Here is a 72,089-nt window from a genome sequence, read left to right on the forward strand (position 1 = left end):
TGTCGCGCATATTCATGATACGTGACACAGCCTACCCGGAAGTAGCTGCTGCGGGGGTCAGCACCAGCCGGATGCTGCGTCGCGGGAGCGATCAGCACCATGGACAGCGGGAGCGGGCACAGGTGAGATGATTACTGAGTGCAATCACGGGCCACGGAGAACGGAGCCCGGATTGCACTTAGACAACCCACGTGTGCCGTGATTCACGGCACACGGAGGGACATGTGCGTGTTTTACACGCCAGTGAAAAACGTCAGTGTTTTTCACTGACGTGTGAAACGGGCCTAAAAGTGAGAATATTGTTGCTACAGCAACATTTTGGGGGAAGTAGCTGTGGATTCAAAATGCTTAATATACTCCTGAATAAAATCCTTGAGGGGTGCAGATTCCAAAATGGGGTCACTTGTGGGGGTTTTCTGACGTATAGGTACCCAAGGGGCCCTGCTAATGTGACATGGTGCGCGAAGTTTATTTCAACTTTTCCAAAATTCAAATGGTGCTCCTTCCATTCCAAGCCCTCCCATCTAGGCTGTGTGCACACGTTGCGTTTTTTACCGCGGAAACGCTGCGTTTTGAACCGCAGCGTTTCAGTGGCAAATTGCATGCGTTCAGCTTTCCTAGCAAAGTGTATGGGAAAGCTGAAAAATCAGTGCACACGCTGCGTTTCTTTCCGCAGCGTTTTGGATGCCAAAAATCGGTGCGGAAAGAAAAGCAGCATGTCACTTCTTTTGTGCGTTGTGGCTGCGTTCTCTCCCCCATTGAAATCAATGATGTGGGGTCAGAACGCAGCTACACCGCATGGACCTGCTTTTTTGTTGCGGTCCGCGGGCTTTGTCGGCACGCCAGAACGCAGGCATTTACCTGGAAGTGAGGTCAAGAGGTTTCCTGTTGACCTCACTTCCTGGCAAAGCCCCCGGTGTCGCCAAAGTGCCCGCCCCGACCCCCGACCCCCCTCCCGAAAATCCAACATGGCCGCGCGCACAGTAGCGCACCGGCCGCCCTGCTCCTATGTTATCTGTCGCATGTGCCTTGAGACATGCGACAGAAAAATGCACCCAGGCCCTGCCCGTTCACCCCAATTCCCCCCGGTGTCATACATACCTGTCCGGTCGCAGCGCTGATCCCCCGCGGCTCCCTCCTCCTTCACAGTGCACGCTGGCCGGTCACATGTGCAGAGCAGCTGACAGCCAGCACTGTGTTCAGTGTGAGCTGTGCTGGCTGCTCGGCACTCTGCAGCTGTGACCCGGGGAGAGTGGGTGCAGATTTTTGGCACCCACTCTCCTCAAATGGAGGGTCTGTCCTCCTAGAAAATGGGGGATACGTTCCCTGAACGTGCCCCCATATTCTAGAAGGTCCAGAGCCGACGTGGGACATCCAAATGGATTTCTGCGGACCCATTTTTTTTATTAAATTGGAGAACAAGGGAATGATTTGGGGAGTGTTTTTTCTAATAAAAAAAATTTTGTTGTCTTTTTTTGCTTTTGTTTACTGTCAATTAGTTATGTCGGGTGTCTGATAGACGCCGTGACATCACTAATTGCTGGGCTTGATGCCAGGTGACATTACACATCTGGTATCAACCCCATTTATTAACCCGTTAGCCAACGCACCAGGGCGCGGGATGAGTTGGGGCGAAGCGCCAGGATTGGCGCATCTAATGGATGCGCCACTTCTGGGGCGGCTGTGGCCTGCTATTTTTAGGCTGGGAAGAGTCCAATAACCATGGCTCTTCCCACCCTGAGAATACCAGACCTCAGCTGTCAGCTTCACCTTGGCTGGTGATCTAATTTGGGGGGACCCCATGTTATTTTTTTTTTATTATTTTTATTTATAAATAAAAAAAAAAACCTGGGGAGCCCTCCAAATTGATCACCAGACAAGATGAAGCTGCCAGCTGTGGTTTGCAGGCTACAGCTGTCTGCTTTACCCTGACTGGCTATCAAAAATAGGGGGGACCCCACGCCATTTTTTTTTTTTGTTTTTGTGATAAAAACTAAGCTAGGCACCCTTTAGTGCCACATGAAAGGTACTAAAGGTGCCAGCTTAGAATATGCAGGGGGGGGTGGGACGTTGTATATATATTTGACCTCCATTGACGCTTTTTAGGCTGGATGCCCACAATCGAGGTTTGCAGCGTTTTGGGCGCAGATTGTTTTCCCTGCGTCCATGACGCTGCGTTGTGCAGTAGAAGCACAGTGGAAGGATTTTTGGAGATCCCGTGCCCACTGTGCTTCTTTTCTCCGCAGCATAAACCGACCGGTGGCGTGGCTTCCCGAGCCTCAGCATGTCAATTTATGCTGCGGAGACGAGAGTGTTCTCTGCAGGTAGCATAGAGCTAAAGTCCACAGCAGCCTGAACCCAAATCGTGGGCATGGCCAGCTGCGTTCTCCCGTGGACAACACTCACATCTCTGTAGGAAGGCTGACACTGTGTACTGGACGCCGTGTCGCTGGATCATGGCCACATAGCCTTAGGCCTCTTTCACACGTCAGTGATTCTGGTACGTTTGTGCTTTTTTTTAAACGTACCAGAATCACTGACATACGCAGACCCATTATAATGAATGGGTCTGCTCACACGTCAGTGATTTTTCACTGCACGTGTCTCCGTGTGGCGTACCCGCGTGTGCGTGATTGCCGCACGGAGACATGTCCATTTTTTTCTGGCATCACTGATGTTCCACGGACCACGCAGTGGTGTGGTCCGTGAAACACGTGCCAGAAAAAAAGTGCTTTTAAAATAAAAATCATTTTTACTCACCCGGCGTCCAGCGATGTCCTCTGCAGCCCATTCTGCCGGCTGCTTCTGAGCCGGCTCATTATTGTCGCGCATATTCATGATGTGCGACACAGCCGACCCGGAAGCAGCTGCTGCGGGGGTCAGCGCCAGCCGGATGCTGCACCGCGGGAGCGATCAGCACCATGGAGAGCGGGAGCGCGCACAGGTGAGTTAATCTCTAAGTGCAATCACGGGCCACGGAGAACGGAGCCCGGATTGCACTTAGACAACCCATGTGTGCCGTGATTCACGGCACACGGAGGGACATGTGCATGTTTTACACGCCAGTGAAAAACGTCACTGTTTTTCACTGACGTGTGAAACGGGCCTAAAAGTGAGAATATTGTTGCTACAGCAACATTTTGGATGAAGTAGCTGTGGATTCAAAATGCTTAATATACTGCTGAATAAAATCCTTGAGGGGTGCAGATTCCAAAATGGGGTCACTTGTGTGGGTTTTCTGACGTATAGGTACCCAAGGGGCTCTGCTAATGTGACATGGTGCGCTAAGTTTATTTCAACTTTTCCAAAATTCAAATGGTGCTCCTTCCATTCCAAGCCCTCCCATTTATCCAAACAGAATGTGGAGAAGGAAATGACATCACAGGTTTTTTTTTCCAAAGGTCTGTGTTCAACCAACTTTATTAACACTGACAAGTCTAAAAAAACGCACCTAAAAAAACGCATGAAAAACGCAGTAAAAAAGCATGAAAAACGCATGAAAAACGCATGAAAAACGCATGCGTTTTCGATGCCTTTTTCTCAAAAAAGCATTGTTTACAATTCTCCCCTCTGCCAGATGGTGCGTTTTTTTCCGCGCTGAAAAAAAAGCAACGTGTGCACATACCCTTATCCAAACAGAATGTGGAGAAGGAAATGACATCACAGGTTTTTTTTTCCAAAGGTCTGTGTTCAACCAACTTTATTAACACTGACAAGTCTTAAAAAACGCACCTAAAAAAACGCATGAAAAACGCATGAAAAAAGCATGAAAAAAGCATGAAAAACGCATGCGTTTTCGATGCGTTGTTTCTCAAAAAGCATTGTTTCCAATTCTCCCCTCTGCCAGAGGGTGCGTTTTTTTCCGCGCTGAAAAAAACGCAACGTGTGCACATAGCCTTAAGGTTACTTGAGTTCCCAGTCACCAGGACTCGCAGCAGTTGTCAACTCGATAACTTTAAGGGAGTCTTTAAGGGAGCTTTTAAAGTTCCTGTAGTTTTCAGCTGCTGGCGCCTCATAACTGTAGTAAAAGTTCACAACCTCCAGATGTCCCAACTGTTGGGAACTCCAGAAACCTTAAAAGCTCCTTAAAGTTACCGGGTTGACGGCTGCAGCGAGACTGAGTGGCTGAGAATTCGAGTAACATTAAAGTCTAGCTTAAAAGCTCTTTTAAGGTCTCAGTTCCCCACAGCTACTGGACTGTTGGACTGCCCTCTGCTATGTCACACAGTCCAACAGTCTGGCATTGAGATCATCTGAGATCACACTGGCCAGCTCACATACAGGGTACCATGAGAACCGCCAGAAGTGACTTCTGGTGATCTTGTGACGCCCTTGCAAAATGAGGTAGTCACAGAGGTTGTACAAATCTCTGAGGTACAAAACTCCACCCTCCTTGGCAGTCCAACATAAAACCTACACCCAGGTGCACAACACCAGCCAGTAAAGCCTAGTCACCCCCCATGACAATAGGGACACACCAGTGGGCGGGACCAGGCGGATGGGAGCACCCACCTAGGGGTCCTGAGGTGTCAGGGGAGGGAATGTGGCGCCCCTGAGGCTTCCGTTGCCACAGGTCATTGCACCCCATCAGCGGTGTGATGCCCCATTCTGAGAGAGGAAGAGAGTGAACTCCGGTCCCCTGGTAAAGCCACACTACACCCATTGTTAGGTACATACTAGGACCAGGGAAAGTGGCAGGCAACCCTCCCATGCTGCATGCTGGGAGGGGCCGTAAGACCCATCCCTGCTCCTATAGGTTACAGCTTAGAAACTGGGGAGGTGGGAGGAGCCATCTGAGAGCAGAGACAGAGAGGAAGGTCTAGTGAAGTCAGTCTACCTCAGGGATAGAGAGAGTGAGCATGTAGTTGGAGGAGAAGAACGAGAGAAAGGAGGGAGGAGGAGGCCTGCTGGAGGCAGGCAAGGAGGAGAAAAAGAAAGAAAGAGAGAAAGAAGGAAAAGAGCTCCAAGTCAGACAGGAGCAGAGAACCAGAAGGAGACGCTTCCTGGTGAAGACCCTGGGACCCAGAGGTCCAGGTGACACCACGTAGAAGACAGAAGGAGTCACAGGGCCACGGGTAGTCCTAGAGGTACCACGAGCAGGCCTAGAGGTACCAAGGAGAGGGCCCTAGAAGTGCCACGGGTAGTTGTAGGCTGCGGTGGCCTGTTCCACAGTAACATCGGTGGAGGGATTAAGCTGCGACAGGGGACGGTCCCTAGAGACTGGAGGAGTGCAAAATCATCTCCAAACAGTAAAAACCGAGGCCCAGGGACGTTGTAAGCTCCCAGGGCCAGAACCCATAGCAGACTTCCAGAAAAGGGGTAATCAGCCGACAGGTGACCCCCCCAGCCTGGAGGCTGTAGTGGAGGCCAAGCCAGGTCCATCCTAACAAAGGCAAGGCTAAGGAAGACAGCAGAAGAAAGAGACGCTAAGAGAAGGGCACCGGCTTTGACTCTCAGAATCACCCCGAAACGGTGGAGGTCCCTGACAGTGGTCCCAGCAGTCCAAGGGTCCCTACAGCTGTGACACGAACTGTGAGTAAAGAACTTGAACTGCACCCTTGAAGTGGTCTCTGTTATTTCAGCTGCATAGACACCCACAAGCACCAACTGTGCCCCGGGCATTGCTCCACCTGTGGGGAGCAGTACCACCATTGCTGCCATCACATCATCCCGGTGACCTCACACAGCAGCGGCGGCTTAATAGCCGCATACCACAGGTGGCGTCACGAACACAACCATTAACAAGCAAGCCACATATTCAACTGACACCCACCAGGGCCACGGAGCCGGGCCCAGCCACCACTGACTACCACCGGACTAGTCCGGCCCGGCACCGGGTGTCCCATAGCCCTGGGGTGGGCGAGTCAACTTTGGCGTCACGAACAGGATTTCGTGCCCGGTCATCCCGGGTACTGTGCGCCTGAAGAATCGTGAAATAGCCTGCGTTTACTGTGAGAAACTGCCGCCATTGAAGACACTGAGCGCGGGAAGAAGGGGGGCGTGCAAGAAGAAAGGGCGCGAAGAGAAGCCCCGCCCCCTTGTCCAAGAAAAGAGCGCGAAGCAGTGCCCGCCAGAGAAGGCGGAAGAAGAAGCAATGGCGACTAGACAAGCTGGCCGACTGGCAGAGAGAGTCTAAATGCCAGACCAGCAGATAAAGAAAATGTACCTGATAGTAAGCGGAGCGGTGCCGGCCGTGATGGGCTGGGTGCCAGTCTGGCGCCAGTTGCTAGTGCAGCCTCCTGTCCCACCTCCGAGAAGGGAAAGGGAGAAGACGAGTGGCGTGGTCGAGCACCCGAGCAGTGATCCAGCAAGCGTTCCCCAGGTCGGCAGCATGGCAGAGAGGCTGCAGGAGTGTACCCCAGGTACCGGGCAGATGGATCCCGAGCTGGACCTGCTCCGGGAGGAAATGCGAATCCTGGCTCGGAGACTGCGTAACCTGCAAGCAGAGGTGGACCGGCGGAGTGAAACATCGATGGTGCCGGAGAGTGTGGGCCACAGGATGGAGGCCGCGGAGCAGCGACCGGGTGAGCAATATGAAGCCCCGACCCGTCCGGACCCACTGACCCACCAAGCGCCACCGCCCTGTCCCTCCACTGTCCCGCAGGCCTTCCCCGCCAGCCCCGCTGATGCCCGGTGGGGCACCGGAGGCCTGTCCGAAACCCCCGCAGACGGAGCCTGGGGAGGGGTGGACCCCGACCAGCTAGTGGGCCCCCTACCGAGTCCCCCTGTGAGTCTCCTGGGAACGACATCTCCGGGAGTGCACTGGGTCGCAGCGCCCATAGAGAGTGGGGGACTGCAAAAGCCCCTGCGCCCCAAGGAAACCGCACTGGCAAACGAGCTGACCTGCCGGAGATTGGTGCAGGAGTACCAGCAGGAGGGGGAGACAGCCTCAGAAGAACCGGAGTGGCGCCGCACTATGCCACCGTGTAGCGTCTCCCCTGTCAGCAGCAACGCCGTGCAACACCTGCAAGCAGTCCCACTCCAATCCAGGCTGCAGAACAGCGCAGAAGGTCAGGGACCAGCGCCCAGGGGACCCAGACGATGATATCGTCGGCGTACCTGCTGCCAGGAGCAATGCCGGAGTGGGACCCCAGCATCTACCCTCGTGAGTGAAGATGAAGAGATGCTGAACTGTACATAGCCCCTGTCTGCCCCACATTCTTTTTGAAGATGTCCCTTGTGTTCTGCCCCTCATTCTTTTCGAAGATGACACCCTTTCCTGATGTACTGCCCCTCATGCTTTTTGAAGACGTCACCCCCCATGTTTATGTGTTACCGGGCCACTGAACTGGAATGTGGGCCCCGGTGGAAGTGTATGTGTCATGTCATACCAGGCCACTGGACTTAGTGGCTGGTATGTTGTTTATGTGTCTTATGTAACCAGGCCATTGGACTTAATGGCTGGTTGATTTTGTCCCATTGTTGATTGAAAAAGAAACGAACTGCCGGGCTACTGGACTTGTTGTAGCCGAAAATGTATATAGCTGCACCCGTTGTGCCCCCTACCAGAATTATGGGGGAAGTGCCCAAACTGTGCAATGAACTGAAAGTGCACACATAGTTTCGTTATAAGAAGTTTGCAACGTTTAAGTATCTATGCCTCCCATAAAGGGAAGAGATGTTTATTGTTTTATGTTATGCATACCAAAAATGTTTTGCAGTTCTTCCACATGTTTTTGTTGTTTTTTCAGCCCGAGGACGTGCTGGGATTTGCTGTGGGGGAGTGTGGCGCCCCTGAGGCTTCCGTCGCCACAGGTCATTGCACCCCATCAGCGGTGTGATGCCCCATTCTGAGAGAGGAAGAGAGTGAACTCCGGTCCCCTGGTAAATCCACACTACACCCATTGTTAGGTACATACTAGGACCAGGGAAAGTGGCAGGCAACCCTCCCATGCTGCATGCTGGGAGGGGCCGTAAGACCCATCCCTGCTCCTATAGGTTACAGCTTAGCAACTGGGGAGGTGGGAGGAGCCATCTGAGAGCAGAGACAGAGAGGAAGGTCTAGTGAAGTCAGTCTACCTCAGGGAGAGAGAGAGTGAGCATGTAGTTGGAGGAGAAGAACGAGAGAAAGGAGGGAGGAGGAGGCCTGCTGGAGGCAGGCAAGGAGGAGAAAAGAAAGAAAGAGAGAAAGAAGGAAAAGAGCTCCAAGTCAGACAGGAGCAGAGAACCAGAAGGAGACGCTTCCTGGTGAAGACCCTGGGACCCAGAGGTCCAGGTGACACCACGTAGAAGACAGAAGGAGTCACAGGGCCACGGGTAGTCCTAGAGGTACCACGAGCAGGCCTAGAGGTACCAAGGAGAGGGCCCTAGAAGTGCCACGGGTAGTTGTAGGCTGCGGTGGCCTGTTCCACAGTAACATCGGTGGAGGGATTAAGCTGCGACAGGGGACGGTCCCTAGAGACTGGAGGAGTGCAAAATCATCTCCAAACAGTAAAAACCGAGGCCCAGGGACGTTGTAAGCTCCCAGGGCCAGAACCCATAGCAGACTTCCAGAAAAGGGGTAATCAGCCGACAGGTGACCCCCCCAGCCTGGAGGCTGTAGTGGAGGCCAAGCCAGGTCCATCCTAACAAAGGCAAGGCTAAGGAAGACAGCAGAAGAAAGAGACACTAAGAGAAGGGCACCGGCTTTGACTCTCAGAATCACCCCGAAACGGCGGAGGTCCCTGACAGTGGTCCCAGCAGTCCAAGGGTCCATAAAGCTGTGACACGAACTGTGAGTAAAGAACTTGAACTGCACCCTTGAAGTGGTCTCTGTTATTTCAGCTGCATAGACACCCACAAGCACCAACTGTGCCCCGGGCATTGCTCCACCTGTGGGGAGCAGTACCACCATTGCTGCCATCACATCATCCCGGTGGCCTCACACAGCAGCGGCGGCTTAATAGCCGCATACCACAGGTGGCGTCACGAACACAACCATTAACAAGCAAGCCACATATTCAACTGACACCCACCAGGGCCACGGAGCCGGGCCCAGCCACCACTGACTACCACCGGACTAGTCCGGCCCGGCACCAGGTGTCCCATAGCCCTGGTGTGGGCGAGTCAGGAACACAAGAGAACAGAGCAGACAAGCTCAGACAGTAGGACAGTACTGACTGCTGAGGAGGGAGGAGTGTGTAGTGACAGCGGAGTCAGGGTTAGGGGCCCCTGGACTACCGGACTAGGTGGCAGACGGCAAGCAGGACCACAGGCAACAGAGATCCGGTCGCGGGAGACCTTATGTGGACCGGGGCAGGGTTGTAGCCCGCCGGACCCGACAGCGGGAATCCGGTCCAGAGGCCGTGCACAGTTGGGGTGCCTGGACCCTAGGACGAGGAAGGTTGCAAGCCCCTTGTTAATTAACCAGCCGGGGACAAGGTTTCAGGCCTTGTTCCACAGTAAGCCCAGAGAGCGAAATGGAAGCCCAATGCGGGGGATAGGGTGTCCTCCAGAACCCACAGAGATCCCAAGGGTCAGATTTCGCGGGCCACAGCTCCCAAAATACAAAGTAGTGGAGTGGACTTCCTCGTTCCAAGCAGAGTTGTTCCATTGAAGACACTAACACTGAGTGCAGGAGGAAGAGGAGGAAGGGACCCCTGTTTGCTACACCCGGGTGTGGGACCCGAATACACCCGCCGGAGGCAACTGGTCACTGGCAATTTGGTTTACCATTGGACTTTGTGTGCAATTCTTTGGAACTGTGAGTACACCATTCATCCCTAGTCCAACCCTGCATGTCAGTCTCCGCAGCCATCACTCCCGTGCACCTGGGCCCCGGGACTAAACATCCCCTACCCGTGGAGGGAGTTCCATCCTGCTGCCCTGTTCCATCAGCCCCGGGCGTCCCATCACCAGGCAGCGGCGGTGCTACCAACTCTCACCGCAAGCCACGGGTGGCGTCACTGACAAACCAAATCCCCTGTAAATACCCCCTTTCCTACGGTTGTGAGGACAGATGGCTGTACGAGCCCGCGTCCGGCTACCACTCGAACCGCAGTAACGAACCCGGATCGAGCAGCCCCTGCAGCGGCCCGGCCCCCGTCAGCAACAATCTGACTGTCATATTGCTAAGCAGCTGTGTCCTGCAATCCAGCATCTGGAAGTGGGTTCACCAGTGGTCACACTTAGTACTGTGGGAACTCAGCTGTGAACTCCAGTGATCTGACGGATGTCACCGCTTCTCACAGCTGGGTCCCCTGCTGCCCTCAGTGTGTCCCAGAAGCTGCAGTAATTGGTTGCATTTTCCATCATTGCAGCTTTTAGATACAGTATAAAATAGCTGGGATTATTGTCGCATGTTGTGTGGATTACGTCGGACCGGCGAGGGTGTTTTGGGGGTTAATAAATTGGTGAAAGAGGGTGTGTTTTTTATTATTTAAAATAAAGGATTTTTTGTGTTTGTGGGTTTTTTTCTTTTTATTTACAGAGTTGGTAATGGGGATCTCATGGACACCTCTCCATTACCAACCCAGAGCTTGATGGCAGTGGGGATTTTTAACAAACTACAGCTGACATCAACCTCATATATCACCCCGATTGCCATCACACCAGGGCAAAATGGATGAGCTGGGTAAAGCACGACAATTAATCTAATGGCTGTGCAATTTGTGGGGCAGTTGTGGGCTGCTATTTTTAGGCAGAGGTGGGCGTAATATCCATGGACCTTCCCAGCCTGAGAATACCAGTCCCCAGCTGTATGCTTAATCTGCACTGGTTATTAAAAATGGGCAGGAGCCCACATCTTTTTTTATTTTGTATTTAAATATTAAAGAAAGGGGTGGGAGAGCCTCTATTTTTGAAAGTCAATCAGGATAAAGCTCACAGCTGGGGCTGCAGCTTGCAGCTGTCTGATGTATCTGAACTTATTTTCACAAATAGGTCGGGGATGGCTATGGCATTACTGAGATTGGCAGGCAATACCCACATGATTAATGGCTGAAAATCAGGCGCCAAACATGCAGGGAGGGGACTTGAAACTCATGATGCGAATGCCAAAATACTCGACAAGTAACGAATATCCCAAACACCTTAATATTCGTGCAGCTAACAAACATTGTCAAATATATTTGCTCATCACTAATTAGCTGCATTCACTGTAAAATAGTGAAAATTACATTCAAAATAATCTGTATGTTTCTACAGCTTAAAAAAATTATAGACACCTTTAATTATTTGGGGGATAGGAAAAGGAATTCCTTATTTTTACAGACTGTCCTTGAATTTCTGGATGTTTGGCAACTCACCCAGTAATATTTGCCGGATGTGATTGTAGGGGGTGGCCAGACCCCTTACATAAGGGAGCATAGTTAACCCGGAAATGTTATTAATAAAAATGTTTTACTATATTATATTGTATGTATAGTGAGTTAGGGTACCCCCTAGTGGCCGGGTGGGACGGCTGTCACCACAGTGGAAAGGAGGAGCCGGCAGGAACAAGGGGAGGGAAACAGTGGTTGTTAAGGAAAGTGAGAGAGGAGTTGGCAGTTGTCTCGGGGACGGGAGTGGAGCAGCAGAGCCGGGGCAGAGTGTGGGAGCTGAAGAACAGGGAAGCCGGAGAGAACAGGAGCGGGCGGATCCTCATAAGGTGAAGCAGTCCGGTGTGGGTCCGGGCTGTGGGTAGCCAGAAGTGGGAGCCGGGCGAAGAAGAGTAACCAGGCACATCCCCACTGGAGGGGACGCAAGGACAGGTTTTCCCCAGCTAAAGGAAGCGCAACATCATCTTTTACTGCCTCGTGTGGAGATTTGTGAAAAATAAAGAATGTTTGTTATTGGCATTGAACCCCGCCTGGAAAGTGTTTGTGCGCCGGACAACATCTGCACCACTACACTCTGCCCCACCATGACATCTCCTGTCCCCAAAGTGACGGCGGGACCAGGGGTAAGCCTGACTACCAGGGCCACGACTACAGGACCCGAGGCACCCCTGGCACCCCGTTACATGATTACGATATGTTCAGAATGCTAATACTTTCACTAGCTCTCATGAATCAGAAAATCTTCATTCCTGTACTGCTTCTTCTTTGTACCATGCTGACTAGTGTTCTGCTTTCACTTCACACTCACATACAGCACCACACTGCTGCAATATTCCTTGTGTCTGCTTTCTCCTACCCACTGACTGTGTGATGTAACCTCCCTAAAAACTTGAATGTCATCTAAGCTCTCCACACTTGGATTTGTTGTCTACCTGCTCCTCCTGCTGCTATGTATAACTCTGAGAAACAGTAGAAAGAGAGAACAGAGAGCTGAGACAGCCAGGAGTTCCTAATCTATATCATGAGCAACAGGAAAGCCGGCTATGTGAAGCAAGTGCACAGACTCTGCAGAAGCAAAATAGTCATTGTTTTTATTTAATAATTTATTTTTTGATAATTTCTTAAATTTGTCTAATGTAAGAAGAAATGTCTGCAGTTGGATAGTGACAGTGTGATGCACACAGTGATTGAACATTGCCTGTATTATCTATCTGAGCAGTCTGTCCTGATTTTCATGCTTGCTGACTATACTCTCCTCTGCCTGAACACTAAACAGAAGATGTGCATGTGACTGCAAGTATGAAAATCACATACATGTGGTCACATGAACTCCCACCCACAGAAGTATAACAGGGAAATTCTGACTGTGGATTGTGTTGGGGTGGCTAACGGGGGGCCATGGTAGTCGTTGCAGAGGCTTCCTGGCCACAGCACGGCCTAACATTAACTCCTCTCACCCCAGTCGCCACTCAAGTGCAACACAGCAAAAATAGTCCATTCATCTGCTGACACAGTAACTCAGACACGTGATGGTTTCTTTTAGTCACTGGAGTTTTACTAGATAGTTTCACAAAGACATCTTCATCTTCCAATATGCAGTCACAGTCTTAAACCCCGACGGGATTTCCCATAGCAACAGTCACGATGTTCAATTTATAGAACGACCGCTTCCCTGGCACATGAGTCTCCTAGAAGTTCTCTAAACCCCTCAACACCTCTATGGACATCATTGTACAGTGGAACCTTGGTTTACGAGTAAGGCTAGGTTCACATTTCCGTTGTTTTGCACCAGTCACATGCGTTGTACAACGGATAACAATAATTGAAATTAGAAAGCGGATTCCGTTGTAAAACGAGAGCGAGAGAATGATCACCTGATCATTCACAATAGCCGGCCGCTGGCTTTAGAGAGCGATCACCTGATCTTCCGGCGGCCGGCTAATGAGAGCGATCAGCTGATCGTTCACAATAGCAGTCTGCCAGCTTTAGAGAGCGATCAGCTGATCTCCCAGCCGCCGACATTTGAGAGCGATCAGATGATCTCCCGGCGGCCGGCTATGTGAAGCCCCACTGGTGTTGTGTCGGTGCATTACCTTCAGGGACTCCACGTGGATGGAACAGTCTGGTCACAGGTAGGGAATCTTCTCTTAGGATTGTCGTGATGCCACTCTCGGTATTGCGGTCAGGGTGACCGCCACTGCAGATAAAGGGGTGCCTGGGGCTGATGGTGGGTGCAGTCAGTTGTAGTGGCCTCCCGAGAGTGAGGCAAGCCCCAGGGCCCTGTGTAGGTGTGTGGAACCACAGGTCGCAGAATGACTCAAACACAAGCAGAATGTCTTTCAGGGGTTTTACTCACATTAGGTGGCAGGGTGAGTGACCCGGGCGTAGCTGGGATGAACCAGGCTGGAACCAGGTATCCTTCCGGCTGGCTGATGAGGGTGACTACCAACTCGCCTTCCTTAGCCCTGTGTGATTTTGTGGTGACCCCGACTTGAAGTCCCTACGGGGGTCACCCAGGGGAGTTGCTGCTGCCTGTTCTCCCCTCGTTTCGGCCCATTTGCTTGTAGCCTGGACCAGGTCACTCCGGCTGCTTGCCTCCTGTGAACTATGGGCCCTTTCTTTTCTACGTGGCTGCGGTCTCTGTGGTGTTATCTTGGAGGTCTGATGTGCCCCCTCAGGCAGGTTTGGCAGAAGAAAGGTGAATCTATCTCTGCACTGGGACCTGTTACCCTTGCGGGCTTGGTACCTCCCTGGCAGTCCCCTTACTCTGCCACCCCTTTGCTCTCTCTAGCCTTGGGTGGATTTCGGGTGGCACTACCAGGTGACCGATCTCCCCCGTCAGTAGTCACTGCGCGGACGCTGTTAGACTGCAACAGCTCCAGGGTCTGCTCCTCACGTCTGCTCTCCCTGAGCTGCACACTAAACTGGCTCACTGCTCCTCCTCTCCTGTTCTTGCCTATGCCACCTAGCAACCAGGCTCTCTACCACACCCCTTGAGTGGACATGGAGGCTACGCCCCCTCCTGGAATCTCTCAGGAGTCCTCCCAAAGGTACATGTGTGAGACCTGATTACTATGCGCCTGTGTAGTCACACCTCGGTCAGCCTTCTGGATTACTTGTATTGTACTGCCCCCAGCATGGGTGCAGTACTCAGTGGTGCCTGACCAGGTCAGGGGCGCCACAGCTATTGTGAACGATCTCTTCTGGTATGTATACTCCATGATGGGCATTTGCCTTTTGGATCCCTTTTGACCATTTGGTTTTGGGTTTTGGATGTAACAGCCATTGTTACTCTCCATATAGTTAGACTCTCTGACTATTCAGTTTTTATGGCTTTTTGGTATTTATACCTGTGATTTTTATGGCTATGTTTCACCCATACTTGATATCATCGACAATTGTGTCTATACTAGGTATAGTTTTCCCATCTTTCTATACTTTGTATACGGATTATTTAATTCTCATAGACTTGGTGAATAATCACTTTGTTTGATCCGGGATTCCCTGTTGTCAGTGTTCCTCTTGCTATTGTGCCTCTCACCAAACACCTTAATAAAGATTCACCATTGCAGTTGGGTTTTTTGGTCGTTTCTTTTCTCTTTGTTTCTGGCCTTTTCTTACCCTGAAGTTACCAGGGAAGCGATCACTACAACCTTACCATCTAGTGGCCGCACCAACATTAACACAGTATTTGTTAGACATAATACGTTACACTTCCTTATGGGGGAGGCAGAGCCTAGAATTCCAAACTTCAATAGAAATGATTGATAAAATGCAAGAGGAGGCAAAAAATAAAAAAAAATTCTTTAATCTGCCATAAGTGCCACAGTTCAGCCCTACATTCGGTAGGTCTTTCTCAAGCATGTAAGATCAAAATGTCGCACTTATGGCAGATTAAAGATATGTTTTTTATTTTTTCACCCACTTTTGGATGCTGTCAATCATGCCTATTAATGCATACTTTGCCAAGTTGACTCCTTGGCTCTTTTTTACTTTTACTTTGCATCCTTTTATTTAGGATTTTTATGCCCCATCCTAATGTGTCCTCAATAGTGCGCTATGGGCCTCTCTCTTTATATTACTGTCTGTGTATTGCACACTGTCAAGTTTCGTCAGTTTGAGGTGTCTGCAGAATTCTTTTCTTAAACTTGGCGACGCTTTCAATTTTGCATTTAGAAAAATAAAATACATTTTAAAAAAACAGTGTTATTGGGTCTATAGCCTTTAAATAAATAAAAAAAGTATAGGGAGTTTAATAAATAAATTCTGCCATACCAAAGGACATAGGTGTACATTTGATTGTGTACATTTTTTAAGAGTCCTCATCGTGGGAAGTTCTCATAAATATTACTTTTTTCTGAAATCCATTTTTAGTTTTTATGTTCTTTAGCACTTGTGAGATTTTTTAGCCCAAAAGTCTTCCCATATACTCCGTAGCTCTTGTCCACGATAATGGTGAACTGTGGCAAGTGTCCGAAATTTGCAATGGTTGTACTCAATCTTGTGTCCATTAAGTACATTTCTTGGGGGTTCAGTAGGTGGAATCTGAAGCTCATATAAGCAAATTCCCATAAAAACATCTTCATTGGGGATGACCCTAATTTCTTGGGCCACATCATAGATTTTCTTTGCCATGTCAGCTGAAAATACATATCCAGGACCAGCACAATAGGGCGGGTAGGTATTATTTGGGTAGATTTCCGTTGGTATGTACCATTTATAAGCCTTGCTCCTCATAGGTCCAGTGTTCCTAACTATGAAGCCTGTGAAGTAATTTGTACGAACAGGTAAGTCTGGATAAAGAACATTATGAATCAAGTAGTCTACATTAAGAAACATGTCGTTGTCTATCTTCATGACATAGCTGGCAGAAGGACAAAATTTGGTCACCCACTCCATACCCATTAAGGTTTTCAAGGTCAAATTGTAATAGGTGTCCATGAAGTCTTGTTGTACGATGTCTCCAAAGGTCTCACTTTCCTCCTTTAACAAATCCCTAGTTCTCTCAGGAGCAATTCGAGGTAGACCCACCAGAAAAACCATGACCACCTCAACATCATAAATGCTTACATTTCCCCATGTTTCTCGTATTGTATGTCTAGAGTCAAAATCTTGGCACTCTCCTATCACCATTAAAATAAGGAAAGGCTTCCGGTACTTGCACTTGTCCGGCTGGTTAATGAGGAACTTGTATGGAAATGGATACGGAGGAGCCAGGGGGTGCTTGAACGCCGGGTAGGTCATATTATTCACAGGTTTCTTTCTTTCCTGTAATTTTATAGAATCTCCAATTGATTTGTTGATCATTTGTAATTTTCTTTTGTAGAAGACTAAGCACCCGAACATTATCAGGAAAAGTAGGCTAACAAATTTCAAAGAACAGATTCGGCCTTTCATATTGCCTCCAAAGATGCAGATCTTACCAAGATTCCTGTAAAGATAAGAAAATGTTAAGAAAACAGAAATTCTGGAAAAAACTTGGACAGTAATTTTCAGCAGTCTACATTATTTCCAGCAGTAAGATGCAGGGGCATATCTATAGCAGATACAGGGAATGCAGTCGCACCCCCTGTAACATAAGCAAAAATCTCTTTGCCTTAAATATTAAGATAAAAAGTATTAACTCCTTTTTGCTACAGCCACTTTTCTTTTTTGCATTTTTTTTTCCTCCCCTTCTTCCAAGAGCCATAATTGTCTTCAGCAAGATGAGTTGTAGATTTAAATGTTAAATTTTACCAAAATATTTCCTGGAAAATGGGGAAGAAAAATCCAAATGTGGTGAAAATGAGTAAACAACTCAATTCCGCCATTGTTTATTAGGTTTTTAAAAAAATCTTAAATTAGTAAAAAAAAATAAATGGTTTGTTTTGTGATCTTCTGATCCCTTAACTTTTTTTTATTTTTCTATTGTTTGAGATATTTTTGTGTGGCAAGGTCCAATTTTTATTGATACAATTTTGGGGTACATATAATACCTCAAAATGGCAGCTATGGAGGCATCAACGTGTCATTGGCTGCCATGGTAATCCATTAGATAGCTCTGGGTAGGCAAGTGCAATAGGGTCTTACACAAAAACAGAGAAGAGACACACAACCAGTAATACAGGCATAGTACAACTGCTTCTGAATACACATGCCCTAAGGCTAAATCAGGAGCACTGGAACCAGAATAAAAGTGTGGAAGAACCACGCTGCTGCACACAAAATGTAGATCTAGTACAATGGATGATGTGTGAGAGGTGGTATATTTCTACGCGTTTCAAAAGGAAACCCCACTTCTCCTTCAGGAAGTCCACCAATCCTCAATAATATTTGCAGATGATACTAAACTTCGTCTGTATAGTGTATTTGCCTATATTGCATATTTGATGTCTGTGTTGTATATTTGCCTGTATTGCATACTTGATGTCTGTGTCGTATATTTGCCTGTATTGCATATTTGATGTCTGTATTCTGCATTTGTCTGTATTGTGTATTTCATGCACGTATTATGATTTTTATGTCTGTATTGTGTATTTGCTGTGTATATTTGTGTGAATCAGTGATGGTCAAAGCCATGCCGTCGGCAATATTTATGCCATCAGGGACAACCTCGGCAGACAGGTTTAAACTGAGGTACCACACTATGTATACTGCTCAGTGCCGCTGTTGGCAGCATAACAATGCACGATGAGGCGGTTTGTACTGACAACATAGAACTCTGCTCAGTGTGTCTCCTTCACATGAGCAAAATTACTGCCCAGAAGAAAGGCCCGGCAATCTACTTCCCTATTATGCCAAGAAAACTTGACAGTAAAAGACTAAATAGAGCGATTCGAGCAGGCAATGAACTTTTTTACCAAAAGATATGTAAAGGGATAGAAAGCAAACATCTAAAGGGCAAGACCAGGAAGGCATACCAAAAGCCAAAAGAGATATGTGGAAAGTTTCAACTAAAAGTGGTAATGTTGAAAAATGCCAAAGTGAGTAAACTAACTGAGCCAGAACAGATCAAGGAAAGATAGAAGGAATACATAGAGCAACTCTACAAGAACAACTCAGTGATGCGAGAAGATACGAAGATTTTACATGATAGCAAACCAAAACTCTTAAAAGACGAAGTTGTTGTTGCCATAAAGATTCTTTGAAAAATAAAGCACCTGGATGTCACAAAATTCCAATAGCGCTAATAAAGTCTTCTGAAACAGCAGATGATGTAATCACACGTCTGTGTCTACAGATATGGACAACTGGTAAATGGCCCAAGGACTGGACAAGATCTAAAGAGATGCTACTAACTATGAAAACTGTTACGAGGGGGACCCGGGGAAGCGTGCCAAGATGGGAAATGGACTGCTTCCGCCGGTCAAGGTCCACTGTGCGGTGTAAGGGACCGCCGCTATGGTGGGTGAAGAGTGAGCGGGTTGCTGCTAGCAATCGTCTGGAATGTCACAGACGATCTATGTACACCGATCTGCCCTAACCCCTGAGGGTTGTATGGCACAGATCTCACGGCTCGGTGTACCTGTTGCACGGGGAAGCACAGAGGTGCCCACGCACGTGAGCCAGTGGAAGTCACGAGAATATGGCACGAGGGTAGCACAGAGGTGCCCACGCACGTGTGCTTTCAATAACCAGGTGAGTCCAATGGAGACTTGAGGAGCTCACCTGGGACAGGAACACGGCCTGTTGACGGGGGTACTGCCGGAGCAGCAAGGCAGGAACACGGCCTGCAAACGAGGTACTGCCGGAGCAGCAAGGGCCAAGCCCACAAGAGACAGTAATGCCTGAGCAGTGGCGTGGCAGCACGCTGCCAGACATCCAAACATAGAAGGACGGTCGCGCGCCGCCATGATGGCAGGGGGAGCTTTTAAGGAGGTGCAGCTCCACCCGAGGGCGGGCGCGAGGCGGAGATGACGGACTTGACCCAATCAGGGTCCACGACGTCCCAGCCTGGCCAGTCAGGATTCACCACGTCACCAGCCTTGTCATCAAGCCGTGTGACGTCAGTGAGCGAATCAGGACCCACCACGCATTGCACATGCTCACCCTCCTGCCTCTGGGAAATAGAGGCGGGATCCTCGGTCTCACAATGTGCAGAGATAACGGGAATCTCACTGCTTCCCTGAGCAGTAAACCTCTGCACATTGCGCAGCCTCGCAGACCTTCGGGGCCGCTGAGCAGGAGAGTCTGCGGCAGGCCAGGAATGGGAGACCGCTTCACTCCTTGTAACAGGAGAACCACTAGGTGTCACCCTTCTGCTGCCTCTCTGAGAAGGCATCTCCTGCACACTGCGCAGTCTGGCAGACCTTCGGCGCTGCTGAGCAGGAGTGCTCGTGGCAGGCAAGGAATGGGAGACTGCCTCAGTCCTTGCCTCAGGAGAGCCACGAGATGTAACATTACCCCCCCGTCTAGGCCCCCCCCCCTGTCCGTGCTCGAAGGCTGCTATCAAACCCGGGGCGCGGATATGATCCTCCAACTCCCAGGATCTATGCTCCGGACCACGGCCGGCCCACTCCACGAGGTAGTACCTCTTGCCCTGTATGACTTTTGTCTCCACAAGTTTTGCCACCTCAGGGTCGTCGGACGGGGAGTCGGTTTGAGCCGGCAGGGACCCCGAGAATTTATTAAGTCGTACGGGTTTCAGGAGGGACACGTGAAAGGTGTTGGCTATAGCCCAGCGTGGAGGGAGCTGGAGTCGATATGCCACTGGGTTTACCTGCTGTAGTACTTTAAACGGACCCAGATACCTAGGGGCGAATTTGGCTGCCTGTACCCGTAGGTTAACATTCTTAGAGGACAGCCATACTAGGTCACCAGGGGCGAAGGATGGTGCAGGGCGGCGGCGAACATCAGCCGTTGTCACCATCCGGTCTTTGGCCCTTTTAAGAGCCTCTTGGGTGTCATCCCAGATCTCCCGGGCCTTGGTCGCCCAATCCTCCACTCTAGTATCGGGTGACGTAATGGGCATCGGAACCGGGATTCTGGGATGTTGTCCGTTATTGAGTAGGAACGGAGTCTGGCCAGAGGATTCATGGACCGAATTGTTAATGGCAAATTCGGCCCAAGGAAGGAGGTTAGCCCAGTTGTCGTGGTGCGTGGATATAAAATGGCGGAGGTAAGTTACCAAGGTCTGATTAGTCCTCTCCACTAGTCCATTGGTCTCGGGATGGTATGCGGAGGAGATGTTCAGCTCTATCTGCAGGAGCTTACAGAGCTCTCTCCAGAAGCGAGACGCGAACTGGGGACCCCGGTCGCTCACCACCTTGTCAGGCATGCCATGCAACCTAAATACATGCCGAATGAACAAGGTGGCGAGAGCACGTGACGTCGGGAGTCGTGGGAGAGGCACCAAGTGGACCATTTTAGAGAAGTGGTCCGTGATGACCCATACAACCCTGTGCCCTGCTGACTTGGGCAGATCTCCCAGGAAGTCCATCCCTACCACTTCCCAGGGACGATCCGGCACAGGCAGTGGGTGAAGAAGACCTGCCGGTCTCTGCCGGGACGGCTTATTCCGAGCACACGACATACAGGCTCCCACATATTCCTGTATGTCCTGGGGTAGTCTCGGCCACCAATAATGCCTGGTCACCAGGTCTCTGGTCCTTTTGACCCCGAAGTGACCCCCGACCTTGGAGGCATGGGCCCACGATAGCACCTCGTTCCGTAGTTCAGGGGGAACGAGGGTTTTTCCAGGTGGCACCTGGTCCAAAGAAGGGGGAGTGACCATCCTCAAGCTGTCCGGGGGTAGTATAAGACGAGGCTCCTCCTCGTCCTCCTCCAACACAACCATACAACGTGACAAGGCATCGGCCCGTACGTTCTTCTCACCGGCCAGGTGGCGGATAATAAAGCGGAACCGGGAGAAGAATAAAGACCAACGGGCCTGCCTTGGGTTCAGGCGTTGTGCTGTCTGGAGGTATGTGAGGTTTTTGTGGTCAGAAAAAACCTCAAATGGATGCTTCGCACCCTCCAGGAGATGCCGCCATTCCTGGAATGCTAGTTTCATCGCCAGTAACTCCCTATCCCCTATGGAGTAGTTCCTCTCGGCCGGAGAAAAGGTCTTGGAGAAAAAGAAACACGGATGTTTCCTTCCTCGTTCGTTTTTCTGGTACAGGACTGCACCTGCACCGACCGAAGAGGCGTCTACCTCCAGTAGGAAGGGTTTGGAGATGTCTGGACGATGAAGGATGGGAGCTCTGGAGAAGTGAGTTTTGAGAGTGTGAAATGCCTCTACCGTTTCCCGTGTCCATGCTTTGGGATTAGCGCCCTTGCGGGTAAGGGCAATGATGGGTGCTGCCACCGTCGAGAAGTTGGGAATGAACTGGCGATAATAATTGATAAACCCCAAGAATCGCTGGATCGCCTTCAGCGAGCGGGGCTCAGGCCAGTTCATCACTGTCTCCAACTTCCCCGGATCCATTGCTAACCCCTGACTGGACACTATGTACCCCAGGAACGGCAAGGATTCCTGTTCAAAAACGCACTTTTCCAGCTTAGCATATAACGAATGGGTGCGGAGCCTCTTAAGTACTCGGATGACATCCCTCCGATGGGTGGTAAGATCGGGGGAGAAGATAAGAATGTCATCCAGGTATGCAACCACGGAAAGATACAAATCCCGGAAAATGTCATTCACAAAGTCTTGAAATACGGCGGGGGCATTGCAGAGTCCGAAGGGCATTACTAGATACTCGTAGTGACCGTCCCTGGTGTTAAAGGCGGTCTTCCACTCATCGCCCTTTCGGACTCGCACTAGATTATACGCCCCGCGTAGATCCAGCTTTGTGAAGACCTTTGCCCCGCGGAATCGATCAAATAGCTCAGTAATGAGGGGCAAAGGGTATTTGTTCTTGATTGTGATTGCATTTAATCCCCTGTAATCGATACAGGGGCGCAGATCCCCTTCCTTCTTCTGCACAAAAAAGAACCCTGCACCAGCCGGTGAAACAGACTTGCGAATGAACCCCTTCGCCAGGCTGTCCTGAATATATTTGGACATAGCCTCCGTCTCTGGAGCAGAGAGTGGATACACTCTGCCCCTAGGGGGCTCGGAGCCTGGCTTCAGGTCTATTCGGCAATCATATGGCCGGTGGGGAGGAAGAGTATCTGCGGCCCTTTTGGAAAAGACATCCCTGTAGGCCTCATAAGGTGTCGGTAAACCCGGCCCCTCAGTATTCCCTGAGGACCCAACCGACCTAATGGTAGCGGGTGGTTCGGTAGTCACGAGGTGCTCTCTACAGGATCCTGCCCAGGATGAGATCTCCCCTGTTGCCCAGTTGAGTATAGGAGCATGCTGTCTCAACCAGGGAAGACCCAGTAGGATCTCATCCGTCCCCCCTGGAAGCACCAGAAAGGACACCTGCTCATGGTGTCCCGGTGGTACATCCATCCTGAGAGGGATGGTGATCTGGGTGATAGGATCGAGTAGTATGGACCCGTCGACTACCCGGACCCTGAGTGGCTTGGGCAACAGAACCAGGGGAACTGAGTATCGGGTTGCCAGGGAGGTCGAGATGAAATTGCCTTCAGCGCCTGAGTCCATGCAAGCCAGGGCAGAGAAGAGAGTAGTGCCGAACTGCAACTGGGCGCTGATAGTCAACCTAGAGGGAGAAGTAGCGTCTAGAGTCCCCCCTCTGATAGAAACTAGACGCTGTCTTTTCCCGACGGTTTGGGACATAGGGTAGCTATGTGTCCCCTCTGCCCACAGGAAAAGCAGATGACACAAGACCGAGAACCTGGGGCAGAGGAGACCACCTTGGACACTTCCATTGACTCCACGGAGTCGCCTACAGGACTGGCTGGGGGACCCGTCTGATGGAAGACGGGAGTCAGACGCTTTTTAGGCCGAGAAGACGTGGGTGCTGAAGAGACCTCGAGCCTTCGCTCCGCCTGGCGGATGTCTATGCGAGAGGCAACCTGAATCAAGGACTCTAAAGTGGCAGGCACCTCATGTGTGGCCAGTGCGTCTTTGACAAACCCTGCCAGGCCCTCCCAAAACACAGGGACAAGGACCTTATCCGGCCAGTCCAGCTCTGCGGCCAGTGTCCTAAAGTGTACAGCAAAGTCTCCGACTGAAGCAGACCCTTGCCGAAGTCGTAGGAGGCACAGCGCGGAATCGTGGGTGACTTGAGGCCCGAGGAACACCATTCTCATGGCCCCAAGATAAGCTGCTAAGTTATTCACCACACGATCTCCGCGCTCCCACAACGGCGTGGACCACTTCAGCGCTCTCCCTGTGAGCAGGGACTGGACGAAGGCTACCTTCGCCTTCTCGGTAGCGTAAAGAGTCGCGGACAGCTCTAAGTAGGTGGTAACCTGGTTTATAAACACACGGCACTCAGAGCTGTTGCCGCTAAAGCGCTCTGGAAGCGCAAGGCGAGGAGACCTTCCGCCCAATAGCACAGCCTGGGTAGCCGCCTGGGTGGCGACTGTCGTCAGAGTAGTCTTATCGGAGGAAGACTGCTCCACTGCTGCCAATCGTGACTCCAACTGCTGCACATAACGCAGCAACTGCTGCTGCTCTTCAGCCATAGCCAGACCTTTGGCGAGACCGTAATGTTACGAGGGGGACCCGGGGAAGCGTGCCAAGATGGGAAATGGACTGCTTCCGCCGGTCAAGGTCCACTGTGCGGTGTAAGGGACCGCCGCTATGGTGGGTGAAGAGTGAGCGGGTTGCTGCTAGCGATCGTCTGGAATGTCACAGACGATCTATGTACACCGATCTGCCCTAACCCCTGAGGGTTGTATGGCACAGATCTCACGGCTCGGTGTACCTGTTGCACGGGGAAGCACAGAGGTGCCCACGCACGTGTGCCAGTGGAAGTCACGAGAATATGGCACGAGGGTAGCACAGAGGTGCCCACGCACGTGTGCTTTCAATAACCAGGTGAGTCCAATGGAGACTTGAGGAGCTCACCTGGGACAGGAACACGGCCTGTTGACGGGGGTACTGCCGGAGCAGCAAGGCAGGAACACGGCCTGCAAACGAGGTACTGCCGGAGCAGCAAGGGCCAAGCCCACAAGAGACAGTAATGCCTGAGCAGTGGCGTGGCAGCACGCTGCCAGACATCCAAACATAGAAGGACGGTCGCGCGCCGCCATGATGGCAGGGGGAGCTTTTAAGGAGGTGCAGCTCCACCCGAGGGCGGGCGCGAGGCGGAGATGACGGACTTGACCCAATCAGGGTCCACGACGTCCCAGCCTGGCCAGTCAGGATTCACCACGTCACCAGCCTTGTCATCAAGCCGTGTGACGTCAGTGAGCGAATCAGGACCCACCACGCATTGCACATGCTCACCCTCCTGCCTCTGGGAAATAGAGGCGGGATCCTCGGTCTCACAATGTGCAGAGATAACGGGAATCTCACTGCTTCCCTGAGCAGTAAACCTCTGCACATTGCGCAGCCTCGCAGACCTTCGGGGCCGCTGAGCAGGAGAGTCTGCGGCAGGCCAGGAATGGGAGACCGCTTCACTCCTTGTAACAGGAGAACCACTAGGTGTCACCCTTCTGCTGCCTCTCTGAGAAGGCATCTCCTGCACACTGCGCAGTCTGTCAGACCTTCGGCGCTGCTGAGCAGGAGTGCTCGTGGCAGGCAAGGAATGGGAGACTGCCTCAGTCCTTGCCTCAGGAGAGCCACGAGATGTAACAAAACTATTGGACTTTTGCGCTCATACCTCATGCCAGCAAAACACTATAAAACCCTACAAAGACGGCATCAACCTTACTATGACAAACAGCTGCCAGAGGAACAAGCAGGAATCAGAAAAGGCCGAGGAACAAGAGATGTAAACGCTAACATTAAATGGATGATGGAAAAGGCCAAAGAATATGATATATATTTTTGCTTCGACTAAAGCAAAGCCTTTGACTGTGTGGATCACCACAAACTTTGGAATATCATGAAGCATATGGGTGTGCCGAACCATCTGATCAGCCTCATCAGCAACCTTTACATCCACCAAGAAGCAACAGTTCAAATGGAAAATAGTGACACAGCAGAGATCAAAGTAGAGCGAGGCGTCAGGCAATGCGGCATCTAATCACCATTTCTCTACAATTTATATGCAGAAGCTATTATCAGGAAGGCTGGACTTGCCGAAAAAGAAGAAGGAATAAAAATTGCTGGACAAGTCATCAACAATGTTAAATTTGCAGATGATACAACATTGATAGCAACAAGCATAGATGGAATGAAGGACGTAGTGTCAAGAGATTGAAAGCTCAAAGATGGGACACCTACTCAATACACAGAAGACAATGGTATTAAATACTGCCAGGCATGGCCAGGACATATTTGAGATTAACTGCAATGAACTGGAAGTTTTAAAGGTCTTCAACCTACTGGGATCAATGATAACTCAAGAAGATACAGCGATGGCACCAGAAGTCAATAGGAGAAAAGCTATGGACAAATCAACAATGAAGTCACTTGACAAAGTCTTCAAATCGACGAACATTTCACAGTTGACGAAGATACAGCTTGTACATAGTCTGGCCTTTTCTGTAGTCACATATGGATGTGAAATCTGGACAAAAAAGAAAAAAGACAGAAGAGAAATCAATGTCTTTGAAATGTGGTGCTGGAGAAAGATGTGGCAAACAGAACAAACAAAGCAAGCCAGACAAGATACTCAACGCAAGGATCACAAAGCTATGACTTGCCTACTTTGGACACATCCTATGTAAAGACCAATCACTAGAGAAGGACATCATGGTCAGAAAAATAAAAGGACCTAAGTAAAGAGGAAAACCAGCAACCCAATGGCTTGATACAATCAAGATAACAGCGGAGAAGATCCTGGTGGACCTATCTAGGCTTGTACCATCTTCCTGCTTGTGTCGTGGGCGGGGAGGACGCCGCCGCTGCTGGTCGCTCGCCAACGCTCGGGTCCGGCTCTGCTGCGGCTGCTGCTGCTCGGTGGCTCGAGCGGTGGGCCGGATCTGGGGATTCGAGCGGCGCTCCTCGCCCGTGAGTGAAAGGGGTGGTTGGTTTGGGGGATTTAGTCCGTGACGCCACCCACGGGTTGTGGTGAGGATGGGCACCACCGCTGCTGATGACGGGGATCCCGGGAGCGATGGTGGGGAGCAGCTGGGATGTTGTTTTCCCCCTCCGTGGGTAGGGGTCGGTGGTCCCGGGGCCCGGTGATGTGACGGGGAGGCAGGATGGCTGGGATGCAGGGTTCCAGGGGCAGCGCGGTGCCGATGGCACTGGTGTACTCACTCAGGCAGTCAATGACAGAGTCTCTGGTAAACCAAACGGCTGGATGGACGGGTCCCGCAGCCGGCTGCAGTGTCTCTCCCCGGACAGGTGATGGCGGCTGTCTTTCCCTGCACCTTGATGTACTCAGTTGACTACTATGGATCCCCAACGGTAGTCCGCTCCCCGGTGGATGGATGCCGGATGAGCCCGTTTGCCCGCAGGCGCTGCTCCTTGGGTCTCTAGCCTTAGGCGGTAGCTGTATACCCTCACGGTGTGGGCGGTTGCCTTCTATTGGGTCTTTGGTTGTTAGGAAACCCCTGGGGTTCCGGTCACATTCGGATTTGACTATTGTCGGTGGCTCCAAGCCTGGTCGGGGTCCGATGGCCCTGCCTGTGTGTGCTGGCTTCACTTCGCTCCTCGGTCGGTACCGGCGGGCCAACCCTGGTCCTTCGGTTCCACGTTGCTTCACCACTCCTGCAGATGGCCACCACCGTCTGCCAACCTTGCTGTCAGTGCCTGGGCCACAAACCCACTATGGGGAGATAAGGTATGCAACACCAGTGACTATGTAAGGGGAATACATGAAATAGCAGAAACTGCTGTGTGAATACTGACTTGAAAAATCCAATAGCTACATGTAAGAGTGAAAATGTGAAAAATGGAATCTGCATTACTGCCATGAACATATGAATAAAGAGAAATTTAGCTACTGAATTGATCAATGCAATAGAGCCCCAACACTACGCCAAAGTATTTCTCTACGTTGGGGTCCCTAACTTGTGTGTGTCCTCTCATGCAGTTAAAAAACTTACCGTGTATGGGAAGCTGAGACCCAGGCTATATATGCGTATGATATGGATTGGCAATAGGTGTGTGGGGAGGGTTCACAAACGAAAAACTACTAACAATAAGGAATAACGTTTGGAACACCATTCTAAGTCTGAACTGGGTGCAAAAACCTAAAAAAACATCACTATGGGGAGATAAGGTATGCAACACCAGTGACTATGTAAGGGGAATACATGAAATAGCAGAAACTGCTGTGTGAATACTGACTTGAAAAATCCAATAGCTACATGTAAGAGTGAAAATGTGAAAAATGGAATCTGCATTACTGCCATGAACATATGAATAAAGAGAAATTTAGCTACTCTTTATTCATATGTTCATGGCAGTAATGCAGATTCCATTTTTCACATTTTCACTCTTACATGTAGCTATTGGATTTTTCAAGTCAGTATTCACACAGCAGTTTCTGCTATTTCATGTATTCCCCTTACATAGTCACTGGTGTTGCATACCTTATCTCCCCATAGTGATGTTTTTTTAGGTTTTTGCACCCAGTTCAGACTTAGAATGGTGTTCCAAACGTTATTCCTTATTATTGGGCCACAAACCCAGACACTCAGTGCTTGCTCCTCTCTCTTCAAACTCCAAAACTACTCTCTGACACTTTTCCCGCCTCCAGGCCTGTGAACTCCTCGGTGGGTGGGGCCAACCGCTTGGCTCCACCCCACCTGGTGTGGACATCAGACACTGGAGGGAGGGTGTTTGAGTGTTATCTGTGACGACCTGGCTAGTCCAGGGCGCCACACTTGTACTGTGTAAGGATAGAAGAGCAGAGCACACAGAGCATACAGCACAGGGATAGAAAAAGGCCAGTGCTATTGTGATGTTCTGTTTCAGTGCTGATAAGTCACAATGAAAATGGGAGTAGTAGTCTCAGTCCTTGGATTCTAATCCAAAAATTCAGGTGACATACTGCAGTAATATCACCTTAATATCTGCTTTTTTTATACAATTTAAGCAAGGAGGATCAGTATTAAACCTCTCATTGCTAATTTTTAATTCAATGCCTGTTGTGTGTCACTGAAAGTCTGATTGTTGTATTATGAGATGCGCAAGCCACAGGTTTTTTTTTTTTTTAAAGACAAATCTCTATAATCCTGGCGACTATAAGCTGCGGCCACCACCAGTGAGCTCTTATATACATCATTCCAGAATACTGTATATAAGAGCCCAGGCTGCTGTGTTTACCATAAACTGTTTTAGAATACTCACCTAGGTGGGCAGTTTGGTCCAATGGCTGTCTCTGATCTCCGGTCCGACGCCTCCTCTCTTGGGCGATCGGATTTTCTATCCATAAAAATCTTCTCTAACTTGAGTCTGCTAAGCGTCTTACATCGAAACAAGCTCGGTGGTCATTATTTTTCAATAGGTTTAATATTTTTGTAACCTATCACCCTGTAACATTAAAGCGGATGCCTTGTCTAGGAGTTTTCTGGGAGGGAGGGAACCCTGTGAGGAACCTGTCCCCATCCTTCAGAAGGCAGTGGTGGTGTTGGCTTTCAGTACTGATGTTGAACCTGAGATTGACGAGGCTTAAGGTGAGGGTGCAATCTGGGGTTCCATTTAACAAGTGATTTGTTCCCCTGAATCTTCACCTTAGGGTTCTGGGAGAGCATCATGATTCTGTTCTGGCTGGTCACCTTCAGTGAAAGATACTCTGGATCTCATGTTACGTATTTTTTGGAGGGACTAGATTCAGGAGAGATGTGGTATGCTATGTGTTTGCGTGTGCCACCTGTGCGTACTCTAAGGTATCTCACTCTCGTCACTCAGGATGTCTGAAGACTTTGAGTGTCCCTACACAACCTTGGATAGATATTTCCATGGACTTTATTATGGATCTATCTTCATCTGCTGGTTGTATGGTCCTTTTTATAGTGGTGGATAGGTTTTCTAAAATTACATATTTTATCACCTTATTGTCATTACCCAATGCTAAGATTTTAGCCCAGGTGTTTATACGGGAGATCATCAGACTCCATCTAATATTGTTTCTGATAGAGGAACTCAGGGCTTTCTGCTCTCGATTAGGGATTAACCCCTTAACCCTAGAACGTATACCTGGGGCCTCGCAGGCCTGCTAGGTTACTTGTTTTCTATGGTAGATTTCTATGGTTGCGCGTTCTAGAGTTGAAGACGAAGCCAATTTTGTACTTAATGCCCAGGCCATTTTTTGCACTTCTAACCATGATAAAGCCTTAATTTAGGTTGATGCCATTCAGTCATGCACCCCTCTTAAACTGTCTGCAGTCCAAATTATGAGTCACTCATGGTAGCATGCATACCACTCTCTTTCACTCACACTAGAGACGTAATCAGATATGAATAGAAAGTAAGACTGATTTATTCCGGAAGTGAAAATACATTTAACCGGACTTATTGGCTAGGTGCCAAGAATACGTAACACGTCTCCTATTGGATAAAGTAGAACAGCTTATTCTGTGATATACAATTTACTGTAATGTGCTTGGTTCCTCATTTATATTAAGCAATGTCAGCATGATTCACTTGTCACAAGACTCCGTCTGTCTGAGTCTTATGCCAAGAGATATATGTGTGGTACAGTTCAAACACCATCTTAAATCCTGTTCTTTATGGATATCTCCATATATACTCCTATATACTCATAATCTTGTCCATAACAGTCCCCCCTTTGGAGATAGCCAAAAAGTCTTTCCTTACTTTCCCAGGTCTATTGATCTGTCCTAATGCCGATGGTTACCTCACTCACATACGAGATAACCCATCCCTTGTTGCTGAATCTTCCCACCCAACAGACTATGCATAGGAATCCAGATCCTGACCGTATTCTCTAGACTGTCCTCATGGCTATGTTCCGCTGGCACACATTATTCAGGAAGGGGGAACGTGGCAGTAGTCCTCTAATTGGCTAATATTTATCAGGGTTGGTTTCAACCAAAGTCTCATGCTCCTCAGTCCTCAGGCAGTAATGGTGGGACATCATCAAAGATGGGATGCACAGTCGTCTTCTGGTCCACATGCTTAGATACCATCGTCCTGGCACAAAGTATTGGGTAGAAGAGGGAAACAGCCATCTCCTGGTCTCAGGTCCGACATCTCTTTGTAGTGGAATGCATGGATCTTCGTCCGAAAGAAAAAGAGTGAGAGAAGAGAGAGAAAGAGAGAGAGAAAGATTGAGAAGAGAGGAAGAGAGAGAAAGATTGAGGAAAGAGAGAGAGAAAGAGAGGAAAAGAGAGAGGAAAAGAGGAGAGAGAGAAAGGAAAAGAGAAAAATCTAGATCTGGTTGGATCTGGAGGAGAAAACTCAAAAACGTATATTAGGCAAATGTTTAGTTAAACAAACAACAAGCTTAGTTGAAGTATCTGGGGGTACTTCTAAACAGGATTTCATAGGGTCTCAACCTAGTGGTCCCTGCTGGGGTGTATCTGACACTGAAGAATTCAAGGGGAAGACTCTCATGCCCTTGCTTTCTACACTGCCCCATCCTCCCAACCTTCCCTCTATTCTGTGGCTGGTATGGGGTGTGTAGAGTCAGTTCTGTGTCTAAGGCCTGCCATATCTCTTTGGCTGGCAGTGAAAACAGGTCACTAGCCACTTTCTCTAGTCTCCGGGAGCCCACAGCTGCACCCTATCTCAGTCCTCTTCTTCTTCTGAGACTTGGTCTTGTAGGGTCAGGACAATGTTTTCTCAAGACTTTCCATCTTTCCTTTCTTCTTCACATCGGGGTCATTCAAAAAGCACAGATTGACTGACTGTTTCTTTGGTAAGTGGTCTTGGGGCTTCTTTGGATGTTCTGTCAGTGAGGGTACTTCTTACTGCTTCCCTTGACTTCTCCAATGTAGGCCTCAACCCTGCTCACCGCGACTCTGTCTGACAATAGCAAAGCTTCCATCCGTTCTTCTATGGCCTCATGGCGGCATACAGTTCCATTGGCAGTGATCAAGTCTCTTGTCTTCCATACAGAGTAGATGCTGGCTGCTATCTTGCAGGCTTCAGCGAGAGCACATACATCTGCTTCTTCACAGACAGGCATGCGGGTAGCGACTGCTCTATCAGCACAGCGTCTTCTGCTACCACCACCATACCCATGTGGAACCGTCTTCTTGATGCACATCTTGATCCATCCGCAAAGGGGTTAAGTTAGGGTCCAAAGGTGTATCTGTCACTGTATCGAATCCAGAGTTTCCTCAGCTATGCCAGAGTCGACTACCTCTTCCACCAAGGTGTCAGAGGTGGGACACTTTCCCCTTGGAAGAGGGAGAAGTTTAGCAGGATTAAGGACCCCACACCGGGAGATGGTGAGTTTGTCAGGGAGCAGTTTGTCACTGGTGCTTTAGGTAGGTGTTCAATCTGGCTGAGTAGTAGTAGCCAAAGGGCTGCTGTCTTCCTCCATGGCAAACAGGTAGAATGACTTCTGGGCTGGAGATGACGTGATGATACTCTTCAGGTGACTGTGACTGTAACTCAGGTGACTGTAGCACATCTGTATGTGGGGTGATCTTGTAAGCTGCTAAATTCATCTCCAGACATCTTGTTACTTGAAGGAGGGTGTCTTGGTCCTTACCAGCTGTAGTTTGCATGTGGGTTCTCGGAGTCCTGATACAAAGGACTATACCCAGGTTTGTAAGAAAGAGCAATGGGTGTAACTTGGGGTCAGGAGAACACTGAAATTCTAAAAACTAAGACTCCCTAAAACTCCGGGGAAAGAGAAAAGAGCACAAGAGGGTTTGGAAACTACCAAGCAGCACCCCCTGACTACATATACACAACTAGGAAAAAGCAGTGGAGCGTATCTACTCTACCTCTCCTGTGCTGACCCTGTAGCTGGGGGCCATTGTTAAATCATTGTCATCTTCCTGCCCCCCCCTCGGTGGCTTCTGTTACTCCAGCAACAAATAGGCCAGTGGCCTTGGGACTTAAGATGGCTGGAAAAGGGAACTAGGTGCGGCCCGACCTGAAATGACGTCTGGGCAGGCTAGGGAGGGCGTTTGGTGGGCAGGGGGACAAAATACACAAGTCCATCCCTCTGGGTACGACTTATGAGGAGGGGGGCGTTGCTTCCTAATGGGCTTGGCCACTTCCCAAGGTGCCATTTTCTGAGCTGGTGCAATATAGAAATATTTACTATCTCCATCCCATTCCTCCTTCCATGCCAATTTTCATGCCAATTTTCTAACATCTTTTCACGTTCTATACCATGCCTCAGCATCCATAAGGAGATCTTTATCTTTCAAAATCCCTCACTTATTTAACAAAACATTTTTCCATTCCTGCTCCTCTAATCTCCCTTTTGGCAGTGATCCCTGAAGGAGCGACTTCATATTTTTTTAACATACTTTTTACCTTTTTGCTCGCTTACTAATTCTTTTGCCGTTAACTTGACAGGTGTGGACTGATTAGACCCCATGCCTAAAGGGTACACAAACTAACACGTCAACCTGGATGTCTGGTCTGCCGTTATACACCTTCTCTCTCGGACCAGAGACTATACACATCCACAGAATACACAAATTTTCTACCTCAGTCCACAAAACCACAACACAAATGGGTTGTCCTACCATGAAGAAGTGTCACGTGGGTGATAGAAACTAGATTCACCCTCACTATATCTTACTTCAAGTACTAGCAACCTCTGTTCACACTATATACACCTTATTTGAACGGTCCGTCCAGAACATCAATAACACTGATTAAAACCAAAGTCAAGGGATTCTGCCGATGTTCCTCCTACCAGGGATCGCGGAGAACACATCAAATTCCACCAGATACAATCAGGGCTCTTACCATAACTCTGTACTGGCCAAAACCAAAGTCAACCCCCCTATCGTCTCCTCTCCCTGGAAGACGCACCAGGATACAGTCAGGGCTCTTACCATAACTCTGTACCTGGCCTTCAGACTTATTAACTTACTGACTATCGACCGGACCCGTCACACACCAGTGTATCTCGCAGTATACATAACAGTATACATACAGTTAACTTCAAAGTACAGCTTCAGAGGTTTTTTTTTTTTCCTTCACTCAAAGACAGCCCTCACTACATTATCGTGACACTTCCTCTTTTTGGCAGCCGTACGAACAAAGCACACAGAACTTCCCGTTTCTCGTAACCAGCAAGTACTCCACCTGCTGCAAATAGACAGACATTTCAACAGGTAGACACAGGTCAACACAGTGACATAACAATAAGGACACTATATATACCAGCCAGGTGGCTGATCTCACCTGCAGATATAACCATATATATCCATATATAAATATATATATATATATATATATATATATATAACCAGCGTATATGACAACTTCCTCATTTTCCTCTACCTTTTACTCAGAGAAAAATGAAGCTTAGAACTTCTGCTTTCTCCCAGAGCAGACAATTACATTTATACAGACAGCTTAAGGTGAACCTGACCACCTTGGTGTGGGATCTCTTAGGACGGCTTATCTCATGCGAGATGGCGGTCATTAGGTGTCTAGACTGGGACAGCCCAACCCCCCTTTCGAAATGCAAGTACACGTATGAGGTTGCAAGGTGAGATTATACAAATGTTCTCACCTGCATATGGAGTGCGCATCTCCATCCCCTCGTGCAGTTGCATTCGAATCAAGGTGTTAGCACGGCCGTCCGCCATCCAGAGCTCCGTCCTAAGGTTCGTTGGGCGCCAAAATGATAAAGCCTTAATTTAGGTTGATGCCATTCAGTCATGCATCCCTCTTAAACTGTCTGCAGTCCAAATTATGAGTCACTCGTGGTAACATGCATACCACTCTCTTTCACTCACACTAGAGACGTACTCAGATATGAATAGAAAGTAAGACTGATTTATTCCGGAAGTGAAAATACATTTAACCGGACTTATTGGCTAGGTGCCAAGAATACGTAACACGTCTCCTATTGGATAAAGTAGAACAGCTTATTCTGTGATATACAATTTACTGTAATGTGCTTGGTTCCTCATTTATATTAAGCAATGTCAGCATGATTCACTTGTCACAAGACTCTGTCTGTCTGAGTCTTATGCCAAGAGATATATGTGTGCTACAGTTCAAACACCATCTTAAATCCTGTTCTTTATGGATATCTCCATATATACTCCTATATACTCATAATCTTGTCCATAACAACCAGTGCCACTTTCACAGGTTAAAACTCAAGAACACGTCCACGGATCCCAGTGATTCTGCTGTTTTTTTCATGACATATTGTCATTCAGGATAGTTATAAATTTAGGATATTAGTTGCTTTTATTTGTGAAAAAAAGAAATTTGATGAAAAGTTTGAAAATTTTTCAATTTTCAAACTTTTAATTTTTATGGCCTTAAAAAATAGTTAATAAATTACATTTCCCACACCTCTACTTTACATCAGCGCAATTTTGAAACAACATTTTTTGGGGTTAGGAAGTTAGAATGGTTCAAAGTTCATCAGCAATTTCCCACAATTACAAAACCATTTTTTTAGGGACCACATCACATTTGGAGTGACTTTGAGAGGCCTAGGTGACAGAAAAAAAAACTAAAAATGTCACCATTCTAAAACCTGCACCTCTCAAACTGCTCAAAACCACATCCAAGAAGTTTATTAACCCTTCAGGTGCTTCACAGGACCTAAAGCAATGTGGAATGAAAAAAAACAAAAATTATCATTTGACTTAAAATTGTTGCTCTTGCCCCAATTTATAATACAACAATATGGACCCCAAAATGTGTTACCCAATTTCATCTGAGCGCACTGATATCCCACATGTCGTCAGAAACTTCTGTTTGGACAAATGGGAGGGCCTGGAACAGAAGGAGCAATATTTGAATTTTGGAACAGAAATTTGTCTGAAATAGATTGCGGGCACCATGTTGCATTTGCTGGGCCCCTATGATACCTAACCACCAGAACCTCCACCCCCACCCCACAAGTGACCAAACTTTGGAATCTAGACACCTCAAAGGATTTAATCTAGGGGGTATAGTGAGTATTTTGAACCCACAGATACTTCACAGAATTTGATAACATTAGGCCGTCATATTGAAAATTTTCATTTTTTTTCACTGTCTGATCAATAATAGACAGGTTAGCAAGAATTAACCTTGGCTAGCCTGCTTGTTAGACTTCTTTGATCACATGTAAGTGTGACGCCCTAGACTAGCCAGGTAGTCACAGGTAGACCCCCTGTACAAACACCAACCCCTAATTAGGTGACAGCAGCCAACCTACAAACCCTTGTCACCTCTCTGTGTTCAATGGTCACTCCAGGGGGCGGAGCCAGGTGGCTGGCCATGCCCACCGAGGAGTCCAGAGGGCCTGAGACAGGAAACAGTGGTCAGTTCCCCGTGGGGAGCACAGTGTTTAGTTCAGTCAGTACAGTGGAGTAGAGATCAAGTGCAGCAGGCCTGTGGCATCAGGTCTGCAGCGACAACACTGACCGGTGGCGGGGTCATAGCCCTGATACCGTGGCAAGGAGGCAGACAGTGATTGCCGCCTGCAGGAGCCGGGAAGACGGCTGGTGGAACCGTAAGGGACCGGGACAGGGTAATGGCCCGCCGGTACCGAACCAGGGAACCAACCGGAAACCGGAACACCAGGAGGGGTACTCAGACCCAGAACGAGGTCCAGAAACCACTGGACCACGTCGAATTCACTGATTGAGGTCTGGACCTTAGGTCCTTTCCCATCCCAAGACCCGAAAGATGGCAACAGCCCACCGAGGGGGATAGAAAGCCACCGCACAGGCAGAGAGATCCCACGGGCCAGCGCCTGCGGGCAAACAGTTTCCCTGACACACATCAAGCCGGGGAGCGGACTACCGTTGTTGAAGCATAGGCAGTCAAGTTCTACCACAGAGGTGCAGGAGAAAGGCGGAAACCACCAACCTGAGAAAGGGGCAAAGCGCAGCCGGCTGCGGGCACCGACCACCATCCTTTTTGGTTTACCAGAGACTCCGGTGTATCTGTCATAGGGAGTACAACAGTGCCCTCGGGCTGCGCACTGCACCACGCCATCTTGCCCGCACCTCACAACCACTGGGCCCCGGGACCATCACCCCCTGCCCATGGAGGGGTCAACACCAGGCTGCATAACACCACCCTGGGAGCCTAGTTAACGGCAGTGGTGGTGTCCACATTCACCACAACCCATGGGTGGCATCACGAACTTACACTTTTAAACTCTACGGCCTCGGCCGTGGACCTTCCCCACCAAAATCCCTACACGTAGCGCCAACTCCCTTTCAGACTGACGTGACCCCCGGGGCCGGAGGCGCTCGAGCCACCCACCAAACGAGCCCGGATCTGAGTGGCTCGGCTGCGGCTGAGTGTGTGGCTGTACATAAGGAAACCAATCACTTCTGCGCCCTCTCATTTTTAGGCTGAAGGAAATATTCTACCTATGCCAGCTATAGTTTATGCTGTGGTGGTCTGTGAGCTGTGATGTCCCAGACTTGCTAGAGAGAAAGTTGCTTTGTGCCTGGTGTTGATGTGGAGTTACCATCATCTTGTTATTTCCTCCCTGCTCTTCTTTTCCTCCTAATCACTTGTTATTTTATACCTCTGTGTGACAGAGATTTGGTTTCCCCTGTTTGTCTATTTCTGTGCGTTAAATCACACTCCTCTCTCTGCCTCACCTGGGAGAGGAGGTGGGGATATAAGATCAGAGCTGGTCAGGAGCAGGACCAGTAAGACGACTCAGACATCCCCACCATTAGGGGTAGATCTGAGAATACGGATAGTGTGACACCCTGGCAAAACCAGGTAGTCACACAGTTTAGCCCCTACACAACACCTATCCCACACAGGGTTAAACCAGCCCACCTGAAACCCTAGTCACCCCCCTCAGGGAAGGACAGACACACCAGTGGGCGGGACCAGGCAGAAGGAAAACACCCACCTAGGGGTCTGGAGAACCCGGGGGCGGGAGAGCAGTCAGTTTGTAGTTTGGAGTTGAAGTGAGTGGAGGTGCAAGCTGACAGGTGCCAGGGTCGGAGCCCTGACACCTTGGCTAGGTGGCAGACAGTAGCCACTGCCAGCAAGAGATGGGAAGATGGCTGCCGGAGATCCGAGGTGGACCGGTGCAGGGTTGTAGCCCGCTGGTACGACACCGGAAAACCGACCCAGAAACCATGCACAGAGGGGGTACTTGGACCCTGAAGCCAGGACCGGCACCAACGGCCTAGCTAATTAACTAATTGAAGGCAGGATTTTAGGTCCTGCCCCAACCTAAGTGCCGAAAATTAAACAACCACAGAGAGGGATAGGGCATCTGCCAGGGCCCTGTAGATCCCACGGGTCAGCGTCTGACGGGCACGGCTCCCAACCGAAGGACTGGGAGTTGACTCCCATGTTACACACCGGGAAGTCTATCTTAGAACAACACAAAGTGCAGAGGAGAAAGGCATTGACTACTAGCCCGGGTGTGGGACCAGATACACCCGTCTGCGAAGTCTGCGGAGGCCGGCCACCATCACCTTGGTTTACCAAAAGAACTGTGTGTTTACTGACTCCACACATCAGTGCAGCTTCATCCAGCACCAGGACAACCAGCTGTAAGTGTGCTGATGCCTGCAACCCTGCACAACACTGGGGCATCCATCCCTACCCACGGAGGAGTTAACATCCAGCTGCCATCACATCTCCCCCGGGGAGTCTCCCAATGGCAGCGGTGGTGCTGCATCTCACCACACACCGTGGGTGGCGTCACAGACAGTTTATTGCAAATCTCCGTAAATATACGTCCCCTTTCATTCAAAGTGTCCGCGCGACCCCCGGGTCCAGAGAACCCCTCAAGCCACACCGTAGACCCGGATCCGAGCAGCAACGGCTGTTGACACGGGGGCGTCACAATAGCACAGAGCCCCCCTAGTGTGATGGTTAGCTTAGGGGTATCACTTTCCCACTATTCCCATAGTCCCTCATGACAGCTTATTTATCTGTGCTCTGTGTTTTGATCTATTGCTGCCAGACATTGGACCTCCTCTGATCATCTGTTTATCCCTTTGCTTTGACCTACTATCTTCATGGTACTTTGAATCTTGACTATGCATTTGTCTTCCCCCCCTTAGTTTACAATGTGCTCACTTGGTATCTGAACCTGGAAAGTTTGACTAGCCTCCATTATGGCTTGTCTATGAATCATGACTATACGATCATAGTGAGGAACATCACAAAATTAGCAGATAGTAAATCTCCCATTAAAAGAGCCAATACCTAGTAATAAATATAATACCTTTTATTAGATATCATTTTAAAGTATTAAATCAGAGATAATACAGCAAAAAAGGACAATGAGGGACCATTAGGATATACAAAAATATGTACAAAATTCCCAAACACTAAGTGGGATCCATAATAGAAATTGCATTAGAATCACAAAGAATTTACTAGTAATGCAGAGTTAGATAAAGTGCGCAGTGGAGATGCAAAAAAATATGTAAATAATGAAAATTAATGAATAATCCGCAATGTATATCAAACTGCTCAAGTGTGCACCCTATATATCTCCATTAACCTGCAAGAAACATAAACTGCTTGTAATGTGGAAATCATCCACTAGGTGGCAGCAATATTATGTCTCAGTACCACTCATCAAATGCCACTATGTATAATAAAACAATACAACTAGAGCTAAGATGCTGGAATAGGATTGTAAACGGTGTAAAATCAATCTACTTGGTTGGTTGTGATACTGTGCGTGGTCCTGGATCCCTCCACCCTAACGTACGTTTCAACCTGCTCCCTCAGGGGGTGTGGAAGCAGATACCTGATGGAAAAATTCTCCAATTGATGACTATCGACCCAGAAAACAACAGCCTCATAGACTCGCAGGTACCAGCTCTGGATTATACTGTACCAGCCTGATGCATACACAGACGACAGAACATTATGTCGGCTCACCAGAGAAAATTTCCTATGAGATCGCATAGATGACTTAGAAAATTGGTCTCGGAGGCGCAATCTTTGTATTGTTGGACTGTCAGAATCTTTTCCTTTTGGGAAACTGCAAAACCTAGGTGAGTCTGGTATTCCTAAAGCTCTTAACATTCCAGGTGGTTGAAGGATTAAAAGGGTACACCGCATTGACCACCAAAAAAGGGACGTTGTTAACAGTCACAATAGACACCAATGGCAAGTCATAGTAAAATGTCTATCAAGTGTTATAGTATATATACAATACTTGGCACAAAATATGTGATTTTGGTTCTATTTATTTTAAATATCCAGAAATTAAACAGGCACAAATGTTTTAGTCAGTGTGCTGAAATCATACAATAAATGGGAATATATACAGTTGGTAAAATTAATAAAAAATATTGTCACAACTGGTGGAAAAGCAGAAGAACAACAATAATAATAATAGTAAAGGTGGAGAATAAGCTTATTCATTCTCTGGTGATGATAAACTTGTGGATGGGATCCTATTACAGAGTCAGAAATTAGGTAACACGTCTTAGAAAGCTGCAGAATAAGAGACTAAAGCGAGAGAAGATCACAATGAGAACTGTATACCCAATAGTAACTATTTCCCATTAAAATAGGTATATAAGCTGTGTGCTCAAAGAGTGAATGCAGAGAGAACCTTCCATAGAAGTAAGCGTGCATGATAAATAGAGAATAATGTGTAGGGAAATAATATTCCAACATACCAGACACGTATCCCTGGCATCAGGATGATTGAGTGCTGAGTGCAGAACGCAGCATCCTCCACTGGAGTAATGTGCACTGACAGGTTGTGGGAGAGCACAGTGAGATAAAAGAAAGGGGTAGGGAGGAGATCGCCTCAACCAATAGAGCGGCGGAACCTGCTCAGTGATCATTTTTTTTGTGATTGGCTCTTGAAAGGGGATGATACCCTGATGTGTGAGAGCGGACATGTCTGGCTGTCCGGTGATGTCAGAACGGCATCTGTGCAGAAGCGCTGTGTCTAGAGCAGGGGTATCAAACTCGGCTGGGTATATAGGCCACACATAGAAAAAAAAAATCTTTGGGGGGGCCGCATTTTTAGTAATACCACATAATTTTTTTCTATACACAATAGGATCACTTTTTTTTAATTTTTCGCTCGTTTTTTTTTAGAAATAATTTTTAAATGACATTCATCGTATGGGTTATTGTACCATTTTATAGCTTGAATCGTTATGGCTGTGGTGATAACATTCACTTTATTGTTTATTTTAGTTGATATTTAAAAAAGCATTTTTAATGGAAAAAAAGTCAATGTTTTATTTGGAATTTATTTTTTTACTTTTGTTTTGTAAGTATTAATGTTTTACAATTGGCCCCATATAGTAATTTTAGCCACCATCTTGTGGTAATTTTCCCATGGGGTTCTCATCTTATAGTAATGTCCTCATCCTTGTCTCCTTCTTGTAGCAATGTGCCCTATCCTGGTCCCCTTCTTTTAGTAATGCCCTATCCTGGTCCCCACCCTGTAGTAATTTGTCCATCCTGGTCCCCTTGTAGTAATACAGTAATGCCCCTTGCTGTATTAATGTGTCCATCCTTGTCCCCTGTAAGAATGTTCCCCTCTTTGTACCCATCCTGTAGTAATATGACCATCTTGGTCCCCTTGTCGTAATGTACACATCCTTGCTCCCATCCTGTAGTAATGTACCCCATCCTTGTCCTCACCCTGTAGTAATATACCCATCCTGGTTCGCTTCTTGTAGTAATGTGCCGATTCTTGTCCCCATCCTATAGTAATGTGCCTATCCTTGCCCCCATCCTGTGGTAATATGCGCTATCCTGGTCCCTTTCTTATATTAATGTTCCGATCCTTGTCCTGATCTTGTAGTAATGTGCCAATCCTTTTCCCCCCCTTGTAGTAATGTGCTCATCTTTGTCCCCCCTTGTAGTAATGTGCCAATCCTTGTTGCCCCCCTTGTAGTAATGTGCCCATACTGGTCTCTTTGTAGTAATGTCCCCATCCTGTAGTATTATGCACAGGTCTCCTTAAAGTAATATCCCTATTCTGTAGTATTGTGCCCATCCTGGTCTTCTTGTAGTAATGTCCCCATCTTGTAGTATTGTGCCCATCGTGGTCTCCTTGTAGTAATGTCCCCATCCTGTAGTATTGTGCCCATCCTAATCTCCTTTTAGAAATGTTCCCATCCTGTAGTAATGTGCCCATCCTGGTCTCCTTGTAGTAATGCTCCCATCCTGTAGTATTGTGCCCATCCAGATCTCCTTGTAGTAATGTCCCCATCCTGTAGTATTGTGCTCATCCTGGTCTCCTTGTAGTAATGTCCCCATCCCGTAGTATTGTGCTCACTCTGGTCTTGTAGTAATATCCCATCCTGTAGTATTGTGCCAATCCTGGTCTCATTGTAACAATGTCCCCATCCTGTAGTATTGTGCCCATCCTGGCTTCCTTGCAGTAATGTCCCACCCTGTAGTATTATGCCCATCCTGGTCTCCTTGTAGTAATGTCCCCATCCTGAAGTATTGTGCCCATTCTGGTCTCATTATAGTAATGTCCCCATCCTGTAGTAATTTCCCCTTATATGCCGGACCTCATATACACATAAGAATAAGATTCTTCTCACCTGTCTTCATTTCCCTCGGTGTCTTTTTTCTGCTTCTTGTGGCCCGCAGATCCGTGGACCCTGTGACGATTGTGGTCGATGTCGACAGTAGTCAGTACTTTATTTGATTTGAATGAACTGCTGGCACTGCACTAAGCTCTCTGCAGCCCCAATCCAGAGGCAGCCGCTGGCTAGAGTCCGGCGCTTGACATCATACCACTATGTCAGCTGATGGCCTGTGATTGGCCGGTGGCTGCGTTAGGTATGGTTCTGGAGAGACCTCTGCGCGCAGTGCGCAGCGCCAGCAGTTCACTCAAATGAAATACAGCCCTGGCTACTGCGGCCCACAGAACTGGCTGTGATCATCACAGGGTCCACGGGCCTGCGGGCAACAAGAAAAAGCCTGAGAGGCCAAATGCAGCCCATGGGCCTCATGTTTGAAACCTCTGGTCTAAAGCATCTCATATTCTTTGTGAGGAGCTTGCAGCATAGGCACAGAATTCTGATGGAAGCTGTCACACACGGTTCTGAAGGGGAATGACAACATAGTGTTAAAGGCATATAATAAACCATGTGAACCCCTTTACAACTAAGGACGTAAAAGGCGTCAATTTGTAGTCATGCTAGCGTAGGGTCAGCTGATGACCCCTGATGCTGCTACGATTCACGTCCGGTGAGAGCCGACAGAATGCCGTCTCTCACATGAGATTGTCAGAGTTCCGGGATTTCCAGTTTTCTTCTGAAGGATCTTGCCCTTTGTTAACATGGAGTTTTCTGTTCTGCTGCCCTACTTCCTATTCATCTGTTTAAAAGCCCGCCCCTAAGCTTAGTCTTGTTGCCTGAGTATACTGCTTCCTGTCTACTCCTGCCCTGCTGCTCTCATCTCCTGATTGCTGTTTGGATCCTGTTGAAAACACCCGACACCAGCTCTGGACTTCACCTGTCTCATCAAGTTGTGCCCGGACTCCGTCTGCCGTCTCTGGTCGGCACTTCTGCCTGGTCCCTTCCGTTTCATATCCACCCTAGGACTCACATCACGTACGGACATTTTTTGGACTATACCTGTTGCCCTTTCGTGTCCCGGCTGCTGCGCGTTTAGGCCTTCTGGGGTGATTGCCAGACAGCCCCTGTATAGGGGTTCGCTCCTGGTGGTCTCCCTGGGGGAGTCCGGTGCGCGGTCCCGGGAATTCCCCTTTGCTCCGAACCCGGCAGGTATTTACTGTGTTTATGTTCTACTGTGTATATTCTGTTCTGTGTACATATTGTGGTTACATATTATAAAACGTCTTTGCACCAAGAACCCGTCTCTGGTTGTCATTGCCCTAACGCAATCGAAATCCTCAGTACATACAATAGTATTACAGAGATGACCATATCTGCTGATCAGTGTTGTCTGTGCCCCCCAGTGTTGTCTGTGCCCCCTTGGTGATGTCTGTGATCACCCAGTCCTGTCTGTGTCCCCCAGTACTTTCCATGCCTCCCCCAGTGCTGTCTGTGTCTCCCAGTCCTGTCCATGCACCCCTAGTGCTGCCCAAGCCACCAGTGCTACCTGTGCCAATGACAGTGCTGTTCATGCCTCCCCCAATGCTGTCTGTGTCCCCCAATTCTGTCCATACCGCCCAGTGCTGTCCGTGCCGCCACCAGTGCTTTCCATGTCCTCCAGTCCTGTCTGTGCACCCCAAGTGGTGTCCGTGCCATCCCCAGTCCTATCTATGTCCCTCATTCCTGTACGTGACCCACTAGTGCTGTTTGTGCCCCCGCTGGGCTGTCTATGCCTCCTAGTGTTGTCTGTGCCACTGCCAGTGCTGTCCGTGCCACCACCAGTGCTGGATGCTTGTTTCTGCTCTGCCCACAATATGGCAGCGCGAACTGCGCATGCACTAGCAGACCTAACTGCACAGGTGCAAGATTTAAGAATGCGACGAGGAGAATGACAGAGGGCGTCATCCCGTCAATCAAGGAAGCAGGACAGCGATCAGCGGCAGGAGGGGGGACAGGAGGAGAAAATGAGCCCGCCCATCTGGCCATCCAAGGTAATTAGCATACCTAAGGGCCAAGTTTTATAAAGTTATTTTTGGGGTCTGGAAGGGGAGTCAGGGCCAAGGTACACCTTCATAGAATGCAGCCCAGGAGCTGCAGAAGGTGATGCTTTTAGTTTAATAGGTAAACATCTGATGACAGGTTCCCTTTAAATTTTGGAAATGTGGAGACTTCAAGTAGGGTCTCCAAGTTGTAGTGCCAGTGTTGAGTGAGCATGAAGCCTATGCCGGAGTGTCATCTTGCTGTCTCTGGTGAAGGTGAAGGTAGAAGGCATTGTTCCAGGGCCGATCCCACACAGCCATGTTGCTCAGTTGGCCTATTATCTACATATTGAGAAAATGGAACTGCACATGGTACACAGTAGATTTTCATAAATGTCTAGATGTTCATGCTGTCAATATGTCAGTAGAACAACATAAATTGACAATTTAGTTATTACTAGCTGTAGCACCCGGCGATGCTCGGGATAGTAACTGTCTCTCTCACTCTCCCTCTTTCCCATTCTCCCTTTCTCCCTCTGTGACTGTTACCCAATGTGGGTGCTCTTCTAACTACAAAACCGCACTCATTAGAAATCATAGGATACAATTTGTCACCCTGGAAAAGGACAGGCAGATCTTTATTAACTATGTGGTTAATTGAAACAAACTCTTGACTATACGCGGTGGCCACATTTATAGTTTTCTTTCCACTTCCTGTTTTGGCTTATTTTTTAATAATTCCACTCTGAGTGTTTTATTAACCACATGATCCATTGTGGATATCGGCGATTTCTTAATTTCGCACAAACTAATTTTACTTCCCTCATATACACTTGATCTTCAGTACATTTCCTACCTGCCCGGATTAATTCACCCACTGGGATTCTCTTAATGATATTGCTAGAGTGACATGATTTAGTGTTTTAAAATAGTGTTCCCTGAAAGCTCTTTACGATAGGGTAGGGTTACACTTGTGTATGGCTTCGGATGCGAGAGGATTGGAAGCGATATGCTAATGACCCTCTGCTGTGAGCGCCAGCTGAGAGTCATGTGACTGTGATGTGATCATATCAACGCTGCGAAGAAGGGGAAGGGAGAAATTTCTCCCCATCTCCTCTGTGCATATTGCACTGCAGTCAGATGACATGCGAGTGCAGTGCGATGTTTCACACGCTCCCATAGACTTCTATGTTTGGTGCGTGAGCTGAGAATCGCTGCCAGACGCAGCATGCTGCGATTAATTTCTCAGGCCGATATGGCCTGAGAAATCAATCGCAGATGGACACTGCCCCATAGTTTTGCACTGGTGCGAATGCAGTCCGATGTTTTATCAGATAGCACTTGTTCGTACAAAACGCAAGTGGTACCGTACACATATGTGTGGGTACTAATATGACCATATTTATCATTACCAATTAGTACCAGATCTAATCAATGTATGTTACTTATTGCCAATTATGTGTAAACTTTAATTATACCAAATAATGAGATAGAAAATCTAAAAAAAGCTAAAAAAAAAAATAAATTCTTTTTTAGTTTTAGATTTTTTGGAATTTTTTTGGCAGAGTTGCACATTAGCAATATATGAATTTTTGTAACTAATGTGGACTGTGGCCATCCTTGATTAATATAATAAGAGAATAATACTGTTGTTATGCTATAATGAGCCTCTATGTAGATACCTCTGCTATAGTAATAATATAATATATAATTATATTATTATAATAATAATAATAATAATAAGTGATAATATGTATTTTGTATTATCGAATAAACTAAAAAAAAATATTGTATTGGTTTTCTGAGCTTTTTTTGACATTTTCTATGATATAATTAATTATTTGGCTCTATAAGAAAGTTACTCTGGACATTAATTGTTGTTATTTGTGTAAACTTTAAGCAATATTCATTATTATTCATGTAATCCATAAAATGTGGCACAGTCGTTTAGGAATCACACCAAATTATAATGCAGTCATCAATGAAGCGACCGTACCACACAATACTATCTGAAAAAGAATTCAAGGTGAAAAATAGATATTTCTACTCCCAAACTGCAACATATAAATTAGCAAAAGATGGGGAGTGTGTCGTTCCCATAGCGGTACCAGCTAATTGTAAATATTAATTGTCTACATACAAAAAATAATGTGACAACAAAAACTGCAATGACATAAGAATATATTGTTTTAGATCAGAGTCATAAATTGACTATCGATTCAAAAATTCTGAAATGGCTAATAATGAGGAATACATGAATATAGAGATTATATGTCACAACTAAGCCGGGAATATTAAGATTTCCACTTCATTGACCCCAAAAAGTTTCACCGTCTCTATATTGTCACATTTTATGGAATGACACAATAAATTAGATTTTTTTATATTATTGAAAATATCTCGATGCTGGTTCTATCTGGAGTTAGTAAATGTTGAGTTTAGTCATGAGCAATCTGAGATCGATCCACCAGTAAAACACTGAGGATAACAACATCATAAATATTTTCCTATTTTATTTTAAGTCACCATGACGAACCTGTATATCGTGGAATAACTGTAATTAAGGTGCTGCCTAATTACTATGAAAACATGACATACTTGTACCTTTTCTGGCACTACCTATTTGTGTAGACATGAGGATGTCCTGGAAAATTAATTTAGGCATTCTGACTGTGATTTTTCCCCTTCCTCATTGTCTACTGCTTGTTATTGACATGTCATAGTTTTATGCTGTTCTACAGTAATATGAGTATGATATTTATATTGCTGTTCCATGTTTTTCACCTTTTCAACAGGCCTGGTTTTGCTAGGACAAACCCATGAACAAGTACACAAAAAGATGAGATTTAGCAAAGTATGCCCAAAAGTTGGCATTTTGGAACGGTTTCTGGGTGTTCCCAGGGGGCAAGCTCTTTTTGAATCACCAAATAATAAATAGATCTTAAAGTGACTGGTATCAAACTCATCTGTACATGGAATTGTCTTCTGCTCAATTTTTCTTGACAAAATTTTACAAAAAAATCACTAATAAGTGAGAACAATAGGCCCCTAGAGCCTAGATGATTATCCGTTATCCGGTGCTCTGGTGGGCAGGTGTTTGACGAAGCTTAGCCATTTTCATCATAATCAGAAGAGTGAATAACAGCATGCAAAATTAGCCCAATTTTTAAGGTTACCCCTTGATAAGATATTGAGAGAAATAATTTTAAAAGAAAATATATAACAAAGAACAGTGGTTGCCCCCTAACCACATAATTCATCTTGGAAAATTAATAAGGAATAAACATGAAATTCCACACAATCAATCATGATATGTTTTGGAGGTGGAGGTGGCGTGTGCGCAGATAGTACTCCATGGCTATTTCCTTGAAGTCCATTGCGTCAAGCTGTGCACGCACCACCTCCATAGCCATTTTCTTGAAGTCCATCGCATCAACCACTAGTAATTCAATGGAGCCCGCAGTCAGATCAATGCACCCCATCCTGGGACCCTCCTGAGCCACTCCACTGCTCCTCTGAGCCCTCAGTATTGCCAATCCTGCCTCCTATGACCCCACTCCATCACCAACGCCCCCCCCCATTGTACCCCCGGTTTGGGGGGAAAAAAGTGCGTCTTATAATCCGGAAAATACAGTAATATTGTTAGTTCGTTCAGGATTTTAAGTGATGTATACATGTTGTTTGTTGGTGATGACTATTTTCACAATGTCGAATAATAAACCCAATAAAGGTTATGTTTTATAATAGTTTTGCACAATCATTTTACTCCAATTGGATTAGTCAGTGAGGTTTAATAATTTATTTACTTTAGAGATTTCCCCTATTAATTTTTTCAGTGAATCAGAATTGTCTTCTGCCAAAAAAAATTTGAGTAGAAATTCACTGATAAGTGAGAATGTGACATCCACCTGGGACCACAGACTCTGGATGGCTGTCACGGACAGACTAGAGGCTAGCCGCCCACTCAGCTGGATCCCAAGAACCCCGAAACCCTTCAACCCATGTACAGGGATCTGGAGTTACTACAGGGTCCAGCAGATTGCTGTCTACGGAAGGCTGCAATTCATAGAAGAGTGGTCATCGGCAGGGTCAAAACCAGGAGGTACAGAAAGGGACCAAATCAGCAGACAAGAGCGTAGTCAGGAAATCAGGCTAAGGTCAAACCAGAGATGGCAGCAAGGTACAAAAACAGCAGACAGGAGAGTAGTCAGAGAGCAGGCAGGGGTCAAAACACAGGGGATAATGGTATGGGAGCAAGGTGTGAACCAGAGTGGCAGTAGCAAAAAATACTAAAGCTATATTTGGCAAAAGACAGAAAACCATTGAAGGTATATAAAGGGTGGAGTGGGAGTTTATACTTCAGCTGGAAGGCACACACCACCACAGTCAGCCAGTGGTACTGTGCCCCCTTGGTGATGTCTGTGATCACCCAGTCCTGTCTGTGTCCCCCAGTACTTTCCATGCCTCCCCCAGTGCTGTCTGTGTCTCCCAGTCCTGTCCATGCACCCCTAGTGCTGCCCAAGCCACCAGTGCTACCTGTGCCAATGACAGTGCTGTTCATGCCTCCCCCAATGCTGTCTGTGTCCCCCAATTCTGTCCATACCGCCCAGTGCTGTCCGTGCCGCCACCAGTGCTTTCCATGTCCTCCAGTCCTGTCTGTGCACCCCAAGTGGTGTCCGTGCCATCCCCAGTCCTATCTATGTCCCTCATTCCTGTACGTGACCCACTAGTGCTGTTTGTGCCCCCGCTGGGCTGTCTATGCCTCCTAGTGTTGTCTGTGCCACTGCCAGTGCTGTCCGTGCCACCACCAGTGCTGGATGCTTGTTTCTGCTCTGCCCACAATATGGCAGCGCGAACTGCGCATGCACTAGCAGACCTAACTGCACAGGTGCAAGATTTAAGAATGCGACGAGGAGAATGACAGAGGGCGTCATCCCGTCAATCAAGGAAGCAGGACAGCGATCAGCGGCAGGAGGGGGGACAGGAGGAGAAAATGAGCCCGCCCATCTGGCCATCCAAGGTAATTAGCATACCTAAGGGCCAAGTTTTATAAAGTTATTTTTGGGGTCTGGAAGGGGAGTCAGGGCCAAGGTACACCTTCATAGAATGCAGCCCAGGAGCTGCAGAAGGTGATGCTTTTAGTTTAATAGGTAAACATCTGATGACAGGTTCCCTTTAAATTTTGGAAATGTGGAGACTTCAAGTAGGGTCTCCAAGTTGTAGTGCCAGTGTTGAGTGAGCATGAAGCCTATGCCGGAGTGTCATCTTGCTGTCTCTGGTGAAGGTGAAGGTAGAAGGCATTGTTCCAGGGCCGATCCCACACAGCCATGTTGCTCAGTTGGCCTATTATCTACATATTGAGAAAATGGAACTGCACATGGTACACAGTAGATTTTCATAAATGTCTAGATGTTCATGCTGTCAATATGTCAGTAGAACAACATAAATTGACAATTTAGTTATTACTAGCTGTAGCACCCGGCGATGCTCGGGATAGTAACTGTCTCTCTCACTCTCCCTCTTTCCCATTCTCCCTTTCTCCCTCTGTGACTGTTACCCAATGTGGGTGCTCTTCTAACTACAAAACCGCACTCATTAGAAATCATAGGATACAATTTGTCACCCTGGAAAAGGACAGGCAGATCTTTATTAACTATGTGGTTAATTGAAACAAACTCTTGACTATACGCGGTGGCCACATTTATAGTTTTCTTTCCACTTCCTGTTTTGGCTTATTTTTTAATAATTCCACTCTGAGTGTTTTATTAACCACATGATCCATTGTGGATATCGGCGATTTCTTAATTTCGCACAAACTAATTTTACTTCCCTCATATACACTTGATCTTCAGTACATTTCCTACCTGCCCGGATTAATTCACCCACTGGGATTCTCTTAATGATATTGCTAGAGTGACATGATTTAGTGTTTTAAAATAGTGTTCCCTGAAAGCTCTTTACGATAGGGTAGGGTTACACTTGTGTATGGCTTCGGATGCGAGAGGATTGGAAGCGATATGCTAATGACCCTCTGCTGTGAGCGCCAGCTGAGAGTCATGTGACTGTGATGTGATCATATCAACGCTGCGAAGAAGGGGAAGGGAGAAATTTCTCCCCATCTCCTCTGTGCATATTGCACTGCAGTCAGATGACATGCGAGTGCAGTGCGATGTTTCACACGCTCCCATAGACTTCTATGTTTGGTGCGTGAGCTGAGAATCGCTGCCAGACGCAGCATGCTGCGATTAATTTCTCAGGCCGATATGGCCTGAGAAATCAATCGCAGATGGACACTGCCCCATAGTTTTGCACTGGTGCGAATGCAGTCCGATGTTTTATCAGATAGCACTTGTTCGTACAAAACGCAAGTGGTACCGTACACATATGTGTGGGTACTAATATGACCATATTTATCATTACCAATTAGTACCAGATCTAATCAATGTATGTTACTTATTGCCAATTATGTGTAAACTTTAATTATACCAAATAATGAGATAGAAAATCTAAAAAAAGCTAAAAAAAAAAATAAATTCTTTTTTAGTTTTAGATTTTTTGGAATTTTTTTGGCAGAGTTGCACATTAGCAATATATGAATTTTTGTAACTAATGTGGACTGTGGCCATCCTTGATTAATATAATAAGAGAATAATACTGTTGTTATGCTATAATGAGCCTCTATGTAGATACCTCTGCTATAGTAATAATATAATATATAATTATATTATTATAATAATAATAATAATAATAAGTGATAATATGTATTTTGTATTATCGAATAAACTAAAAAAAAATATTGTATTGGTTTTCTGAGCTTTTTTTGACATTTTCTATGATATAATTAATTATTTGGCTCTATAAGAAAGTTACTCTGGACATTAATTGTTGTTATTTGTGTAAACTTTAAGCAATATTCATTATTATTCATGTAATCCATAAAATGTGGCACAGTCGTTTAGGAATCACACCAAATTATAATGCAGTCATCAATGAAGCGACCGTACCACACAATACTATCTGAAAAAGAATTCAAGGTGAAAAATAGATATTTCTACTCCCAAACTGCAACATATAAATTAGCAAAAGATGGGGAGTGTGTCGTTCCCATAGCGGTACCAGCTAATTGTAAATATTAATTGTCTACATACAAAAAATAATGTGACAACAAAAACTGCAATGACATAAGAATATATTGTTTTAGATCAGAGTCATAAATTGACTATCGATTCAAAAATTCTGAAATGGCTAATAATGAGGAATACATGAATATAGAGATTATATGTCACAACTAAGCCGGGAATATTAAGATTTCCACTTCATTGACCCCAAAAAGTTTCACCGTCTCTATATTGTCACATTTTATGGAATGACACAATAAATTAGATTTTTTTATATTATTGAAAATATCTCGATGCTGGTTCTATCTGGAGTTAGTAAATGTTGAGTTTAGTCATGAGCAATCTGAGATCGATCCACCAGTAAAACACTGAGGATAACAACATCATAAATATTTTCCTATTTTATTTTAAGTCACCATGACGAACCTGTATATCGTGGAATAACTGTAATTAAGGTGCTGCCTAATTACTATGAAAACATGACATACTTGTACCTTTTCTGGCACTACCTATTTGTGTAGACATGAGGATGTCCTGGAAAATTAATTTAGGCATTCTGACTGTGATTTTTCCCCTTCCTCATTGTCTACTGCTTGTTATTGACATGTCATAGTTTTATGCTGTTCTACAGTAATATGAGTATGATATTTATATTGCTGTTCCATGTTTTTCACCTTTTCAACAGGCCTGGTTTTGCTAGGACAAACCCATGAACAAGTACACAAAAAGATGAGATTTAGCAAAGTATGCCCAAAAGTTGGCATTTTGGAACGGTTTCTGGGTGTTCCCAGGGGGCAAGCTCTTTTTGAATCACCAAATAATAAATAGATCTTAAAGTGACTGGTATCAAACTCATCTGTACATGGAATTGTCTTCTGCTCAATTTTTCTTGACAAAATTTTACAAAAAAATCACTAATAAGTGAGAACAATAGGCCCCTAGAGCCTAGATGATTATCCGTTATCCGGTGCTCTGGTGGGCAGGTGTTTGACGAAGCTTAGCCATTTTCATCATAATCAGAAGAGTGAATAACAGCATGCAAAATTAGCCCAATTTTTAAGGTTACCCCTTGATAAGATATTGAGAGAAATAATTTTAAAAGAAAATATATAACAAAGAACAGTGGTTGCCCCCTAACCACATAATTCATCTTGGAAAATTAATAAGGAATAAACATGAAATTCCACACAATCAATCATGATATGTTTTGGAGGTGGAGGTGGCGTGTGCGCAGATAGTACTCCATGGCTATTTCCTTGAAGTCCATTGCGTCAAGCTGTGCACGCACCACCTCCATAGCCATTTTCTTGAAGTCCATCGCATCAACCACTAGTAATTCAATGGAGCCCGCAGTCAGATCAATGCACCCCATCCTGGGACCCTCCTGAGCCACTCCACTGCTCCTCTGAGCCCTCAGTATTGCCAATCCTGCCTCCTATGACCCCACTCCATCACCAACGCCCCCCCCCATTGTACCCCCGGTTTGGGGGGAAAAAAGTGCGTCTTATAATCCGGAAAATACAGTAATATTGTTAGTTCGTTCAGGATTTTAAGTGATGTATACATGTTGTTTGTTGGTGATGACTATTTTCACAATGTCGAATAATAAACCCAATAAAGGTTATGTTTTATAATAGTTTTGCACAATCATTTTACTCCAATTGGATTAGTCAGTGAGGTTTAATAATTTATTTACTTTAGAGATTTCCCCTATTAATTTTTTCAGTGAATCAGAATTGTCTTCTGCCAAAAAAAATTTGAGTAGAAATTCACTGATAAGTGAGAATGTGACATCCACCTGGGACCACAGACTCTGGATGGCTGTCACGGACAGACTAGAGGCTAGCCGCCCACTCAGCTGGATCCCAAGAACCCCGAAACCCTTCAACCCATGTACAGGGATCTGGAGTTACTACAGGGTCCAGCAGATTGCTGTCTACGGAAGGCTGCAATTCATAGAAGAGTGGTCATCGGCAGGGTCAAAACCAGGAGGTACAGAAAGGGACCAAATCAGCAGACAAGAGCGTAGTCAGGAAATCAGGCTAAGGTCAAACCAGAGATGGCAGCAAGGTACAAAAACAGCAGACAGGAGAGTAGTCAGAGAGCAGGCAGGGGTCAAAACACAGGGGATAATGGTATGGGAGCAAGGTGTGAACCAGAGTGGCAGTAGCAAAAAATACTAAAGCTATATTTGGCAAAAGACAGAAAACCATTGAAGGTATATAAAGGGTGGAGTGGGAGTTTATACTTCAGCTGGAAGGCACACACCACCACAGTCAGCCAGTGGTACTGCAAGTTCCAGCCATACCAAGCTTGGTGGATGGGCTGCGCCCATCAGAGCTACTGGTACTTACTCCTCCCTTATCACCTGCAGCACCCAATGTGGGAATATGGTGGCGTCTGTGACCGGAGCAGTCATTGGCGGAGGGGACTCTGGTGGAGATGCAATAGCCCCCTAGAGACTAGAGAATTATCTGGTGCTCTGCTTGGCAGGTGTTTGACTTAAACTACAGCAATGGGGCCTGCCGTTGTAGTATAGGGCTATGTGCACACCTTGCCATTTTTTGTGACTACAAAGATGCAGCATTTTTGGCCTCTAAAAGTGCACAAAAACGCACCCGCGGCAAAAATGCATTGGTTTTTGCCGTGTTTCGGTGCGTTTTTGGTTGTGTTTTGCTGTGTTTTTGATCTCTGTGTTTTTCCAATGCATTGCATGGCTGGCAAACGCAGTAAAACCAGAAAAGAATTGACATGACCATTTTTTTTCAGTTCAAAAACGCAGCTAAAAAAAGTTGTATGCGGACAGCAAAAATGAAAACTCAGTCTATGCTGGGGAAGTGAAGTCATGCAGTTTTGAGCCCAAAAACGCACAAAAACGCACAAACGCAGTGAAAAACGCGCTGTGCGCACATAGCCTAGCCTGTCATGTGAAAAAACGCTATTAACCTACTGATATGGGGTTAATCTGCAGGGTATTTGAGTGTGAAATCTGCACCCCTTCCCCAGAAAGTTCCAATACTGAAGTCACTAATCCATAAAAACTCTCTCTTTTAGTTATTCCAAATACTAAAACATCCGATGAGTCTGTACAGGTACGTTGACGCGTTTCGACTCTACATGAGTGTTATTCTTAACATGTCTGAATCAGTCACTGACCAAATTTATAAACACTAGAACAAATACTCCCTCTGATGTCATCATCAGTTAATTCAATAGGTTACACATGTGAACTAAGCCAAACCACAAAAAGCACCTTTTAGTAATATTTGTATATATTAACCCCTTAGCCATACCAATAACTTACATTGATTATAAGCAGAGATCCCTACATTAACAGGCATGAATACATTTATACAAAAAAATCAGTGTCCGTCCATATCATATTATTGCTGCTATTCCATTTGGAGAACCTTAAAGGGCGAAACGGATCTGTACTAATGATGAGTTATTTGATCAGCAGCGTACGGTATATCTACAAAATCATTTACAACACAGAGGTTATGGCAGACAGAAACTTATAAGAGCAAATAAAAAAAATAAAGAGTTTCTAGATCACAATTGCTGGAGACAAAGGAATTTGAAAACAAAAATGGATGAGGTGTTGGCTGAAATTCTGAAGGGTGAGGTGATTTCATAGATAGGAGAGCAAAAACACTGGGGATTATATTTTTTTTTTATCCCCTAATTTATTCTGTCCTGAGAAAAAAAAAAATCTCCTAAATCTTGGCTATCCCTATCAGGATTTTTTAGATGTGTTGATACCCCTTCACCCCCGGGCGATTTTTCGATTTTCCGTTTTTGTTTTTTGCTTCCCTTCTTCTGAGAGCTGTAACTTTTTTATTTTTCCATCAATCTTGCCATATGAGGGCTCATTTTTTGCAGGATAAGTTGTACTTTTAAATGAAACCATAAGTTTTACTGTATAGTATACTGGACAATGGCAAAAAAAATTCCAAGTGCAGAAAAATTGCAAAAAAAGTGCGATGGAACAACTGTTTTTGAGATATTTTATTCATCGTGTTCACTATATGGTACAACTGATGTGTCACCGTGATGCCTCAGGTCGGTGTGAGTTCGTAGACACCAAACATGTATAAGTTTACTGTTATCTAAAGGCCCCGTCACACTAAGCAACATCGCTAGCAACATCGCTGCTAACGAACAACTTTTGTGACGTTGCTAGCGATGTAGCTGTGTGTGACATCCAGCAACAACCTGGCCCCTGCTGTGAGGTCGTTGGTTGTTGCTGAATGTCCTGGGCCATTTTTTAGTTGTTGCTGTCCCACTGTGAAGCACAGATCGCTGTGTGTGACAGCGAGACTGCAACAACTAAATGTGCAGGCAGCAGGAGCCGGCTTCTGCGGAGGCTGGTAACCAATGTAAACATCGGGTAACCAAGAAGCCCTGTCCTTGGTTACCCGATATTTACCTTTGTTACCAGCCTCCGCCGCTCTCACTGTCAGTGCCGGCTCCTGCTCTGTGCACATGTAGCTGCAGCACACATCGGGTTAATTAACCCGATGTGTGCTGTAGCTAGGAGAGCAGGGAGCCAGCGTAAGCATTGTGCGCTGCTCCCTGCTCTGTGCACATTTAGCTGCAGCACACATCGGGTAATTAACCCGATGTGTGCTGTAACTAGGAGAGCAGGGAGCCAGCGCTCAGTGTGCGCTGCTCCCTGCTCTCTGCACGTGTAGCTCCGTGCGCTGGTAACCAAGGTAAATATCGGGTTGGTTACCCGATATTTACCTTAGTTACCAAGCGCAGCTTCTTCCACGCGGCGCTGGGGGCTGGTCACTGGTTGCTGGTGAGCTCACCAGCAACTCGTGTAGCGACGCTCCAGCGATCCCTGCTAGGTCAGGTTGCTGGTGGGATCGCTGGAGCGTCGCAGTGTGACATCTCACCAGCAACCTCCTAGCAACTTACCAGCGATCCCTATCGTTGTTGGGATCGCTGGTAAGTTGCTTAGTGTGACTGGACCTTAAGGGTTTAAAATAATTCAGACATTTGTCAAAAAAAAAAGTGGTGCACCATTTCCAAAAACCGTAGTGTTCTCATTTTTCAGGATCTGTGGTTCAGCAAAGGCTTATTTTTTTGCGTCTTGACCTGATGTTTTTAATGGTACCATTTTTGCGCAGATGCTACGTTTTAATCGCCTGTTATAGCATTTTGCGCAAAATTTTCAGCGACCAAAAAACTTACATTTTTTTGCCGCTACACCGTTTACCGATCAGATTAATTGATTTTAGATTTTGATAGATTAGGCATTTCCAAATATAAGAATATTTTTTATTTTTTTAACCCTTTAATTTTCAATGGGGCGAATGGGCGGTGATTTGACCTTTTTAGGTTTTTTATTATTTTATTAATTTTTTAAAACTTTTTTTTATTTGACTAGTCCCCCTAGGGGGCTATAAGCATCAGAAGTCTGATTGCTTGTTCCTTTCTGTAGATCAGAGCAGCATTGCTCTGATCTGAAGAAAAGCTGCTCTCCTCTCACACAGGACAGTCTGCCGGCTGTAAGAGGAACTGACTCATGATAGCTACAGGAGTCGTCACAAAACCCTGTGCTACCATGGCAACTATCGGATCCCCGTGATCGCGTCACGTGACTTCCAATGGAGCCAGGTGAGTGAGTGCTTGTACACCGCACGGTCACATTTTGACAGCGCAGTGCAACGGGTTAATAGGTGAAAGTGGAGAGTGGATCCACTTGTGCTTGATAGCCGCACATGTCAGCTGTTCAAATCAGTTGACATGTGCGGAACTCACTGACGGAGGTCCGCGGCAGCCTGCAGTGAGTATACCGACAGAAGGCAAGACATACCCAGTACATCCAATGTCGGTAAAAGGTTAAATACATGTTCAGTATGCCATTTTAAAAAAAAAACTTAAAAATTTTCAAGGTCAAAATAATGATGTATATTTCAGATTAGATCGTCCATTAATTGTGAAACTACACGTCATCTACAGGTGCATCTCAAAAATTTAGCATATCATCAAAAAGTTAATTTATTTCAGTAATTTAGTACAAAAAGGGAAACACATATATTAGGCCGGCTTCTCACTTGCGAGTTTCTCGCAGTAGTGCAATGCGAGAAAATCTGGCATTGCACTCGGACCCATGTTAATCAAATAGGCAGCTCCCATCTGCTATTTTTTTCTCAGTCCAAATCGGACTGAGAATAAAATCGCAGCATGCTGCGTTTTGGTGAGTTTCACGCGCAAGTCTCTCCAATGAAAGTCAATGGGTGCGTGAAAAAAAACGGATGTCACAGACGGCACACACACCATCCTAGTGACATGCGTTTTTCTAAATACATTTATCGCATGCTGCAGAAAACACTGGAAATGAGTGAGGTCTGTCGATGTCGGTCAATCTCTATCTGTCTGTCGTTCTCTCTGTCTCCCTGTCTGTCAGTCTGTCTCTGTCTGTACACACCAGAGTCAAAAGAAAAGGAATTTTCCAAGAAAAATTGTGTTTTATTGTGGTATATTCAAAAAAACTTCAAACTGACGTTTCAGCAACAATGTGCTTTCATCAAAGTTATTTTTATCTGCATATACAAGAAATATACATATTATAATAAGAAACACCTTTCCATCCATAATCAAACAAAAAATATACATGTGTTTAATAATAATTATACAAGAAACAGAATATTTGAATGCGATAATTCACAGAAAACTTGCTAGGGTGATATATCTGCTACACTGCCTGTGTCTCATCTCTACTACTTCTCTCATATGTCCATGGATAGGTACCGCTGGTCTGAATAGATCATTATTAGTGATGAGCGAGCATGCTTGTCACTACTCGGTACTCGCACGAGTATCACTGTACTCGGGCTGCTCGGCGGGGACCGAGTAATCTCGCGATACTCGTGCTGTACTCGTGGTCTTCATTTCTGCATGTTGGCGCTCTTTTGAGAGCCAGCCCTCATGCAGGGATTGGCTGGCAGACCACTGCAATGCCACAGCCCTGTTAGTTGTGGAATTGCAGTGATTGGCCGGCCTGCACAGCGTGACCGAGCCTTTATACCGGCCGGCGCGCTGTGCTCTGCTCACAGCTATTCTGACAGTGAGTGTAGGGAGAGTGTCGCTGATTCAGGGAAAGCTTTGCGGCCCTTTATAGCTTTTTCAGTTGCAGGGCTGCAAACAGTGTGACCAGAAGTCCTTCTCAGGACTATTCTAGTTGTATACAGGCAGGCAGGGTATAGCCAGGTCGGAGTACAGTAGCAGAGTCCTTCTCAGGACTATTGTTGCTATATACAGGCAGGGTATAGCCAGGTCTGAATACAGGCTAGTGACCAAAAGAGTCCTTGTCAGGACTATTGTACCAGTATACAGGCAGGCAGGCAGGCAGGGTAGTGGTGACCGTATACCAGCCTTCATATCTGGGGCTGGTGTACACAGTGTAAAACAGTCCAGATAGTGTCTGACTTGTCTGTACTGTAATTGTCGCTCCCCAAAAAAACCTGTTAGTAGGTTATTATTGCGTCCGTGCTTGGTTTTTAAAACCGCACGTGTGTGCCTGTTGGTGGCAGCGTACAGGTGCACTGGTGTGCGTTTTTACCAAACTATTATATAACGCACAAGTGTAGTGTATAATACACGTCAGTCAGCAGTGGCTGATAGTGTCAGAGTTCTTAATTTTTGCTCCTAAAACCTGTGTTAGGTTATTATTGCGTCCGTGCTTGGTTTTTAAAACCGCACGTGTGTGCCTGTTGGTGGCAGCGTACAGGTGCACTGGTGTGCGTTTACCAAACTATTATATAACGCACAAGTGTAGTGTATAATACACGTCAGTCAGCAGTGGCTGATAGTGTCAGAGTTCTTAATTTTTGCTCCTAAAACCTGTGTTAGGTTATTATTGCGTCCGTGCTTGGTTTTTAAAACCGCACGTGTGTGCCTGTTGGTGGCAGCGTACAGGTGCACTGGTGTGCGTTTACCAAACTATTATATAACGCACAAGTGTAGTGTATAATACACGTCAGTCAGCAGTGGCTGATAGTGTCAGAGTTCTTAATTTTTGCTCCTAAAACCTGTGTTAGGTTATTATTGCGTCCGTGCTTGGTTTTTAAAACCGCACGTGTGTGCCTGTTGGTGGCAGCGTACAGGTGCACTGGTGTGCGTTTACCAAACTATTATATAACGCACAAGTGTAGTGTATAATACACGTCAGTCAGCAGTGGCTGATAGTGTCAGAGTTCTTAATTTTTGCTCCTAAAACCTGTGTTAGGTTATTATTGCGTCCGTGCTTGGTTTTTAAAACCGCACGTGTGTGCCTGTTGGTGGCAGCGTACAGGTGCACTGGTGTGCGTTTACCAAACTATTATATAACGCACAAGTGTAGTGTATAATACACGTCAGTCAGCAGTGGCTGATAGTGTCAGAGTTCTTAATTTTTGCTCCTAAAACCTGTGTTAGGTTATTATTGCGTCCGTGCTTGGTTTTTAAAACCGCACGTGTGTGCCTGTTGGTGGCAGCGTACAGGTGCACTGGTGTGCAATTTCCAGAAACTTTGATATAACGCACAAGTAGTGAATATACACGTCAGCAGTGCACAGCATTGCAAAATGCGCAAGGGCATTGGCAAGGAACAAGGAAGTGGACGTGATGGTGGTGCAGGCAGAGGCCGAGGTCGTGGGCAAGCTCTAATTTCGCCACAACAAAGGGCCACATCTAGTCGCTCGCACGTCCTGTCCCAAATTCTTGGGGACCGCAGCAGTACACCGCTCTTGAACCAAGACCAGTGTCAACAGGTTGTTAGTTGGATAGCGGATAATGCTTCCAGTCAGATTGGCACCACCACAAACACTCTGTCTTCCACACGGTCAAGTGTCAGTAGCCGTGATACTGCACCGCACATTTCTGAACCTGATCCTCCTTCCTACCACCAGGCTGAGTACACGTCCTCCTCGGACATTAATGATCCCACACTTGGACACTCGGAAGAGCTGTTCACGTTTCCATTCACACATTCTGGCCTCTCGCCAGCTCATATTGAAGTGGGTCATGAGGAGATCGTCTGTACAGATAGCCAAATATTTGAGCAGCCACGTTCTCACGAAGTTGGCAACGTGTCTCAACAAGTGGTGGACGATGATGAGACACAATTGTCAGCAAGTCAGGAGGAGGAGCAGGGTGCGGAAGAGGAAGACGACGTGGTGGATGATCCAGTAACTGACCCAACCTGGCAGGAGGATATGCAGAGCGAGGACAGCAGTGCACAGGGGGAGGGAGGCGTAGCATCACAACAGGCAGTAAGAAGCAGGGTGGTGGCCCCAGGCAGAAGTCAGGCAACCGTTCCCCGTAACAACACGACGACACAAGGTGCCTGTACAAATGTTAGGTCTTCACGAGTCTGGCAGTTTTTTAAGTTGGATCCAGATGATTCAAAAAAGGCCATTTGCAACACCTGCCGTGCCAGCATCAGCAGGGGTACCAAAACTAGCAGCCTGACCACCACCAGCATGATCAGGCACATGTCAGCCAAGCACCCGACTTTGTGGGAAGTACAACAGAGTCGAGGAGCAGTGCTTGCTGATGTCACTGCTACGTCTTCGCTGGTTGTGCATGCGAGCCAATCCTCTGTCCATGCTGCCTGCGAACAAGCCTCCTCCACTCCTGCACCTGCAGTTGCCTACGCAGAAAGAACACCATCATCAAGCACGTCCTTGTCCCAGCGCAGCGTTCAGTTATCCATTGAGCAAACCTTTGAACGCAGGCGCAAATACACTGCCAACACCCCACATGCCACAGTTCTAAATGCTAACATTTCGCGACTGCTTGCGCTGGAAATGTTGCCTTTTAGGCTGGTGGAGACAGAAGCATTCCGTGACCTGATGGCGGCAGCTGTCCCACGTTACTCGGTCCCCAGCCGCCACTATTTCTCCCGGTGTGCCGTCCCCGCGTTGCATAACCACGTGTCACAAAACATCACACGTGCCCTGAACAACGCTGTTTCACCCAAAGTCCACCTAACCACAGACACGTGGACAAGTGCTTGTGGGCAAGGCCGCTACATCTCGTTGACGGCACACTGGGTTAATATTGTGGAAGCTGGGACCCAGTCTGAGCGAGGGACGGAACACGTCCTTCCCACACCAAGGTTTGCAGGCCCTACCTCAGTCAGTGTTTCACCCACACTCTACAGCTCCGGAATGTCATGCTCTTCAGCCTCCTCCTCCTCCTGCGCATCCTCATCCACTGTGCCCTCCACACCAGTCACAAGCTGGAAGCACTGCAGCACTGCCTCGGCGAAGCGGCAACAGGCTGTGCTGAAGCTAATCTGCATAGGTGACAAACCCCACAATGCAGAAGAGCTGTGGACAGCTCTGAAACAGCAGGCAGATCACTGGCTCACACCTCTGAACCTAAAGCCAGGAAAGGTCGTTTGTGACAATGGCCGGAACCTGGTGGCGGCTTTGAGGCGAGGCCAGCTGACACATGTTCCATGCGTGGCCCATGTGCTCAACCTCGTGGTTCAGCGGTTTATAAAGTCATACCCAGAGCTGTCTGATCTGCTGGTAAAAGTTCGCCGCCTGTCTGCACATTTTCGAAAGTCACCTACTGCTTCAGCCGGCCTTGCCGGCTTTCAGCGCCGTTTGCATCTTCCGGCTCACAGACTGGTGTGTGATGTCCCCACGCGTTGGAATTCAACTCTGCACATGTTGGTCAGGATATGTGAGCAGAAGAGGGCAGTTGTTGAGTACCTGCATCACCTAAGCCGTCGGGAAATGGGTCAAACTCCACACATAACACCTGAGGAGTGGAGATGGATGTCAGACCTATGTACCATCCTCCAAAACTTTGAGGACTCCACCAAGATGGTGAGTGGTGATGACGCCATTATTAGCGTCACCATACCGCTACTCTGCCTTCTAAAACGGTCCCTGCTGAAAAACAAACATGATGCATTGCAGGCGGAGCGCGATGAGTTGCAGCAAGAAACAGTAGTGGGTGTGGGTGATAACACACAGCCCAGCCTCGTCTCATCACAACGTGCAGTGGAGGACTATGACGAGGAGGAGGATGAAGACATGGAGCAACTCTCCGGCCAAATTGAGGATATGACATGCACACCAGTCATATCCTCGATTCAGCGTGGCTGGCCAGAGGACAGGGTAGATGAGGAGGAGGAGGAGGAGGAGGAGGAGGAGGAGGACAGCATGTTCAGTCATCTTGTTGGTCAGGCTACTGAAGTCCTGGCTGTTAAGAGTCTGGCGCACATGGCTGACTTTATGGTAAGCTGCCTGTCTCGTGACCCTCGCGTTAAGAACATCTTGGCCGACAATCATTACTGGTTGGTAACACTGTTAGACCCACGCTACAAGGAGAACTTTTTGTCTCTTATTCCCGTGGATGAGAGGTCAACCAAAATGCAGCAGTTTCGGAAGGCCATACTCACGGAAGTAGGCAAAGCATTCCCCTCACAAAACGCTAGCGGCATAGGTCAGGAATCAGTGGACAACCGAGGCGTACAGCCGAGAGAGGCACAAGTCCAATCCGCCAGAGGTAGGGGAACAGTCTTTAAGATGTGGGACAGTTTTCTCAGCCCCTCACGTACCACAGCCCCTGAGGTGCGGGGTAGTGCCACAAGAAATCCTAAGTTTGCCCAGATGCTGAAGGAGTACCTTGCAGATCGAACAACTGTACTCCGACATTCCTCTGTGCCTTACAATTATTGGGTATCCAAGCTGGACACGTGGCATGAATTGGCTCTCTACGCCTTGGAAGTCCTGGCCTGCCCTGCTGCTAGCGTTTTGTCAGAGCGTGTTTTTAGTGCCGCAGGTGGAATCATTACAGATAAACGCACCCGCCTGTCAACTGAAAATGCTGACAGGCTGACTCTGATAAAGATGAACAAGGGTTGGATTGGGCCAGACTTCACCACACCACCAGCAAATGAGAGCGGAATTTAAAGTTTGCCATGTACCTCCACTCACCCATGGGTACACTTCTCGACTTTGGATAATCGCTGGACTGCTCCTCCTTCTCCTCATGCGCCATCATGATGACCGTTACAATAGTTAGGTCTTTGTTTCAGGTATACCCCCAGTGGTAAATTTTTTCGCCCATTCTTTGCAGAATGGACATTACAACGACAGGAGACCCGCTCCTTTGCAATGGGAACAATGTTTTGAGGCCCTCATGCACGTCTCTACCCAGGGACAACGTGTAGCCTCCCAATTTTTGGCTGCCCTGCCTAAGGGCTATACTATAATACACCCACTTCCTTAAAATGGACACTTAATGTTTTGAGGCCCTCATGCACGTCTCTACCCAGGGACAATGTGGAGCCTCCCAATTTTTGGCTGCCCTGGCAAAGGGCTATACTGAAATAGACCCACTTCCTTACAATGGGCACTTCAGGTTTAAAGGCCATCATGCACGTCTCTATCCAGGGACAATGTGGAGCCTCCCAATTTTTGGCTGCCCTGCCTAAGGGCTATACTATAATACACCCACTTCCTTAAAATGGACACTTAATGTTTTGAGGCCCTCATGCACGTCTCTACCCAGGGACAATGTGGAGCCTCCCAATTTTTGGCTGCCCTGGCAAAGGGCTATACTGAAATAGACCCACTTCCTTACAATGGGCACTTCAGGTTTAAAGGCCATCATGCACGTCTCTATCCAGGGACAATGTGGAGCCTCCCAATTTTTGGCTGCCCTGCCTAAGGGCTATACTATAATACACCCACTTCCTTAAAATGGACACTTAATGTTTTGAGGCCCTCATGCACGTCTCTACCCAGGGACAATGTGGAGCCTCCCAATTTTTGGCTGCCCTGGCAAAGGGCTATACTGAAATAGACCCACTTCCTTACAATGGGCACTTCAGGTTTAAAGGCCATCATGCACGTCTCTATCCAGGGACAATGTGGAGCCTCCCAATTTTTGGCTGCCCTGCCTAAGGGCTATACTATAATACACCCACTTCCTTAAAATGGACACTTAATGTTTTGAGGCCCTCATACACGTCTCTACCCAGGGACAATGTGGAGCCTCCCAATTTTTGGCTGCCCTGGCAAAGGGCTATACTGAAATAGACCCACTTCCTTACAATGGGCACTTCAGGTTTAAAGGCCATCATGCACGTCTCTATCCAGGGACAATGTGGAGCCTCCCAATTTTTGGCTGCCCTGCCTAAGGGCTATACTGAAATACACCCACTTCCTTAAAATGGACACTTAATGTTTTGAGGCCCTCATGCACGTCTCTACCCAGGGACAATGTGGAGCCTCCCAATTTTTGGCTGCCCTGGCAAAGGGCTATACTGAAATAGACCCACTTCCTTACAATGGGCACTTCAGGTTTAAAGGCCATCATGCACGTCTCTACCCAGGGACAATGTGGAGCCTCCCAATTTTTGGCTGCCCTGCCTAAGGGCTATACTATAATACACCCACTTCCTGACAATGGACACTTAATGTTTTGAGGCCCTCATGCACGTCTGTATGCAGGGGCATTGGTGAACCTCACAATTTAGGACTGCCCTGGCAAAGGAAAATACTACAAAGACTCACTTCCTCAAAATGGGCACATTAGACTCAAGAGGCCTTCATGTACGTCTCTTCTCAGGGACATCGGAGTGCCACACAATGTTTTCACGTAAAATCTTTCATGTATTGATCTCAAAAAGTAACATACACCAGCTCTATCTCACTATTGGGTATGTGCCCTTAACATTTCCGCCATGAAAAATCATTTTGGGGTCATTTTGGAAGGTTTTCTGGTGAGTCCGTAAAAATGGCGTAAAACGCGGACAAAATTGTTCACAGCTGTGACTTTTGAGTGATAAATGCTTCAAGGGGTCTTCCCCATGCTGTTGCCATGTCATTTGAGCACTCTTCTGAGACTTTTGTGACATTTTTAGGGTTTCTCCATGCTGCCGGGAGGTCATTTCACAAAAATACTCGGGTCTCCCATAGGATAACATTGGGCTCGTTGCTCGGGCCGAGTACACGAGTATCTTGGGAGGCTCGGCCCGAGCTTCGAGCACCCGAGCTTTTTAGTACTCGCTCATCACTAATCATTATGTAGTGAAACAGTATATGTTCTTTTATACTATTTTTTTCTTTCTTTCTGCAGTCATTTGTGAATTATCGCATTTTTTGGTGGCTTACATTCTTAGGTATATATATATATACTAGAAGGTGGCCCGATTCTAACGCATCGGATATTCTAGAATTTACTGTGTAGTTAATGTATGTTTTTTGTTATATATATCGATGTTGTTGTGTGTAGTTGCCAGTGTTTGTGTAGGGCGCTGTAAATGTTCTGGGTGTTGTCTGGGTGTGGGGGTGTGTGAGAGCGGTGTTGTATGTGTGTTGCGTCGTGTGTGTTGCGTTGTTTGTGGAGCGCTTTGTGTCTGCAGTGTTGTCTGTGTGTGGTGCTGTGTGTGTTGCGCGGTTTGTGTGTGTGTGGGGTGCGTGTGTGTGTTTTGGGGGAGGTATGTTTTGTGCAGTGTGTGTGTTGCGCGGTATGTGCGTATATTTGTGTATGCCGCGGTGTTTGTGTGTTGGGTGTTGTGTGTGTGCGGCGTTGTCTCTGTGTGGGTGTCTGTGTAGGGCGGTGTTTGTGGTTCCCAGTGTGTGTGTGGTGTGTTGTGCGGTGCGCGTGTGGCGCTGTGTGTGTGTTTTGGGGGGAGGTGTGCACCCTCATCGTGCTCCATCCCCCATGCTGCGCACCACCCATCGTGCTCCATCCCCCATGCTGCACACTCCCCATCGTGCTCCATCCTCCATGCTGCGCACCCCCATCGTGCTCCATCCCCCATGCTGCTGTGACGCCCTGGGCAAGCCAGGGGTCACAACACAACACGCACCCCACATTCCCTGCAGGTACACACTAAGTCAAAACTAAAATCCTTGTTGCCCTCCTCCAGGAGCTGGTGTCCACACCAGGGGGTGGGCCAGGCGGTTGGCTCCACCCACCGAGGAGTTCACAGCTCTGGAGGCGGGAAAACCAGGCAGATAGAGTTGAGAGTTGAAAGTGAAAGGAAGTGAAGTGAAGCTGGTGAAGTGGCAAAGGAGGAAAGTAGGAGTAGTGACAGCAAGAAGCCTGAAGTTGGTCCGGGTGTGTGCCCCGGACTGAGACAGCAAGGTTGGCAGATGGCGGTGACCGTCTGCAGGCGAGACTGATTGGAGGTTGCCGAAAGGACCGTGGACGGGTGGTGACCCGGCGGTACCGGAGCGGTATACGAAGATTAGTCAGCACCAGGGCAGGGGCCTTTCGGATCCCGGCAAGGCTAGGAGTCGCCATAATTTGCCAAATCCATCAGTGAAGGGGACGACTGTCTCCCAACAACCAAGTCCCGTTTGAAGGCAACAGCCCAACCGTTAAGGGGAGACATCGCCACCGCCAAGGCACCAGTTTCCCAGGGCCAGCGCCTGCGGGCAAGAGTGGAGCTCCTCCGGTTCATATCCAAGCTGGGGAGCGGGTTACCGGAGGGAACCCATCGCTACCAAACAACACCACATAGGTGCAGGGAAGAGACCGTCACCGTCAACTGCAGGGGACATCGGCAACGTAACCGTCTGAGGGACCCATCCAACCAGCCGTTTGTTTACCGAGAACTGTGTCGTGTTTACTGGCTGAGTGAGTACCTCCGTACCGTGCGGCACAGCGCTGCCCCTGCGCCCCTGCACCTCCACGGGCCCCTAGCCCGCCTGTCCACCATCCCAACTCCATCACTGGGCCACGGGATCACAAACCCTTACCCACGGAGGGGCAACACAACAACTGGCTGCTCCATACCATCACTCCCGGGATCCCCAGCCAGAGCAGCGGTGGTGTACACTCAATCACCACAACCGTGGGTGGCGTCACGGACAATAAACAATCCCCACACCCAAACCCCCCTTTCACTCACGGGCGAGGAGCGCCGCTAGAGTCCCCGGGATCCGGCCCATCGCTCGAGCCACCGAGCAGCAGCAGGCCGCAGCAGCTGCGGCAGCCGGACCCGAGCAGTGGAGAGCGCGGCGTCCCCTCCTCCGCCCGCGACACTGCACACCCCCCATCGTGCTCCATCCCCCATGCTGCGCACCCCCCATCGTGCTCCATCCACCATGCTGCCCACCCCCCATCGTGCTCCATCCCCCATGCTGTGCACCCCCCATCGTGCTCCATCCCCCATGCTGCGCACCCCCCATCGTGCTCCATCCCCCATGCTGAGCACCCCCCATCGTGCTCCATCCCCCATGCTGCGCACCCCCCATCGTGCTCCATCCCCCATGCTGCGCACCCCCCATCGTGCTCCATCCCCCATGCTGCGCACCCCCCATCGTGATCCACAGTCACACATCAGACAGTATACACGCACACATCTGATCGCATATACTCACACTCCACTTCTCCCTGTGCCCTCCGGTGGGCGGTCCCAGCAGCTGTGCTGCACGCCGTGCTCCTCTGCATTCTGCCGACACTCACAGATCCGATCGCATACACTCACACATCAGAACACACGCACACACCCGATCGCATACACGCACACACCCGAACGCATACACGCATACTGACGATATCGCACATACGCGCTCACACACTCACAACATCCGGAGATATCACATGCTTCCGGCCATGTGATCCTCTGGCAGGTCCTGGAAGGTCACTGCACGCACAGTATCGCCGCCGAGAAGTAAGCGATATCACTGGATGTTGTGAGTGTGTGGATGCGATCTGATGTGTGTGTGAGGTGTGTGTGAGAGTGAGTGAGTGTGATCTGATGTGTGTGTGTCTGTTCTTATGTGTGTGTGTGTGTGTTCCGCCGCTGCAGGACCTTGATGCGCTCACCTGCTCCCGGTCGGCGTCTGGTATGACTGCGGGGTCTTCTTTCTTCTGTCTTCCCTCTTCTGGGGGTGGCCGCTGCCTATAATGAAGTGTTTTGCAGTGTCTTTAACTCTTTCTCCGCTGCATGACACTTCATTATTGACCGCAGCGTATGCCGGCTCCCTGCACATGTGTACCGGGAGCCGGTGTTCGCTGGTAACCATGATACACATCGGGTAACTAAGGGAAGCGTTTCCTATAGTTACGCGATGTGTATCATGGTTACCAGCGTACACCGGCTCCGTCACAATCCCCGCATCGCAAGGTTATGTCCGCCGGGGGCGGGGCCGAGTGTGCCAACGTGTGGCTGGGGCGAGTGGGCGAGGCGTCAGCGTATGCCGGCTCCCTGCACATGTGTACCGGGAGCCGGTGTACACTGGAGCGGGCGATGCGTGCGGAGGGCCGGGTGCCGGCTCCCTGCACATGTGTACCGGGAGCCGGTGTACGCTGGAGCGGGGCTGAGTGGGCGAGGCGTCAGCGTATGCCGGCTCCCTGCACATGTGTACAGGGAGCCGGTGTACGCTGGAGCGGGCGATGCGTGCGGAGGGCCGGGGCGAGCGGCTAATCCATGCGGGGGGCGGGGCCAGGCCAAGGCGAGCAGCCAATCCGTGGGTGGGGTGGGGCCAGGGCGAGCCCAGCAGCCAATCCGACAGTTGTCACTTTTATGACACTGTCACGGTGACACAATTTTGGAGCAAGACAGACAGACAGAATAAGGCAATTATATATATAGATAGTCATTATACACAGAGGGTTCTATTCCTATATATTATATAGAGTCATTACACACAGAGGAATCTATTCCTATATATTATATAGTCATTGCACACAGAGTGATCTATTTCTATATATTATATAGAGTCATTACACACAGAGGGATCTATTTCTATATATTATATAGTCATTACACACAGAGGGATCTATTTCTATGTATTATATAGAGTCATTACACACAGAAGGATCTATTTCACGTGTATTTCTGTTAATATTGATGATTATGGCTTAAGCGGGCTTTACACGCTGCGACATCGCTAGCCGATGCTAGCGATGGCGAGCGTGATAGCACCCGCCCCTATCGTTATGCCGATATTTGGTGATCGCTGCCGCAGCGAACATTATCGCTACGGCAGCGTCACATGCACTTACCTGGTCGGCGTCGTCGCTGTGACTGTCGAACAATCCCTCCCTCAAGGGGGAGGGACGTTCGACATCACAGCGATGTCACCGTGACGTCACTAAGCAGCCGGCCAATCAAAGCGGAGGGCCGGAGATGAGCGGGACGAACATCCCGCCCACCTCCTTCCTTCCTCATTGCTGGCGTGTGGCAGGTAAGGAGATGTTCCTCGTTCCTGCGGCGTCACACGTAGCGATGTGTGCTGCCACAGGGACGAGGATCAACTTCGCCCACGCGACAGCCGCGATAATTGAGAATGGACCCCCATGTCAACGAGGAGCGATTTTGGACGTTTTTGCAACGATCCAAAATCGCTCCTAGGAGTCACACACAACGAGATCGCTACAGCGGCCGGATGTGCGTCATAAAATCCGCTGTAGCGATCTCGTAGCGTGTAAAGCCCGCTTTACAGCCAATGAAAACCCAAAAGTCATTATCTCAGAAAATTAGAATATTATATAAAACCAACTGAAAAAAATGATTTTACACTCAGAAATGTTGGCGCCTCCTGAAAAGTCTGTACAGTAAATGCCTCAATACTTGCTTTTTTGGTGCCCCCGCTCCACGGAGGCTGTCCCTCACTGTCCCTCTACTGAAATCCCACCAGAGAACACCAACACCCTACAGTGCAATGTGCAAAGTGTGAGTCAGTCCTAGATTACACAGTTCATAAATCAAATAATGAATGTGACTAAACTGACTGATGTTCCTTGCTTGGCAGCCAAATGATAAATAATATTTATGCACCAATGAGGCTTTCCCTGCACTGGCCCGAAATACCATATCACACACAAAACCATACAGTAATGGAGTTAATAATAGCTGCCATCTAAGCACACAGTTGTATATATTATTGTTAATGTTGTGATTAGTACTTAACAATAATATACTGTATATACAATTGTGTGTTTAGGTTTGGCAGCTATTATTAAGTGCATTACTGTATTATTTCACCTATGAGCTGTGTAATCTAGGGCTGACTCACACTTTGCACATTGCACTTTGGAGTGTTGGTGTCTTCTGGTGGGGTCTCAGTAGAAGGACAGTGAGGGACAGCCTCTGTGCAGTGGGGGCACAAAAAAAAAAGGGTGTCAACCCCCGCTGGCATGTAGGAATTACACATAGGGCAAGTATATATGTCCCCATATTTGTCCATATCCAGACCCCTATCCCATTTACCCCTGGCCGCTTTACACGCTGCGAGATCGCTAGCGATCGCACCCGCCCCCGTCGTTTGTGCGTCACTGGCAAATCGCTGCCCTGTGGCGAACAATATCGCTAGGAAGCGTGCCTACCTGCCTAGCGACATCGCTGTGGCCGGCGAATAACCTCTTTTTTAAGGGGGAGGTTCGTGGGGCCTCACAGCAATGTCAATCAGCGGACCACCTGACTCGCCCACCCCAGGGCCTTAGGTGACTCGGTGTTGGGCCGGACTAGTCCGGGGTAGTCAGCGGTGGCGGGGCCCGATTCCGTGACCCTGGTGGAGTCAATTAATGTGGCGGTATTGGGGAGATGATGATAATGTTTATATGAATATTCGTGACGCCACCTGTGGTAATTTGCAGCTATGGAGCCGCAGCTGCTGGAAGGGACCTCCGGGGCTGATGTTATGGCAGCTGAGGTGTTTCTTGCTCTCCACAGGTAGAGCGGATACCCCGGGGCAACCTTTGGGTGCTTGGTAAAGTCTATGGTGTTTGTTAACGAGGTGCAGGATAAACCAGACGACACAGGGCTTGCAGTTAAGATGTTTTACTCACTGTTACGTCTCAGTACTGCAGTTGACCGGTTACCCACGGAATGCCAGGATCCGCTGTCAGGGGCCGCCGCCGATCCCGGATAGGTCAAGGGTCAGTCCCGGTGTACCCCTTTTATGTGTGTCCTTTTCTGACTGGCTTCCTAGCCTTCGCCTGTTTTTAGCTGGTCTTGGGCCTCCACCACAGGGCCTGTACAAAGGTGGCTGACCTCAGTCATATCTTCCTCACCTTCACCGGTAATCTGTGGCGGGTTATGGCCCTGGGCGCTTGCAACAATCTCCCAGGCCTTCGGTTTTACTTTTGAGGAATTGTCTTTCTTCCCTCTGTCTAGGGATCGTCCCTGAATGCAGCCAGATCCCTCCACCCGATGTTGTCAGTGGAACAGGTCATGGGACTGTGTCGCCCTGGGCAAGCCAGGGGACACAGGTCACACACCATCACACCCTACATCCCAGTTAGGAACACCAAAGCTGAACAAAAAATCCTTGTTGCCTTCCTCCAGAGGCTGGGGTTCACACCAGGAGGGTGGGCCAGGCGGTTGGCTCCGCCCACCGAGGAGGACACAGCTCTGGAGGCGGGAAGTACCAGGCAGTCTAGTCAGGGAGGAGGAAGTGGAAGGAGTGGAGGAGTAGCCCAGACAGGGCTAAAGTAAACAGCTAAGTTAAAGTAGAGGAAAGGAAAGTAGTAAAGGAGGAAAGCAAGAGTGGTGACAGAACAGAAGGAGTGTGCAAAAGCCTGAAGTAGTCCAGCTGTGTGCAGGACAGGTCAGCAAGGTCAGCAACGGCGGTGACTGTCTGGAGGGGGACCGTGTGGAAGTTCCTGGAAGGACCCCGTAGGCTGTGTGCCCGGCGGTCTGGAGCAGTGTTCCGAAGGACAGTCAGCACCAGGGCAGGGGCCTCTCGGACCCCGGCAAGGCTTGGAGTCGCCAGAATTTGCCAAATCCGTCAGTGAAGGGGACGCAGATCCCCCAACAACCAAGTCCCGATTGAAGGCAACAGCCCAGCCAGTGTAAGAGAGACACCGCCACCGCCAAGGCACCAGTTTCTTAGGGCCAGCGCCTGCGGGCAAAGAGTAGAGCTCCTCCGGTCCAGCTTGAAACCGGGGAACGGGTTACCGGTGGGGACCCATCGCAACCAACAAGTACACAAAGGTGCAAGGAAGAGGGACATCACCGTCACTTACTGGGAGAGCAATTGCAGCCGTCAGTGGGACCGTCTTACCAGCCGTTTGGTTTACCGTAAAAACTGTGTCAACGTCTCAGGCTGAGTGAGAACCACAGTGCCGCAAGGCACAGTGCTGCCCCCGCGTCCCTGCGCCCACCAGGCCCTGCACCTCCCAAGCCATCACTGGGCCCCGGGATCACCAACCCCTACCCACGGAGGGGCAACCCAACACCTGGCTGCTCCGCATCACCATCCCCGGGA

At 47.9% G+C, this 72,089-nt stretch overlaps 1 protein-coding gene across 2 annotated transcripts; it reads right to left on the bottom strand.

Moving 5' to 3' along the window:
* Positions 1–12,690: 12,690 nt before the first annotated feature.
* Positions 12,691–39,949, bottom strand: LOC142302032 (beta-1,3-galactosyltransferase 2-like). 2 transcript variants are annotated; one of them, XM_075343106.1, is made up of 2 exons: positions 39,885–39,949; positions 12,691–16,668 (listed from the first exon to the last, which is right to left on the bottom strand). In XM_075343106.1, exons 1-2 carry the CDS (start codon positions 39,902–39,904, stop codon positions 15,624–15,626), a joined length of 1,065 nt encoding a protein of 354 aa, XP_075199221.1. In that variant the 5' UTR covers positions 39,905–39,949; the 3' UTR covers positions 12,691–15,623. The 2 variants fall into 2 exon arrangements, with proteins under 2 accessions (XP_075199221.1, XP_075199222.1); XM_075343107.1 differs by lacking the exon at positions 39,885–39,949 and adding an exon at positions 25,564–25,598.
* Positions 39,950–72,089: the final 32,140 nt, after the last annotated feature.

The sequence above is a fragment of the Anomaloglossus baeobatrachus genome, chromosome 4 (assembly GCF_048569485.1).
Source record: "Anomaloglossus baeobatrachus isolate aAnoBae1 chromosome 4, aAnoBae1.hap1, whole genome shotgun sequence".
Lineage (NCBI taxonomy): Eukaryota > Metazoa > Chordata > Amphibia > Anura > Aromobatidae > Anomaloglossus > Anomaloglossus baeobatrachus.

Excerpts from the sequence above, each read along its gene's own strand:
- LOC142302032 (XM_075343106.1), bottom strand. The coding sequence starts at position 39,904 with ATGCCAGGGATACGTGTCTG. Across the intron at positions 16,669-39,884 it reads ATGCCAGGGATACGTGTCTG|GAATCTTGGTAAGATCTGCA; the intron begins GTATGTTGGAAT and ends TTATCTTTACAG.